Source organism: Symphalangus syndactylus, chromosome 18 (genome assembly GCF_028878055.3).
Source record: "Symphalangus syndactylus isolate Jambi chromosome 18, NHGRI_mSymSyn1-v2.1_pri, whole genome shotgun sequence".
NCBI lineage: Eukaryota > Metazoa > Chordata > Mammalia > Primates > Hylobatidae > Symphalangus > Symphalangus syndactylus.
In genome coordinates this window covers 9,088,237-9,158,354 of record NC_072440.2, presented here as the reverse complement: position 1 = coordinate 9,158,354, position 70,118 = coordinate 9,088,237, and the positions used below count along the sequence as shown (strand labels likewise).

Genomic DNA, 70,118 nt, shown 5'->3' with positions numbered 1-70,118 from the left:
AACAACAACAAAAAATCAATAATTTGAGGATTCTTCCTTTCTCTTATTTCCTTCTCTGAGGGGGTGGTGTAAGTTTCTGACAGGCTTGTCGCCTCTCCTGTCCCTCAGGGAAGGGGGTCTCGTCCTAGCTGTCCTTGTCCTCACTGGCCTCACTTGACACGTGGCCGCCCCCTTCTGGCCTGGAGTGACAGCCTGTATTCCAGCTGCCGATACCCATGGCTCTGCCCTGGCGTCTGTCCAGCCCCTTAGCCTGCCATGCCCTGTCCCCTGTCTGATGATGTCCACAGCTCTTGGGGGTCCCTATGCTCCTGGGAGGCTGATCTCAGGGTCCCCACTGCCAACCCCTGCTGCCCTATTCTATTACTCAGAAGGGTTGTGCTCTCCCAGCTTCATCTTGGATGCCATGCAAAACCTTTTTTGCTCTGGAATTCCCATAACCCTAATAGGACAGCTCTGTTTCTGTTTGGGGTTTTTTTTGTTTTTCATTTTTGCAAACACATCGTGTACCCATAAGCCCAAGTCTTAAAGAAACCCCCAGGCTCCAACTCCTGTGATCCCTTCAGACCTTCCATGTCTTACCACCTCCTTCAACTCATCTGCTTTGGGGCTGGAAGGGATACCCTTGGGTATTGCTTCTTTCCCACTGGGTTTTGAGTCCCTGCAGACTTTTAAGCATTTGCTATTTAAAGCCCAGGTGTCGTCTGGGTGCAGTTGCTCATTCCCGTAATTTACCCAGCACTTTGGGAGGCCGAGGCGGGTGGATCACCTGAGGTCAGGAGCTTGAGACCAGCCTGGCCAACATGGTGAAACCCAATCTCTACTAAAAATGTAAAACATTAGCAGGGTGTGGTGGTGGACGCCTGTTGTCCCAGCTACTCGGGAGGCTGAGGCAGGAGAATCACTTGAACCCGGGAGGTGAAGGTTGCAGTGAGCCAAGATCACGCCACTGTACTCCAGCCTGGGCGACAGAGCGAAACTTCATCTCAAAAAAACCCACCAAGGTGTTGGGATTTGGAAAACCCTTTTCTGTTTCAGGACACCTGGCTCTTCACAATAAAACCCATGGCTTTCAAGACTATGAGCTCTGCCATAGATTAAAAAAGTCGTCTTGGCCGGGCGCGGTGGCTCACGCCTGTAATCCCAGCACTTTGGGAGGCCAAGGCGGGCGGATCACAAGGTCAGGAGATCGAGACCATCCTGGCTAACACGGTGAAACCTCATTTCTACTAAAAATACAGAAAATTAGCCGGGTGCGGTGGCGGGTGCCTGTAGTTCCAGCTACTCGGGAGGCTGAGGCAGGAGAATGGCGTGAACCCGGGAGGTGGAGCTTGCAGTGAGCCGAGATGGCGCCACTACACTCCAGCCTGGGCGACAGAGCGAGACTCTGCCTCAAAAGAAAAAAAAAAAAAAAAGTCGTCTTAATGGCTAATAAGCTAGGGTTGTTGTCATTATTGTTTCAATGTCACCCCTACCCTAAGGGCGGTGCATGTACAAAACTCTCACTGCTACTTGGATGGTATCAAAGGTAGGGGCTAAGGGGATTAAGAAACATAACTCCAGCAAACACTCGTTCAGCAGCCACTTACCAGACACTGCTGCCTGCCTAGTCCTACGCATGTCACTCGTGTGTTCCCTGTCTCCCGTCTTGGCCTGTGCGGCTATGTTCTGGGTTTGCCCCTACCTCAGTCTGCTCCCATCTGCTCTGCAGGTGATGTCCAGATCCACCCCCTGGGTTGTAGGTGCTGCTGTGGTGGGGGCCAGAGTGGCTGCTGCCGTTGGGGACCCTTCTGTCTGTGGGACCCCTTGAAAAGGAGCCATGCCGGCTGCATGCGCCGTGGCATCGGGTCTTTCTAACCCAAAGGTCACGGTAGAGGGGTAGAGAGTCCAGCGCTTTCTTTCTTTCTTTCTTTTTTTTTTTTTGAGATGGAGTCTCGCTCTGTCACCCAGGCTGGAGTGCAGTGGCGCGATCTCGGCTCACTGCAACCTTCACCTCCTGGGTTCGCGTCATTCTCCTGCCTCAGCCTCCTGAGTAGCTGGGACTACAGGTGCCCGCCACCACGCCCGGCTAATTTTCTGTATTTTTTTTTTTTTAGTAGAGATGGGGTTTCACCGTGTTAACCAGGACGGTCTCGATCTCCTGAACTCATGATCCGCCCGCCTCGGCCTCCCAAAGTGCTGGGATTACAGGCGTGAGCCACCGCGCCCGGCCGAGTCCGGGGCTTTCAAAGAACTCCGCATCAGGGTCGTTTCACCCGCCCCTGCCCCTGCCAGGTCTGCCCATGTCGAGGCGCTGCCCTGAGCTTCCCCTGCAGTGTCCTCGGAGCAGATCTGCAGCGTATGGAGAGGGACTTGTTGACCCAGCTGCAGCAGATCCTGCCCGCAGCTGAGCCGAGGAGTCCTGATGAGGACAAGAAGCAGGGAGGGTGGTTTACAGCCAGACCGTGGGAGTGACAGTGTGTCTCAGACTGGAGTCTGGAGAGGAGCAGTCCTGAGGCCAGGCCCCAGCCCCACCAATCTCCACCGTGACCTGGGTGGGCGGTGCTCCAGCCTTCTGATCCAAAATGGGAGGAATGGGACCATGAGGCTCAGTGAGTGCTCAGTGCACACTAGGTGTTATTGGTGATACTGCAACTAACCTCCATAATCCATCGTTAATATGCACACCCACCCTCCATCCACCTGTCCATGGGCCTCCACTCTTCCTTTCTCTCTTCCTCTCTCCTCTGGCCTTGATTTGGATAACATTTCCCTACCTCCTCCCACCACCTCTCGCCTGTCTTTCTGGTGTATAAGGAGAGGTCGGGGCATTGACTGGATGGGTCTGAGGTTTAACTGGAGCATCACAGAGGATGGGGTTCGGTGGGGAAGGAGGCAGGGCTTTCGTCTGTGTCTCCCATGATCACTGACCACCGAGTGGTCTGACTGTAGCCCCCAGGCCATCATCTATGCTGATGGAGGCACGTGTGGATCTCATCGACCTGGACTTGTGTAACTCGACCCAGTGGTACAATGGGCGCATTCAGCCAACCAATGTGTGTGCAGGGTATCCTGTAGGCAAGATCGACACCTGCCAGGTAACCTTCCTTCTGGCTTCTGGGCCCCTGGGTCTCTCCAGGACTCTCCTGGCCCCTGAGAACATCCTCCTTTTGGATCCCCAAGCTCAACTATCTCCACTCCTCTGCCCAGGGCCCTTCTCTCGTGACTGTGTCCCTGGTCCCTTTTCCAGCACCTACAGTCACAGTGGGGATGAGAGGTGACAGCCACTGGCTGCCCCTGCCATGTGCCCCTGTGGACACGTGGGCTTGCTCATCTCACTGCAAGGAAGGCCCTGACAATTCACACCCTCCTCACATCCCAAATGAAGCCCCTGACACCCCCTCAAACTTTACCACAACCACTTGTGTTTATGGCAGCAGGAAACCATGTGACTGTGGAAATTGTCCTCCCAGAGCCTTCTGACCCCTCTGGGCAGGGGAAGAGTGGCTCCGGCAGATCGTGACCTCTGTGTCCTTCTGGGCAGGGGGACAGCGGCGGGCCTCTCATGTGCAGAGACAGCAAGGAAAGCGCCTATGTGATCGTGGGAATCACAAGCTGGGGGGTAGGCTGTGCCCGTGCCAAGCGCCCTGGAATCTACACGGCCACCTGGCCCTATCTGAACTGGATCGCCTCCAAGATCAGTTCTAATGCCCTGCATATGATTCAGCCGGCCACCCCTCCACCTCCCACCACTCGACCGTCCCCAATTCGACCTCCCTTCGCCCACCCTATCTCTGCTCACCTTCCCTGGTATTTCCAACCGCCTCCTCGACCACTTCCACCCCAACCACCTGCAGCCCAGCCCCGACCCCCATCTCCACCCCCGCCCCCACCCCCACCCCCACCCCCACCCTCACCTTTACCCCCACCCCCAACCCCAACCCCACCTCCACCCTCATCTACCACAAAACTTCCCCAAAGACTTTCTTTTGCCAAGCGCCTACAGCAGCTCATAGAGGTCTTGAAGGGGAAGACCTATTCCGACAGAAAGAACTATTATGACACGGAGACCACAGAGCTCCCAGAACTGACCTCGACCTCCCGATCTGACCTGGTTCTCAACAGACCCAGTGAACCCTTCACTCCTGAGAAAAAGGAAAGATGAAATAAATAAACACATATATATATATATATATATACACACACACACGTCTGTATGTATACATGCATATACATCAAGAGATGCTTTCTGGACTTCCTCCTATCCCCCCTCCCAACCCAAATTTCCCCTATAAAATCTACCCTCTCTCCTTCACTCTACAATAAGGCGGAATTGCTTGTATATTAGTGCCAATCGTGTTTTTCCAAAATCTTGATTTTTAATCCTGGAATAAGGTGACCTGGGGCTGTAGACCAGGGATGGTCTTTATTTCACACTTAGGGAAAATGACAAATGGTGAGAATAAAAGAGCCATCTCTGCATGTGCAAGTCAAAGGGGTGGACCCCAAAGTAGCAGCTGTGAGTGAGCTGACTGGGAAAGATGGGGTGTGGGTCCAAGTCTTCTGTCAGGAGGCTGGTGGTGTTGACACCCACAGAGGAGATTCTGGTGTCCAGTTGACACCAACAAGCCTGTTCATTACTTGCCTGTAGTTAAATCTTATTAGTTCCTGGATTTGAGCAAATTTAAAAACGTATTCTTTGCTAGAACTTTCCAGGAATTGCAATGGGGAATACTTTTTGGATGCCCCTGGTGAGCTTTGAATGGCTTCCTTAGGATTTGGGGTTATTTATTTTAAGAACTTCCATTGCAAGGAACAGAAACCAGTTAGAGCTATTTAAGTGATAAGGATGCAAAGATGTCACACAGAACCTATAGGAAAGGCCAGAAGCAGACACCAAGAATGGGGAGGGACCCAGGCAAGGCATGACCCTGGTCTGCATAGAGTACCTGCCCCACCCTGCCCCATGCTGGGGGCAGCTGTCACCTGGAACTGTTCATATCTATTTGCAAAATCCTGGGGAAGAAATCCTCCAGCCTGACCAATATGGTGAAACTCCATCTCTACTAAAAACACAGAAAAATTAGCCAGGTGAGGTGGCGGTGCCTGTAATCCTAGCTACTTGGGAGGCTGAGGCAGGAGAATTGCTTGAACCCCGGAGGCAGAGGTTGCAGTGAGCCGAGATCACGCCACTGCACTCCAGCCTGGGTGACAGAGTGAGACTCCATCTCAAAAAAAAAAAAAAAAAAAAAAGGAAATCCTGACAGGTTCAGGCCAACTTCCCTCTCTGATCAGGGAGTAAAAATGCAAAACTTGACTCTGCTGGTTTAACCCCTGTGAGACTGAAGATGGCAGGTCTCAGAAAGAGAGAAGAACTTGGCATTTGGCCGAGCAGTCGTTGCAACAAGCTTTCACTCATATGTGTGTCCACCTAGCTGCTTGTGTGAGTCAAGCGTAAGGCGGTCCTATGCCCCGATTACCAAGACAGGTGGCAGAGAGAAGGTGCCATGGCAGGTGGGAGGAACCCTGGCTGAGAAAGCTCAAAGGACCAGTCATTTTCCTGCTGGAGCTGGAACCTGGACTGATGGAGCAGCTGTGAATCTTCATCTTCAAAATTTATTGGTCTACCTGGGTTCAAGCAAATACCCTGCTCCACCTCTCATAAGCTCTGTGTTCTGGGGAAGATGTGCCAGAGGGCTGTGTGACCCTGAAATAAGGACAGATGCGGAGAATTAAAGCAGGGCTTGACACACCAGAAACGCCCATGAACGTGGGCTGTCATTCATGGGCCAGCTGGTGGTGACTGCTGGTGCATAATCTTATGCTTATCTGCAGGGGCACTTTTGTGCCTGCCATTTTCCTCTTATGACCCCTGAAATGCTTTGACCACATAGGAGGGCTTGCGTATTGAGTCGAATGGCCCACAGCTCTGTAGGATAGTAACAGTTGATCACACTTAAAACATTCTATCTGCCTTGGCTAAGAGCTGGTGCTGCTGAAGTTGGAGTTGGTAATTCATTTTGTTGACTTTTAGGCTCTCTCTCCTAAAGCCAGTTTCTTAATCTCCCTTTGTACCCTGGTGCCAGACACTTGACATTCTCTAGATACTAAGCATACAAAATGCAAGGCCCCGTGCAGAAACCGTAACAGGGGCAGCCTGGGATTCACCCTCAGTGACCCTGAGCCAGACACAGAGCCAGGTGGGCTGCACGTAGAAGTATGGGGCAAGGTGTGCTGCGGTCACGAACGGGTTTTGGACAAGTTGGGGTGGAGCTACAGCAGCAGCAGCTTTTTTCTACCCCAGAGACTTCACCGCTTCTCTTCTGAGCTTTCTGGGATCCAGAGTTGATTTTCTTGGTTCTCTCTCCCCATAAATGCTCCTCGTCCTTAGTTTCTTCTCTCCTCAGTGATGGAGAAAATCTTACCCTGGGCCTACCATCTATAGCTGACATCTGGGTCTCCTTGGAGAGACAGGGCCTACTCTCAAGGGACAGTCTATGAGAGGCCATAGACTGGGTGGAGAATTCAAGCCGTGATCCCTGAACACTTCACATGCACATTCATATGGTGACATGTCACATAATCCCCTGATCTTTCACCATTCATACTACTCTATGACTTGCTTTTCCGTTTAGCAAATATAGAGATATTTCTATGTTAGTGTGTACAGGCCCATCTTATGTCTCTAAACTGATCTTCCACAATAGGGATACTTATAAGACAAAGTGCCACAGTTCTTTCCTAGGAAGGAATGTTTAGCCTTCCATGCAGGAGAGTGCCCATTTCTCTCCATCTAAGCCAACACTGCTCTCATCAAAGGTGTCATCTTTACCAATGTCATAGATGTTCCAATTTTCATTTTTAAAATTGACGCTCTTTGATCTGCCTTCATGTTCCTATGGATAGTTTAACCCTGAAAAGGTTAAACTTTCAGATCATGAAGCAGGTGTCTCCTGCTCATAGGGACAGGAGAAACGGAAGAATGACCAGCTGTGTGACAAACCAAAACTCCAGGGACTTAGACGTCCGAGGGGTGTGCCCACCTAGACATCCGGGGGTGTGCCCACCTAGACATCTGAGGGGTGTGCCCACCTAGACATCCGAGGGGTGTGCCCACCTAGACATCCGAGGGGTGTGCCCACCTAGACATCCGAGGGGTGTGCCCACCTAGACATCCGAGGGGTGTGCCCACTTAGACAATCCGAGGGATGTGCACACTTAGATATCTGAGGGGTGTGCTCACTGTTTTCTCATGGGACGGCTAAGCAAATGAAAAGTATTTGTAAAAACTGAATTCATAATGAAGCTTATTAATAGGAACAATAAAAGAAAATGGTTTGACAGTGGCTAAACTGTACAAGGCAAGACTCTGATGCCAGAACAGTGGGCACGGCAGGGATCATGCACAACATTGACACTTACAGAGGCAGAGGTCCTCATTGTGCCTCTCATCAATATATGAAATCTTACAATATTTGCAAGGGAAAACGTTCTGGTGAATCCAATCTTAGCAAATTTACAATGGAAATGTGAAAAAATGAAAATGGTTCATCTTTAATACATAGAAAACTGACCAAGAAACAGAAGTTAGCTTAACGGAGTTAACTCCAGAAACTCTATTCTTGGTAAAGAATCACCAGTGATCTAATTCTGGACACTATACATGGGTTTTTGCATGGACGTGTGCCTTCATGTCTCTCGGGTAAATACTTAGGGGTGGAATGGCTGGATCATATGGTAGGTGTAAGTTTTGATATACAAATGCATCCCCGAAGCAATCACCACAACCCAGAGAGTGAAAACGTCCGTCACTCCCTAAAGTTCCCTTGTGTCACTTTGCAATCCCTCCAGCCTGTCCCCTCTCCTGCCCCAGGCAATGTCTGGTCTGCTTTGTCTCACTATCAATTTGCTTTTCTCATAATTTTATATAAATGAAACCCTATAGCAAGCCCTTTTTAAAATCAATCTTCTTTCGCTCAGCATAATCATTTTGAGATTCATTTTTGTATCAGTGATTTATTTCTTTCCATTGCTGAGTATTTCATCACACGGCTATACCACAGTTCGTTTTCCTATCTACCTATTGACGGACATTGGGTTGTTTCCAGTCTGGGCTATTCCAAATGAAGCAGCTATGTGCACTCAAATACAAGGATTTGTATGGGCATGCATATTCATATCTCTTGGCTAACCATGTATGTGAGGAATGGCTGGTAGGTATATATTAAAAAGCACTTTTTAAAAAACATCCGAGTGTTTTTTCAAAGTGATTGCAACATTTCACAGTCCCACCAGCAGTATATGAGAGATCCAACTCTTCCACATCCTTGACCAGATTTGATATGGTCAGTCATTTTTTAATTTAATTTAATTTTATTTTATTATACTTTAAGTTTTAGGGTACATGTGCACAATGTGCAAGTTTGTTACATATGTATCCATGTGCCATGTTGGTGTGCTGCACCCATTAACTCGTCATTTAGCATTAGATATATCTCCTAATGCTATCCCTCCCCCCTCCCCCCACCCCACAATAGTCCCCAGAGTGTGATGTTCCCCTTCCTGTGTCCATGTGTTCTCACTGTCCAATTCCCACCTATGAGTGAGAACATGCGGTGTTTGGTTTTTTGTCCTTGAGATAGTTTGCTGAGAATGATGGTTTCCAGTTTCATCCATGTCCCTACAAAGGACATGAACTCTTCATTTTTTATGGCTGCATAGTATTCCATGGTGTATATGTGCCACATTTTCTTACTCCAGTCTATCGTTGTTGGACATTTGGGTTGGTTCCAAGTCTTTGCTATTGTGAATAGTGCCACAATAAACATACGTGTGCATGTGTCTTTATAGCAGCATGATTTATAATCCTTTGGGTATATACCCAGTAATGGGATGGCTGGGTCAAATGGTATTTCTAGTTCTAGATCCCTGAGGAATCGCCACACTGACTTCCACAATTGTTGAACTAGTTTACAGTCCCACCAACAGTGTAAAAGTGTTCCTATTTCTCCACATCCTCTCCAGCACCTGTTGTTTCCTGACTTTTTAATGATCACCATTCTAACTGGTGTGAGATGGTATCTCATTGTGATTTTGATTTGCATTTCTCTGATGGCCAGTGATGATGAGCATTTTTTCATGTTTTTTGGCTGCATAAATGTCTTCTTTTGGGAAGTGTCTGTTCATATCCTTCGCCCACTTTTTGATGGGGTTGTTTGTTTTTTTCTTTTTTTCTTTTTCTTTTTTTTTTTTTCAGACACAGTCTCACTCTGTCACCCAGGCTGGAGTGCAGTGGCGCAATCTCCGCTCACTGCAAGCTCCGCCTCCCAGGCTCACGCCATTCTGCTGCCTCAGGCTCCGGAGTAGCTGGGACTACAGGCGCCCGCCACCACACCCGGAGAATTTTTTGTATTTTTAGTGGAGACAGGTTTCACCGTGTTAGCCAGGACGGTCTCAATCTCCCGACCTCATGATCCGCCCGCCTCGGCCTCCCAAAGTGCTGGGATTACAGGCGTGAGCCACCACGCCTGGCCTGTTTTTTTCTTGTAAATTTGTTTGAGTTCATTGTAGATTCTGGATATTAGCCCTTCGTCAGATGAGTAGGTTGTGAAAATTTTCTCCCATTTTGTAGGTTGCCTGTTCACTCTGATGGTAGTTTCTTTTGCTGTGCAGAAGCTCTGTAGTTTAATTAGAGCCCATTTGTCAATTTTGGCTTTTGTTGCCATTGCTTTTGGTGTTTTAGACATGAAGTCCTTGCCTATGCCTATGTCCTGAATGGTATTGCCTAGGTTTTCTTCTAGGGTTTTTATGGTTTTAGGTCTAACATGTAAGTCTTTAATCCATCTTGAATTAATTTTTGTATAAGGTGTAAGGAAGGGATCCAGTTTCAGCTTTCTACACATGGCTAGCCAGTTTTCCCAGCACCATTTATTAAATAGGGAATCCTTTCCCCATTGCTTGTTTTTGTCAGATGTGTCAAAGATCAGATGGTTGTAGATATGCGGCATTATTTCTGAGGACTCTGTTCTGTTCCATTGATCTATATCTCTGTTTTGGTACCAGTACCATGCTGTTTTGGTTACTGTAGCCTTGTAGCATAGTTTGAAGTCAGGTAGCGTGATGCCTCCGGCTTTGTTCTTTTGGCTTAGGATTGACTTGGCAATGCGGGCTCTTTTTTGGTTCCATGTGAACTTTAAAGTAGTTTTTTCCAATTCTGTGAAGAAAGTCATTGGTAGCTTGATGGGGATGGCATTGAATCTATAAATTACCTTGGGCAGTATGGCCATTTTCATGATATTGATTCTTCCTACCCATGAGCATGGAATGTTCTTCCATTTGTTTGTATCCTCTTTTTTTTTTTTTTTTTTTTGAGACGGAGTCTCGCTCTGTCACCCAGGCTGGAGTGCAGTGGCGCGATCTCGGTTCACTGCAAGCTCCGCCTGCGGGTTCATGCCATTCTCCTGCCTCAGCCTCTCCGAGTAGCTAGTACTACGGGCGCCCACCACCACGCCCGGCTAATTTTTTGTATTTTTAGTAGAGACGGGATTTCACTGTGGTCTCGATCTCCTGACCTCGTGATCCACCCGCCTCGGCCTCCCAAAGTGCTGGGATTACAAGTGTGAGCCACCGCGCCCGGCCTGTATCCTCTTTTATTTCATTGAGCAGTGGTTTGTAGTGCTCCTTGAAGAGGTCCTTCACATCCCTTGTAAGTTGGATTCCTAGGTATTTTATTCTCTTTGAAGCAATTGTGAATGGGAGTTCACTCATGATTTGGCTCTCTGTTTGTCTGTTATTGGTGTATAAGAATGCTTGTGATTTTTGTACATAGATTTTCTATCCTGAGACTTTGCTGAAGTTGCTTATCAGCTTAAGGAGATTTTGGGCTGAGACAATGGGGTTTTCTAGATATACAATCATGTAATCTGCAAACAGGGACAATTTGACTTCCTCTTTTCCTAATTGAATACCCTTTATTTCCTTCTCCTGCCTAATTGCCCTGGCCAGAACTTCCAACACTATGTTGAATACGAGTGGTGAGACAGGGCATCCCCGTCTTGTGCCAGTTTTCAAAGGGAATGCTTCCAGTTAGGCTGCTCGGGGGTCAGGGACCCACTTGAGGAGGCAGTCTGCCGGTTCTCAGATCTCCAGCTGCGTGCTGGGAGAACCACTACTCTCTTCAAAGCTGTCAGACGGGGACGTTTAAGTCTGCAGACATTACTGCTGACTTTTTGTTTGTCTGTGCCCTGCCCCCAGAGGTGGAGCCTACAGAGGCAGGCAGGCCTCCCTGAGCTGTGCTGGGCTCCACCCAGTTGGAGCTTCCCGGCTGCTTCGTTTTACCTAATCAAGCCTGGGCATGGCAGGCGCCCCTCCTCCAGCCTCGCTGCCGTCTTGCAGCTTGATCTCAGGCTGCTGTGCTCGCAATCAGCGGGACTCCGTGGGCGCAGGACCCTCCGAGCCAGGTGCGGCACACAGTCTTCTGGAGCCCGTCGGAGAAGCGCAGTATTAGGGTGGGAGTGACCCGATTTTCCAGGTGCCGCCTGTCACCCCTTCCTTTGATTAGGAAAGGGAACTCCCTGACCCCTTGCGCTTCCCGAGGGAGGCAATGCCTCGCCCTGCTTCGGCTCTTGCACGGTGCGCTGCACCCACTGTCCTGCGCCCACTGTCTGGCACCCCCTAGTGAGATGAACCCGGGACCTCAGATGGAAATGCAGAAATCACCCGTCTTCTGCGTGGCTCACGCCGGGAGCTGTTCCTATTCGGCCATCTTGGCTCCACCCCCCGGTCAGTCTTTTTAATTTCAGTTATTCTGATAGGTGTGTGATAATATTTCACTGTGGTTTTGATTTGCATTTGCTTAATGACTGGTGATGTTAAGCATATTTCATGTGCTCACTGTCATCCACACATCTTCTTTGGGGAAGTGTCTTCAAATCTTTTGCCTATTTAAAAACTTCTGTTGTCATCTTTTTATAGAGTTTTGAGAGTTCTTTTTATATGATGAATGTAAGTTCTTTGTCAGTTGTATGCATTGTAAATATCTTCTCCAAGTCAGAGCTTGCTTTTTAATTCTCTAAACGGTGTCTTTTGGAGCACAGCAGTTTTAAACTTTGAGGGAGTACAACTAATCACTTTATTCTTTATATCTGTTGTTATATATTATTTGGTATATCTATTCATGTATTTAGGAGTTCCTCAAGTCTCTCAGCAATGTTTTATAGTTTTGAGTGTGCAGGTTTTTCACATATTTTGTCAGAATTATTTATAAGTATTTCATATTCCGATACTCAATCGTTGATTGCTAGTATACATAAATACAATTGATTTTTGTGTGGTTATCATGTATCTTGAAATCATGGATCATGCTTTTGGTGTATGATCTAAGAGATTTTTGCTTAGCCCAAGGTCACAAAAATGTTCTTTTATGTTTTATTCTAGAAATGTTAGAATTTTAGGTTTTTCACTTAGGTTTATGATCCATTTTGAGTTAATTTTTGTATTTGGTATGAACTTGGATTGAAATTTTTTTTTTTTTTTTCTGAGACAGAGTTTCACTCTTGTTGCCCAGGCTGGAGTGCAGTGGCACGATCTCGGCTCACTGCAACCTCTGCCTCCCGGGTTCAAGTGATTCTCCTGCCTCAACCTCCCAAGTAGCTGTGATTACAGGCACTCACCACCATGCCTGGCTAATTTTTTTGTATTTTTAGTAGAGATGGAGTTTCACCATGTTGGCTAGGCTGGCCTTGAAATCCTGACCTCAGGTGATCTGCCCATCTCAGCCTCCCAGAGTGCTGGGGATCACAGGCATGAGCCATCGTGCCCGGCTGAAAATTCTTCGGTATATGATGTCCAATTGCTGCAGCACTGTGTGTTGAAAAGATTCTCCTTTTTCCATTGAAATGCCTTTGTACCTCTGAAGAAAATCAGTCGTTCATATATGTCTGGCTCTGCTTTTGAGCTATTTTGTTCCTTTCATGTATTTGTTTATCTTGACACCGATACCACACCATCTTACTGCAAATGGGTTTATAATAAGTCTGGAAATCAGGTAGTATACATCTTCCAACTTTTGTGTTTTCTTAAAGCTGTTTTGATGAGTTTAGGTCCTTTGTATTTCCATATGAATTTTAGCATCGTTCTGTTGGTTTCTACAATAAAAATTCTGGCCGGGCTCGGTGGCTCACGCCTGTAATCCCAGCACTTTGGGAGGCCGAGGCGGGCGGATCTTGAGGTCAGGAGATCGAGACCATCCTGGCTAACAAGGTGAAACCCCGTCTCTACTAAAAATACAAAAATTAGCTGGGCATGTTGGTGCACGCCTGTAATCACAGCTACTCAGGAGGCTGAGGCAGGAGAATGGCGTGAACCCTGGAGGCGGAGCTTGCAGTGAGCCAAGATTGCGCCACTGCACTCCAGCCTGGGCGACAGAGCAAGATTCCATCTCAAAAAAAAAAAAAATCCTGCTGAGATTCAGCAATCCCATTACTGGGTACACCTCTAAAGGAATATAGATTTCAACATGAAATCAGTATGTTAAGGAAATATTTGCATTCCCATGTTCATTGCAGCACTGTTAACGATAGCCAAGATACGGTATCAACCTAAGCACCCATCAACAAGATGAATGGATCAAGAAAATGTGATATATATACACAGTGGAATACTACATAGCCATCCCAAAGGAGATTTCATTATTTGTGAAAATATGGATGAACTGGAGGACATTAAGTGAAAGAAGCCAGATACAGAAAGAGACATGCTGCATGATGTCACTTATATGTGGAGTGTAGTGAAGTCTAAGTCATAGAAACAAAGTAAAATGGTGGTTTCCAGAGGCTGGGCTGGGAAGACTGGGGAGACTTTGGTCAAAGGACACAAAATTTCAGTTATTCAGGAGTAGGAAGTTCAAGACATGTCTTCTACATCATGGTGACTATAGTTAATAACAATATATTGTACACATAAAAATTGCCAAGAGAGTGGATTTTAAGTGTTCTTACTATAAAGAAAATGAAATGATAATTATGTGAGATAATGTTAAATAGCTTGATTTAGCCATTCCACAACGTATACATACATCAAAACATCATGTTGTATATCGTAAATCTAGACAATGTTTGCTTGCCAATTGAAAGAATTAACTTAAAAGAATCTGCTGTTTTCATTGTGATTCTGTTGAATTTGCAGATCAGTTTGTGAAGACATGACACCCTAACAATACTGCATCCTCTGAATCAGGAACTCAGTGTATCTATTCATTTATTTAGGGCTGCTTCAATTTCTCTCAGCAATGTTTTGTAATTTTGAGTGTGCAGGTTTTTCACATATTTTGTCAGAATTATTTCTAAATATTTCATATTCTGATACTCAATTGTTGACTGCCAGTATACAGAAATACAATTGATTTTTGTGTGGTTACCATGTATCTTGAAACCTTGCCAGGTTCATTTATTAATTCTGGTGCTCTGTTTGTAGCTGCCACTGGATTTCAACATAGACAATCAAGTCTTCTGTGAATAAAGACAGGGTTATTTCTTTCTCTATTTATTTTTGAGATGGAGTCTTGCTCTGTCTTCCAGGCTGGAGTGCATGGCACAATCTTGGCTCACTACAACTTCTGCCTCCCAGGTTCAAGTGATTCTCCTACCTCAGCCTCACGAGTAGCTGGGACTACAGGCACACGCCACCACGCCTGGCTAATTTTTGTATTTTTAGTAGAGACGGGGTTTCACCATGTTGGCCAGGCTGGTCTCGAACCCCTGACCTCGGGTGAACCACCCACCTCGGCCTCCCAAAGTGCTGGGGTTACAGGTATGAGCCACCACGCCCAACCTTATTTATGTTTTTCTATCTGAAAGCCCTTGTTTGTTTTTCTTGCCTTATTTCACAGCACGATGCTGAATGGAAGTGGTGGGAGTGGACATTCTTGTTCCTGAGCTTAAGCATGAAAAGCTTCAGTCTGTTGCCATTAAGTGTGAAGTTAACTGTGGGTTTTTCATAAATATCATTTATTAGGCTGAGGATATTTTATTCTCTAAGAAAAATATAGAGGTTTATATTTTTGCTAAGAGGTTTATATTTTTATTTTTTTACACAGTAATGAGTGTTGAATTTTGCCAGCTTTTCCTACATTTATTGAGATGATCATGTGATTTTTCTGTTTTACTTTGTTAATCTGGTGTATTAAATAAACTATTTTAGAACAACTGTAGATTTATAGTAGTCACAGATTGTTACAGATTTACTCCTCTAGTTTGAGACTGTTTCTCAGTCTTTCTTTGCTCTTATATGACCTTGACAATTTTGAGGGATAGTTAGTATTTTGTAGAATGTCCCTCCATTTGAATTTGTGTAATATTTTTCTCACGATTATACTGGGATTATGAATTTTGGGAAAGAGTCTCAAAGAGACAAATTATCCTCATCACATCCTATCAGAAGTCTACAACATACATATGACAACAGTGATGACATTAACCTTGATCCGTTGGTCAGGGCAGTGTTTTCTGGGTTTCGTCGCTGTTCGCTTTCCGTAAGTGCTTCTTTAGAATTGAGCCACTCGGTCCAGCCCACTCTCTGTAGTGATGGTGGTTGGGGATGTCAGCTCCACCCCCTGCAGATGGCAGGAGTTACACATAGTACTTTTAATTTTTCTGTGTGAAAGATTTGCCTCTTATTATTCATCTATTCATTGTATTAGTATAGAGCCCTAATGTATATTTCTTTTATATAGTGGACTATAAACCAATACGACATTATATAATTTGTTGCTCTGATTTTTCCAGCTTTGCCCATTGAGAGCCCTTTCATATTGGTTCTTGAGTCCCTTTGACATGCCTCCATCATTTTTTAAATTAAAAAAATTATTACGAATTTATTTTTATTTTATAGAGATAGGTTCTTGCTATGTTACAGCCCAGGCTGGTGTGGTCTTGATCTTCTGGCCTCAAGCAATCCTCCTACCTCGGCCTTCCAAAGTGCTGGGATTACAGGTGTCAGCCATTGCACCTGGCTTCATTTCGTTTTTTGAGCACATGCTTACTTTCTGATATAATAAGATGCTACAGGCTCATTTTGCATTTCTCCTGCTTCAACCCTGGAATCCACCATTTCTCTAAAGTAAGCTGGTTTTTTCACTGGAAAGTGTTTTTTTAGAAACTAAGATCTGGACACTGGGTGTGCTTCTCAATACTGAGATGTGTTACTTCTAAGCCCTCAAAGCTGGGTGAGACAGTTAGGTAAATATGTTGTATACTAACCCATGTACACGCATGTATCTATTATTGTTTTTGTATCTATCCATTTTATATATATATAAAGCTAAATGAGAGTTCACAATAATACTTTCAGCTCTTATCCAGTACCACAAGATTTAGTTTATCCTTTTCTTGCTTCCAATACTTTTTTTTTTTTTTGAGACAGAGTCTTTCACTGTGGCTCAGGCTGGAGTGCAGTGGCGTGTGATCTCAGCTCACGGCAACCTCCCCCTGGTGGGTTCAAGCGATTCTCCTGCTTCAGCCTCCCGAGTAGCTGGGGCTACAGGCATGCGCCACCACGCCTGGCTAATTTTTTGTGTTTTTAGTAGAGATGGGGTTTCACCATGTTGGCCAGGCTGGTCTCGAACTCCTGACCTTGTGATCCACCCACCTTGACTTCCCAAAGTGCTGGGATTACAGGCGTGAGCCACTGTGCCCAGCCCCATTAAAATTTTTTTTTTTTTTGAGATGGAGTCTTGCTTTGTCGCCCGGGCTAGAGTGCAGTGGCGGGATCTCAGCTCACTGCAAGCTCCGCCTCCCGGGTTCACGCCATTCTCCTGCCTCAGCCTCCCGAGTAGCTGGGACTACAGGCGCCCGCCACCATGCCTGGCTAATTTTTTTTGTATTTTTTTAGTAGAGATGGGGTTTCACTGTGTTAGCCAGGATGGTCTCGATCTCCTGGCCTCGTGATCCGCCTGCCTCGGCCTCCCAAAGTGCTGGGATTACAGGCCTGAGCCACCGCGCCTGGCCCCATTAAATAATTTTTAAAGTTTAACTGACACTGCACTCCTGGGATAAACTCCACTTTAGTAATGTGTATTATCCTTTTAATATGCTGCTGGACTTCTCTTATTTATTTATGTATTTATTTTATTTAGAGGCAGGGTGTCATTCTGTCATCCAGGCTGGAGTGTAGTGGTGCAATCATAGTTCACTGCAGACTTGAACTCTTGGGCTCAAGCGATCCTTTCATCTCAGCCTCCCCAGTAACTGGGACTACAGTCATGTGCTGCCACACCCAGCTAATTTTTGTGTTTTTAGTAAAGACGGGGTTTTGCCATGTTGGCCATGCTAGTCTTGAATTCCTGGCCTCAAGTGATCTGCCCGCCTTGGCCTCCCCAAAGTGCTGAGATTACAGGCGTGAGCCACTGCACCCACCCACAATTAATTTTAAAGTATTCTCGTTACTTGAAAATCTGTACCCTTAGCTTCCTGGCCCCCACCAAATTCCTTCCCAACTTCACCTGCAACCCCCCACACTAAACAACCACTAATCTATTATTTTTGTCTGTAATCTTTCTGTTCACTAATCTTTCTGTCTCTGTAGATTTGCCTATTCTGGACGTTTCATATTAATGAAATCGCACAACCTGTGGTGCTTTATATGTGGCGTCTTTCATTCAGCATACTTTTTTTCAGTTTCATCCGTGTTGTAGCATGTATTAGCACTTCATTTGTTTGTATTTTTGAGTAATATTTCATTGTGTGGATATACCACATTTTATGGATATTTGGATTATTTCCAGCTTTTTGGTTATTATGGATAGTGCTGCTATACCCACTCATATACAAGCTTTTCTGTGAGCACGTTCTCATTTCTCGAGTGTATACCTAGGAGTAGATTTGCAGGATCGATGTTTCACCATTCCAGGACTGCCAAACTGTTTTCCAAAGTGCCTGCACCATTTTACTTCCTCCTCAGCAGTGTATAGGGTTCCGATTTCTCCACAGCCTCATTAACACTTGCTGTTATCTTTTTCATTATCAGTAAGTGGCATCTCATTCTGGTTTTGATTTGCATTTCTCTCATGACTAATGATATTGGGCATCTTTTCATGTGCTTATCGGCCATTTGTATATTTTCTTTGGAGAAATACGCATTTGCTTCATGTATTTTTAAAAACTAATCGATACACATATTTAAGGTATACAACTTGATAGTTTGAAATAAGTATATACCCATTAAAAATGTCACCACAATGAATGCCATAAACATATCCATCACTTCAAAAAGTTTGCTCCCTCTCTCTTCATTTCTAATTCTTCTGTTTTGTCATAAGGACACTTAACGTAAGATCTATTTCCAGTATATGTTTAAGTGTACAATACGGTGTTGTTAACTGTGGTCACTGTGCTGTACAGGAGGTCTCTAGGACTTACCCCTCTGGCATGACTGAAGCTTTGCACCCAGTGAGCAATGCCTGCTTGTTTCCTCCTCCCCCTAGCCCTTGGCAACCACCATTCTACTCTCTGCTTCTCAGTTTGAGTATTTTAGATTCGTTACATAAGTGAGATCATGTAGTATTTGTGCTACTTTGTCTGGCCTCTTTAACTTAGTATATTTGCTGCAAATAGAAGGATTTCCTTTTTATTTTATTTTATTTTAATTTTTTTTTGAGACAGAGTCTCGTCTGTTGCCCAGGCTGGAGTGCGGTGGTGCGATCTCGGCTCACTGCAAGCTCTGCCTCCCGGGTTCACGCCATTCTCCTGCCTCAGCCTCCCAAGTAGCTGGGACTACAGGCGCCCACCACCACACCTGGCTAATTTTTTTTTTTTTTTTTTTGTATTTTTAGTAGAGACGGGGTTTCACCGTAGCCAGGATGGTCTCAGTCTCTTGACCTTGTGATCCGCCGGCCTTGGCCTCCCAAAGTGTTGGGGTTACAGGCGTGAGCCATGGCGCCCGGCCAGGATTCCCTTTTGTAAAAAGGCTGAATGATGTTCCATTGTATGTATATGCCAAATTTTCTTTATGTATTCATCCGTGGTTGAAAAAAAAATTTTTTTTAAGCATCTCTTTCAATCTTTGCAGACTGGCTTTGTGCTGGGGCATTCCTTCAGCACCGAACCAGGATATTAACAACTCTGTCTTAGCCTCCACTTCTTGATAACCCTGGACCTAGAGATCTTCGAAAGGAAAAAGCTTAGGGTCCTCTCAGATCTTTCCTGAATGCATGACCTGCCCTGGGTATGTACGTGACATTTGAAATCCCCAGTATAAATAAGTATTTCTTGAATGCCCTAATTTCCCAAAGAAACTCTCCCAGCTTTTCCTCCCAGGCTTTATGTAATATATTGTATGTCTGAACCACAACTTTTGTCCCAGGGAGCTGTGGGTTTTTTGGTCATCTCAGAATGTTTTCAAGCAATGCCTGCCACTTTTCTACTTTGAGTGGATTCAGACTCGGACAAAACAGACAAATGCCTCATTTTAGTCTTTCAGATCGTTTCTGATCGGTTAGAATAGACAAACGAAGTCATTTGTGAATAGGTCTGCCTTGCTCCCTCTGGAACCTGGGACCTGGGTCCTAAATTGGGAAAGTGGACTACTGTCTTCAAGATCACCATCAAGCTGATGAGGGGGTGGGGCAAGGGCAAGTGAAAATGCCACACCACTTTCCTGTCACTTTGAAGTTGCCCTTTCCTCATTTCAGTGATTTCCTGACTGACGTAAGTCTTTTACTGTTTTCCAGAGTTCTGGCCAAGTTTCTGCTGCTTTTTCTCAATGTATCAGTAGAGGGACAGGAGTTTGGAGCTGTCTACTCTGCCGTTTTCCTTATGTCACTCCACTTCTGAGTCTTTCCTATCTTTGTGGATAGCAGAGATGTCGATCTCAGATATGATACCCTGTAAGGTGGGGTCCTTCATGATGTGATATACAACTTAATATTCATTGTATGGTTTTATGTCCCCAACATGTCTAGTAACCAAGGAGTGGACATAGGAGCGCCCCGCTCACTAGCACGCTCAGTGACACACTTGGGGAATCTGTGCTTCGTGTCTACAGCTTTCGGCTCTGTGAGCTGAAGTCTTGGACTCTGTGAGTGGCAGTGTGGGGAGTCGGGGAGGCATTTCCACCAAGTGATACAGGAAGAGTTTCACTAAACACAAAGCTATGGCTGCTTCCTAGACAGTCCATGCGCTTGTGAATGGGCAAGCAGAGCTAGCATTCTGGAAAGAGGTGATTGCCTGTAATCGTCATTAGGAAGAAAGGATGTTGCCAGATGATGACAGGAAGGGGCAGTGTATTTGGTGCTCAGATGATTCATGCTATCTCTTGGTACTTGCCTGTTTAGCTGTAACTATGTAAGTGTAACAACGACTGCCTCATAAAGGCACAGTAAGCAGGGGCTCAGACCTCCTTAGGCAAGAGGAGCAGTATCAACCCACCAGGCAAACAACCTAGACCAGCAAAAGTGCTAGCCAGAGGATGAGGGGTGACAAGTGTCAGTCTCTGCATGGGGTCCAACTACAACAGCAGGGGCTGTGGTTTGTCCTTTCCCATTGACCCTTCTCTTGTACATTCCCCCAGGACTGGTGACCAGTTAGAACCATGGAGCAGCTCTACCTGGATGGAATGAACTTTAAGAAGCAGGTGGATCTGAGCCATGTACCCATGGGTGGCTTGTGGATGTTGCTGGCACCCTGACTAAACATTCATCCTCCAGTTGCTTTGAGTGTTGATGAAGGAAGTGCACAGTTGCCCTTTTCCCCAGAGAATTGACCTTAGTGAAACAGAAGGCCCCCTTCTACCTCACACCCTTGGCTGAAGGACACAAAAGGCCCCTGGTCTTGAGGTAGGACTAACGCTGTAGAGCAATTTGCCCTCCAGAGCTTCCCTGGGATGGGGTGGGGTGGTGAAGCCGGCCTTCAGCTGAGACCACAACCTTGCTGAGCTTCTTGTCTCCTGCCCCCCTCACTCTTCTGAGAATGACCCTAATTAAATCATTTGAACAATGGCCTTCTCAGGGTGGGCTTCTAAGGAACCTGATACAAAATAGTCACATGAAACCAATGCGATGGTGAACTTTATAGTATGTAAATTCTATCTCAGTGAGGCTGTTGTATTTTTTTTAAATACTTGCTAGTTATTTACAGTAACTACGTTTAAGTTCTACCTCATCAGGGTGTACATTCCTGGGAACCCCTGGTCAGGTCAAACATCTTACGTTGAACATCGAAGTGTTGCCGATTTAAAGGCGAAATGTGCTTGTTCTTGAGGTCCCAAATTAATAAGTAATTGAATTCTTCTGAAAACCCTAAATTCCACTGAAATGGCCTCCAAGATAGTAACTGAGAGTAAACATGGGATACTCTGCAACAGGTCAAGGCAGCTACCCCTCATCGATAAGGGTGATGATTTGCAGATTCTTTTGTCTTTTTGCTCAGTACACACTTCAGAGCCACAAAGCACATACATTTACTCAATGTTTATGTAATTCAGCCTTTACTGTAAAAAAGGAAACAATAAAACCAAAACCCTATTAATAAACACAATGCAAACAATGCCCGAGATTATCATGAAGACATACTAGCAAGCCACAGGCACCAGAGGGGGGAACAGGCGTATCTGCTAGCTCTCCTCATGCAGTCCTCAGCCTCCCACAGGAGGCACAAGGTCCAAACTATTCCTCAAAAAAAGGACAGCCTCTTTATGCCGAAATAGGAACTTTAAAGGAAGCTCTTCTTGTAGTCCAAATGGATGTGCCTTGTGGTGTGGCTGTAGGGACTCTGGATTTTACCACTTGTGTATTCCTAACTATAGCTAGGCCTGTCACCTGCTTTTACTTAACTCTAATGGGAAACCTGTTCCTGTGATCTCAGCTTTACCTAGAAGAGCTCCTGAAACACAGTGGGCACACAGAAATCTGGAATGAATAGCTATCTGCTCAAAAATACTTGTTTAAAAACAGATGATTGGGGCCGGGCGCGGTGGCTCACGCCTGTAATCCCAGCACTCTGGGAGGCTGAGGCAGGCGGATCACGAGGTCAGGAGATCGAGACCATCCTGGGCAAAATGGTGAAACCCTGTCTCTACTAAAAATACAAAAATTAGCTGGTAGTGATGCCAGCCACTCAGGAGGCTGAGGCAGAATCGTTTGAACTAGGGAGTCAGAGGTTGCAGCGAGCCGAGATTGCGCCACTGCACTCCAGCCTGGCGACAGAGGGAGACTCCATCTCAAAACGAACAAAGAAACAAACAAACCAGATGACTGGGAGACTGAAGAGCAAAAAAGATGGGAGACAACTTAGGGAAAGGATGGGGCCTCACAGATTCAGCTGTGGGTGGGGGGCAATCATTACCTCAGCAGAAGCACAAGGCATTGTTCCCGAGGTGAGCTTTGGAAAGAAAACAAAAACAAACAAAAAACACCTAAATTTCCTTTATTAAAGTGACACAGTCATGTTTTCTGATTCTCTTCACTGTCTGCCTGGGGGGAGGGCATGGGGAAGGTGTTAATGATACTGATCCCTAATTCTGCTTCTAGGAGATCTGGTGGGGACTTCTTCCACCAGTCCAGAGTTTGCTGGTGCTGACCTCATCCCTGTATCAAGGGCCTTGCATGTGGGAGGCTAATAGGATGGGTGTGTTGCAGGAGGTAGAAGAGGGGATGGCCTAGAGAGTTTCTCCATTCAGAGCTGGAGAGTTGTTGAAGGGAAGGGTATTTTAAAAGGGCTCCACCCACCCCAGCCCCAGCCCCTCAGCTGTGGGGAGAGGCTGCCTCCTCTGATGGGGTTTCGATGCTGCCGCTCTGCTCCTGGTCTGGCACGTCCTCCTCTTCCTGCTCCAACTTGAAGTTCTGTGAACACGGCCGCAGGTGAGGCCTGGCCCTGCATTTGCTCAGCCGCAGCTCTGATACATTTAGTGGCGCAAACTTAGGCAAGAGCCACTCTACTGGGTTGTAGTCCCTATCCCTGAAGAGAAGCCGTTTCTTCCATCCCACCCGAAATGTGGACCTGACCTACCTCGAGCTCCTGAAAAATCTCATCCATGAAGTCCTGGGAGTTCTGTTTGTAAGACACAGCTAATCGAATTGCATCATTGAAGAGCTGGGGGTGAGGTAGAGATGGTGGATGAGAGTGCCTTGGACTCTGCCCAGTCCACCCCACTGGCCCCACGGTGAGACTACACAATACTCCATTCCTAAAATCAGCAACCTTAGCCCTCCATTTGCCTCTCCCCATCACCCTGACCTATGTAGGGTCAATGGACTTCTGCCTCATCGAGTCCAGGCCCATCAGCTCCTCCCCTCCCTGCCACCCATGCCCATGCACTGTCCCCGTTCTCTCCATCACACCTGCAGTAGGCCCTTCTCTTCACAGCTTCCCTTTACCACCTAGCGCTTGACCTTGCTCGCAGTCAACCATACCTTCACAACATTGGTACCATCAGCAGCTGAGACGAAATACAGGGGCAGGGAGAACTTCTTGGCAAAATTGAAGCTTTTTTGGGTCACGTTTATGTCTGCTGTAGAGAGAAGGTAGGACATTGGTCTGTCTGTCAAGGGAAGGGAAGAGGGTTTGGAGAGGGGGCCACTGGAGGCCTTCATTCCAGAAAGTGGGATAGGCAGGGATTGGGAAACTTGCCCTAGAAAGAGTTCAGTTAATAGGGATCTGTGTCTTGGAAAGAGGGCAGGTTGGCTTAGCTGACTTCTTTATAAGGTGGGAAGAATGCAAGCAACCAAGGGTTGTATCTTATCGTGGGAGGGAGCACCAATCACTGAAGATTGCCTGCCCCGGGAATGGAGGAGGAGATGTGTGAGGGTGGGTCCCCAGTGAATTGCTAACACCCAGGTGCAGGGATGGCCCCACCATCAATTTTATTGGCCACCACGATGCATGGGATCTCCGGCCTGAACTCCCGAAGCTCTGTGTACCAGGTACTCAGGTTCTTATAGGTGACTTTCCTCTGTACATCAAACACCTGCAAAGGGCAGAGGAAGAAAGATAGCTCAGGTATGTCACCGTTTCTGCACTCCATCTCCAGGCGACTCACACACCCACGCAGGTGAGCATGAACACGGGGCACTGTTTGTGGGAATGCTCTGAATTGCAGCCTCTCTGACCACAGAGGCTGCCCTTTCTCAGGGAAGCCCCCTGGAGCCTCCAGATGCAAAAATGTTTTTAAAAATCTTATTCTTGGCCCAGTGCAGTGGCTCACACCTGTAATCCCAGCACTTTGGGAGGTTGAAGCGGGTCAATCACCTGAGGTCAGGAGTTTGAGACCAGCCTGGCCAACATGGTGAAACTCCGTTTCTACTAAAAATGCAAAAAATTAGCTGGGCATGGTGGCGCATGCCTGTAATCTCAGCTACTTGGGAGGCTGAGGCAGGAGAATTGCTTGAACTAGGGAGATGGAGGTTGCAGTGAGCCCAGATCATGCCATTGCACTCCAGCCTGGGCAACAAGAGCAAAACTCTGTCTCAAATGAATAAATAAATAACGTATTCCTTTTTTGTTATCTTGTCATCTAATCTTATTCACCTATTTTAACAATCATAAATTGAATCAATTTGCCAATTGATACAGTCTGTTAGAAATTGTAAAAACTTTTGTGTTTTTTAGGCTACTCATATTTATTGCTTAAAGTGTTTTAAAGTTCCTCTGTAGTAACTGTAAATGTTTCTAGAGTTTTACTTTAGTTACTATTGATTTACTTTTATTTATTTACTTTTTAGAGACAGGGTTTCACTCTGTCACCCAGGCTAGAATGCAGTGGCTCAATCACAGCTCACTGTAACCTCAAAACCCCTGGGCTCGAGGGACCCTCCTACCTCAGCCTCCCAAGTAGCATGCATGCATTAATTTTTAATTTTTTTTTTTTTTTTTGTAGAGGCAGGCTCTCCCTATGTCACCCAGGCTCGTCTCAAACTCTTGGCCTCAAGTGATCTGCCTGGCTAGGCCTCCCTAGTACTGGGATTACAGGCATGAGCTACTGCACCTGGCTGATTTACTTTTAAGCTTTTGTTTATTTCTTTGTTCTGCTTTTTGTTTTTGTTTTTTGAGATAGGATCTTACTCTGTCACCCAGGCTGGAGTGCAGTGGCACAATCTTGGCTTACTGCCCCCTCGACTTCCTGGGCTCCAGTGATCCTCCTACCTCAGCCTCCTGAGTAGCTGGAACTACAGGCACATGCCACCATGCCTGGCTAATTCTGTTTATTTTTTGTAGAGGTGAGCTCTCATTATATTAACCAGGCTGGTCTTGAACTCCTGGGCTCAAGCATCCTCCTGCCTCGGCCTCCCACATTTCTGGGATTACAGGCATAAGCCACTGTGCCCGGCCTCTTTAAATTTTTTAAAAGTAATTTTTATGTTTTATTATTTGTAGTTCATAATTGTATTACTTTATAATTTGTTTTTACCTATTTTATATTATTTATTTATTTATTATTTATTTATTTATTTATTTAGAGATGGAGTCTTGCTCTGTTGCCCAGGCTAGAGTGCAGTGGTGCTATCTTGGCTCACTGCCACTGCGACCTCCACCTCCTGGGTTCAAATGATTCTCCTGTCTCAGCCTCCTGAGTAGCTGGATTACAGGTGTGCGCCACCACGCCTGGCTAATTTTTGTATTTTTAGTAGAGACAGGGTTTCACCATGTTGGTCAGGCTGGTCTCGAACTCCTGACCTCAGGTGATCTGCCCGCCTAGGCCTCCCAAAGTGCTGGGATTAAAGGCATGAGTCACCGTGCCCAGCCTGCTTTTACCTATTTTAAAATATCAGCAAGAAGGATGAGCACTGCAAACCAGCTCTAAGGGCAGAACTCTGAAAGACAACTGAGCTGCTGCTGCAGTGAGCCTTCATGCCCTTCACAGGAGCTCCTCCGAAGTGTCTAGCCCAAACTGCCCTAGTACAACAATCAGTGGATTAAAGTTACAGACAACCACCACCCTGTAACTGCTGGCACAGCTGACCTCACTTCTAAATCACCCAGCTATTTGTGCAAGCAACATGGTTCAAGCTCAGGGCTAGGAGCTCGCCCTGTGTGGTGGTGAGAGGGTCAGCAGCTGTCACATCTCAAGAGGCGGCAAGAAGTCTATGTGGATTCTCTTTCACAGGCCAATTTCAATGAATCACCAGGTTGTCTTGAATTCCCGATGAAGACTCCTTATAAAGGATGTCTGTAACTAAACTTCTGGACTCTGCCTCACACCAGGCACAGATGCCTTTTGTCCAGGTCTGGTTTCCTGAGCACCCTTTCCTTGTTTTGAGAGCTGAGGAAGAGCTGGCTAGAATGAGAAGCATCCCCATCTCAAGGTTTCAAGGTGGAGGGTTGAGCCCTGGCTCCGTCTCTGACCCTCAGCTCCCCACGTGGTCAGAAGGCAAGTGCTTTCTACCCGCCAGGCCCCGTGCAGCAGACTGGGGCTGGTGGCAGGCACCTGCAGACACAGGCATAGTGGCAGGAGAGACACCCCAGGCCTTCAGAAGAGGGTCTGAGGGGAGCCCATGGAGATGCCTCAGATGCAGGAAGCAGTCACTCCAAGAGCAAAAGAGAGGTGAGCTCAAAATACCAAATGCCACTGTAGGCCTGAAACCAAACTGGCTAGGACCAAGCTCCTCTGCTCTTGAGGGTCAGACTTCTGCACTACACTGCCCCCATTTGCCTTGCCCCGTCATCCTCTTGTTGAGTACCTTAACAGTTATCAGAGTTAAAGCTTTTGGAATTTTTCAAGGGATTTTGTTCTTAAGGGGCAGTCGGGGGAATTAGGTGACGAGCTCCTTCCTTTACCATCTGCAAAGGGTCAGAAGGGAAGAATCCTCAACTGTCCTCACCACTGGTATCTGTACTGTGCCCACCAGTCAGTAAGTTCCTGGGGGCAGCACTTGTGTCTTTCCACCTTGGCATTCCTGGCATCCTGCACATGTGCATCACAGACAATCCATGTTGTGGAAGTGATCAGTGGTGCAGGAGCACACAGGAAAGAGCAATTCTAATGACAAACATCAGAGGAGGCTGCATGGAGGTGGTGGCATTTAAGCAGGGCCTGAAAAATGAGCAGAGTTTCAAAGAAAGGGGTGTGAGCTGGGGAGAAGCTGAGGGAACAGCATGAAGGAAGGTGTGCAGAGGAGCAGGTGACAATGAGCAGAACACAGCAGCTCCTTCTGGATCCCCTCTGCTATTGCTTCTTACAGATGAGATGACACCTACTCAGCCATGCATCCCTCTCAGTGCCAAGCTAAGGCCGTGCATACTTACAATCACTAAGTGGGAGGTAGGGCTGGAAAGGTGGGTGTCTAAATGCTATGGGGTGCCATGGCAGACTTTATTAATATATGCCAACAATGGTGGCAACCTGTCCATCCCATGTGTTCTTGTAATCGCGTGCCTCTGGTTCCCCACTGAGAGATGCCATCTGTTTCTTCCCTCTGTGACTATGGTCAGAGAGATACCACGTATTCCAGGGCTGGGCCATAAAAGGAAATATAAGTCCCACTGGGTTCTCTTTGGATACTTGATCTTGGGATCTTGGCTGACACTCTGTGAGCAGACCCAAATCAGCCCAACTGACAAACCGCAAAGAAAACGGGGAGCAGAACCTGCTGGCAGTCTAGGCAAGTACCAGTGTGTGTGTGGGGCGATGCCCCAGGCAGTTCCAGCCTGGAACCCAGCCATGGAGTCTTCTTAGCTGAGACTTCAGACATGGATTCCCGATCCATCAGAAAATGGTTGTTTTGTACCACCAAGTTTTGGGGTTTTGTGTTAAAGCAAGACCTTGAATGCTATTCCAAGAAGTTTTAGTGACCGAGGTTTTCACTTGGTGACAATTGCTAGGGTTAAGAATTCAGAAGACTAGTCTATTACTTTCTGCATTGTTGATGGCTGATATTCATGAAAATGTGGGGTTTTAAAATTTTATTTTATTTTTTATTTTTTTTATTTTTAGATGGAGTTTTGCTCTTGTTGCCCAGGCTGGAGTGCAATGGTGTGATCTCGGCTCACTGCAACCTCTGCCTCCCGGGTTCAAGTGATTCTCCTGCCTCAGCCTCCCAAGTAGCTGGGATTACAGGCACCCGCCACCACGCCCGGCTAATTTTTTGTATTTTTAGTAGAGATGGGGTTTCACCATGTTGGCTAGGCTGGTCTCAAACTGCTGACCTCAGGTGATCCACCCATCTTGGCCTCCCAAAGTGCTGGGATTACAGGCGTGAGCCACCGCGCCCAGCCATGAAAATGTTTTCTAAGCGGCCCAAAAGAAAAACATGCTCCTTTTCAGCGTCTCAAAGTGGTGGCCTGAGAACCAAGCCAGGGAATTCACGGGTAGGAACCTCTATAGGACGCAGAGCTCCCTTTCCTTGGCTGCATTTCAGGCACTCACCACACCCTGGCCACCTGGGTGGAACCCTGAGGATTGCGTCCTAGGCAACAAACTGGGAGGCTTGGCGGGAGGCAAGGGGCTGGCCCGAGAGAGAAGGTTCTCTGGGACCCGCAGCATGCACCGCCTAGGGAAACGCAGCAGGCAGCAGTGGAGGGAGGCCTTGGGAGCTTGTCTGACAGGGTAGGTCCATCAGAGGGACTGTGGCCCTGTCTCAGGCACATGTTTGCCTCTTGGATGCTACACCTGATGTTGAAGCCCTGAGCTTGCTGTTCCACCTTTTCTCCACCCATCCCCACCTACAGAGAGCTCACCTGGCACTTTCTCACTAAGAAGCTCTGGGGAGCAGGTGTGGTTTGAAACATCCCCGGGTGACCCTAAGCCCCCCTCCCACAACACCCAGACTTGGTTACAAGGGCCCAGGGCTGCCAGGCCCCTCAGCCCTCAGGCCTTTATCCACCTCCCCACCGTCTCGTACCATGATGCAGGCGTGGGCCTTGTGGTAGTAGGAGGCATGCATGCTCTGGAACCGCTCCTGGCCTGCCGTGTCCCAAAAGTCTGCAATGTGAACACAGCTCTGACTGCCTGTTGGGGCTGGAGGTCAGAGACCCACATGCCTGGTGCATTTCCGTGCAAGTCACTAAAATACAACACACGTGGCACAAACCACAGCACGTGTGTGAGTGTACAAGGGGAGCACGGGGAGAAACACAGACCACAGAGCCCCACGCGTGTGTCTTCAAGACAGCGTACCTGAGTGTGATGTGAGAGGTGTGTGTTCACCTGTGTGTATACGAAGACAGTGGGTCGGGGCCAGGAGGAAGGACAACACACTGGAAGCCCAAGGAGGGAGAAGCTAGTTCCCGGTTTCCCACGTGACATGCAGGGTCCTCTAAGTTCTAAACTAGTCCAACTGCTCACGTGCACTGACCACAGATGGTAGACAGAGTCAGGCAGGCTGTGTGCCTGGCCAAGGAGAAGATTACGACCCGATGGAAGGTCACAGCCCGATGTGGGAGATCATGTTCTGACCACATTTATTTTTTTAAACTGGCTGAGTAAGAACCTCTGAAGCTAGGAAAACTACTGCCTCGTCGAAGGCCTCTTAGGTTCTTCTTCCCTGAGGTGGGTACAGTCCCCTGACTTCTCCTTTCATGAACCCTGTCCTGCACAGGTGCTGGCCTGGACGCCAGGTCAGAGGGCTGGGACGTGGGCCCTGCGTGCCTCCTTCCACCCTCTAATGGCCTCCTGGCTCCTGGCTCTCTGGGTTCTCTCTACCACCCCTTGTCCCTGCCTGGGGTCTCATTCCTCCCTCCACTCTCTCCTTATGAACCTTCCCTCACCTCCCCTCGTCTCCCATTTCCTCTTTCCTGAGGGTCAGCATGGCTTGGCCCTGTGCCACTTACCCACAAGGATGGTCTTGCCATCTACCGTGGCTGTGTGCTTGTACAGGGTCAGGGCGTACGTGGACAGCTGCTGTGGCTGACTGCACTCAGGTTAAGGACCAAAACCAATAAAAGGGGAGGTAAGGAAGGAGTGGGGAGCAGGGGTGTTTGGTTTGATGAAATGGATCCTCTCCCTCCTCTTCTCTTTGGAGTTATTGAGATTTTAAGTCAAATGAATGTTGCAGACAGAGGATGAGCTTCACATACCACTGGTACAAGCTCCATGGAAGGGTGAGGGGTGGGAGAAGATGGGAGTGTGTCCTGGCCATCGAAGTCTGAGGTAAAACATAGAACAGGATTTTACAGACAAGTGTCATAAAGGGCATCATGCAGTTGGAAAATGCAAATGTGGGTACCCCAACTCAATCATGGATGGAGCTTTCGTAGGCTAGAAAGGAAACCCTAACCCTAGGTAGCAACATGACCATTCCAGGGACGAAAGCTCCCACAAGCCATACAGTTGACAAGCTGTCAATCAATTTGGAGTCTGCCTACGTGTGAAACCCTGAGAAAAAGGGTTAAACTCTGGGGATTAACACCTTCTGAGGCTGCAAGAAGCCCGACAGTGTAAAAAGCAGAGCCAAATGACGCAGGTGGGCTGAGTGTGCAGAAGCACTTGGTACAGGTGGGGTAACACATACTCAGATCTTAAGGCAACTGAGCCTTGGGGTGCCGAGCCCAGGACAGGGAGCACCAGGCTCCAGGGGCTCTTCCCACCTGTGGTTCTCAGTGGATCCACTTGGGAAGCTGTTTAAAAATCTCCCAGTTGTGGGGAGGAACTCACTCCAAACCTATACAATATAACAATTCATGGGAGGAGGGTGGGGCTAGCAGCTTCTATTTTACAAAGTTCGTTCATATTAGAGAGTTTTTTTTCAATAGTAGGGGGCCCAAGCTTTGAGGTTAGAGAGGTTAAATGACTTGGCCAGCGTCAGAAGCTACCGAGGAGGAGGAGGTGGGGTCTGAATCCAGGCATTAGATCCAAACCATTTGCTGTTTGCCATTCTACTGCCCTCTTAATATAAAACAATCCAAATATGAGTAAGCTCCAAAATATACAGCACTGATTGTGCAATGCCACGTGGGTCAATCGGCAAGAAACAAGTGCGGAACAAAACCTGTGCATTCACTTACCCAATCCTCCTTCCTGGGCTGCTGGTACAAAGGGGTGGGCAGTGGGACACCGATACATGAGCGTGGGAAGACCCACCGGAACAAGGGGTATTTCAAACCTTGAAGGATACAAGCTATCCATGAGAAATCTCTCCATGAGTCTGTAAGCAGAACAGGCAAGGTGGTCAGATGGCGTCTCCATCTCTCCCTTGTCCCAAACTTTATCACCCTGAGGCTGACAACCTGGAAGCCACCTGTGGCTTCCCTTCCCCCTTTCACTCCACAGCCACACAGTTTCCGGGTCAAGTCTGGAATCTGGGAATCAGCATTACCAACCCGTCATAACAAAACAGCTCCCGTCGCTATGAGTACACACACCAGCCCACGTGAAGCTCTCACATCTGTTATTTCCACCACAGCACAGTGCTGCACATACAATTACCCTTGTGTTATGCACAGGGAAACAGAGGCCAGGCCAAAGCTGTGCCTTCCGTTCAAAAGCCATTTCCCGGCCGGGCGCGGTGGCTCACGCCTGTCATCCCAGCACTTTGGGAGGCTGAAGTGGGCGGATCACTTGAGGTCAGGAGTTTGAGACCAGCCTGGCCAACATGGTGAAGCCCTTGTCTCCACTAAAAATACAAAAAATTAGCCAGGCGTGGTGGCACACGCCTGTAATCCCAGCTACTCAGGAGGCTGAGACAGGAGAATCTGCTTGATCTGTTGGTTACTGAGAGGACTATCTATTCTGAATGTGGTCAGTTACCCTGTGAAAAACTTAGGCAGACTTGGTCACTCCTCTGTGCAAAACCATCCAGTGGTTCCCCATTTCTTTCAGTTCAAACTCTCCCATTTCTTTTCTCTCCCTCTGTTCTAGCCACTGGCCATATCTGCAAGGCTTACTCCTTGCTTTTTTCAAGTCTTTGACCCAATGTTACCTTTACAACTCGGCCTTCCCTGACCACTCTCTTGACACTGCAACCTTTTTTCCCTCATGTTTTGAAGGGTCACTGCTTGCCTGTCTGTCAGCGTAATACACCCTAACCATGATTTTATACTTCTGATATTTAAACTGCAGCTTCAATTGTAAAAGGAGGATAGATTTTATTTATAACTATGAAGAAACAGCACCCTTACTATAAAGAAAACACATCATCTTCTTAGATGACGTAGAAAATTACACAAAGGAATTACCGCAGCCAGAGGTCAAGATGGTAAATGAAAAAGACTCAAGCTCAGAACAGTCTTGAGAGGGCACATGTTCAGGAAGTGGAGGAGGAAGAGGAGAGATCCATAAACTTGCCTCATCAGAGCAGAAGCAGTGAAAGAATAAAAACACAGGCACAGAGGGACTTTCTTAAGGAAAAGTTGCCTCTGGAAGACAGAATGAAGGAGAGAAAAACAAGCCCCAGAGACTCATTCCCTCCCAACATTCTGCAGCTTAGCAGAGAACCAGCTCAGCAGGCCTGAGCTCAAAAACAGAGCAGGCCTACCTCCGGAGGCTCTAGGAAGCTGCCTCTGTCTCTGTCACATACACAGATGTTCCCTGACTTCTTTTCCCAAAAATACTTAGAGTAGGCACTGGTTACTGTTGGCCTAAGCACAACTCCCTCAGGATAATGAGAGCTTGGGACCCAGGGAGTCACATGCTGTGACTTTTCTGCTTGTAAATTTCCCCCATCACCCTACTCTGTACTCACCATGTGGCCTTAGTTGGGGGTGGGGGGTGTGTCTTTGCCCTCTTTGCACAACGATGATAGGTAATTATTAACAGGAATGGAAGACCCTAAAGACCAAGTTAGACAGCTATCAAAGAAAAAAGACAACACATCCGGACCTAACTACTCTTAAAGATGGAATCAGAAAGCCATGTCTTGTTGGCCGGGTGCGGTGGCTCACACCTGTAATCCCAGCACTTTGGGAGGCCAAGGCAGACAGATCACTTGAGGTTAGGAATTCCAGACCAGCCTGGCCAACATGGCAAAACCTCTGCTAAAAATCCAAAAAAGTTAGCTAGGCATGATGGCGCATGCCTGTAATCCCAGCTACTCAGGAGGCTGAGGCATGAGAATTGCTTGAACCCGGGAGGCGGAGGTTGCAGTGAGCCGAGATTGCGCCACTGTACTCCAGCCTGGGTGATAGAGCAAGACTCTCTCTCAAAAAAAAAAAAAAAAACCAAAAAAAAAACACCATGTCTTGCCATGTCTTGTTATTAAGCAGTATGATCACCTGGGGTCAAAAGAAATCCGGTCAGGCGCAGTGGCTCATGCCTGTAATCGCAGCTCAGGAAGGTGGCATGTGCGGGAGCAAAGGAAAAGCCTTCCACAGGAGGCGGTGCCCAGGTCTGAGGACATCTGTTCACAGGGGGTAGGGGAGCTGTCATCAGAGCCCACCAACAGAGCCCTGGGTGGAATCAAGAAGCATGAACATGCTGCATGAGAAAAAAAAAAAGGCACCTTAAAGAAAGCCTGGGGACTGGGGCTGCTACCGTTGTAAATTTCTGAACTGTGCAGGAAGGCCGCACTGCCTCAACATCGCTATCTAGAAATGAGGCCGTGTACAACAGACGCCCTTCAGATATGACGAACACAGGTGTTAACTTTTTTTTTTTTTTTTGAGACAGGGTCTTGCTCTGTCACTAGGCTAGAGTGCAGTGGCACAATCATAGCTCACCACAGCCTGGATGTGTCAACCTCTTAATGGGTGTTTTAGCCCAACTGAGTTTAGATTCATAGGTTAGAGACACTGAAAACTGGCAGATAATTCTTGAGTCCAATCAAAACTGAACCACGGTGTTCTCATGCACTGCTAGTGGATGAAGACTGGCTTGTTTTCTAATTCTTGTGTCTGTGGAGGTCAATGTTATGGTAATCTCTGACGTCAGGTTAACTACTTGGATTCTTATTTTTTGTTGCTGTTTGAAATGAGGCGTATAAAGAGACTAGCATTGAACTTGGCAGCTGGGTAGCACTGAGTTAGTGGGCAGGCCACCTTACGTCTCATATGAAGATACATTCTCGGAAAGTTCTGTTTGTTATTAAAGTGGCAGTTTGCTCTCCACCTGCCTGCCTGCCTTTTCTGTTCTCTCTTTGTTGTTTTTAAACTTGAGTGGGGATAAAGGGGGTGTTACTTATTGAGTAACCTTCCCAAACTACAACACCTACCCTCACTTTTATTGTACAGGCATGCTGTTGAGGATGGTCAAAGTAACTATAAAATACTAAACCAGAGGCCGGGCGCGGTGGCTCACGCCTGTAATCCCAGCACTTTCGGAGGCTGAGGCGGGTGGATGACGAGGTCAGGAGATCGAGATTATCCTGGCTAACAAGGTGAAACCCCATCTCTACTAAAAATACAAAAATAAAATTAGCCGGGCGTGGTGGCAGGCGCCTGTAGTCCCAGCTACTCGCGAGGCTGTGGCAGAAGAATGGTGTGAACCCGGGAGGTGGAGCTTGCAATGAGCCGAGATCACATCACTGCACTCCAGCCTGGGGGACAGAGCGAGACTCCGTCTCAAACAAACAAACAAACAAATACTAAACCAGAGCTGCAGTGTGTGATTGTGTGGTGGGGAAGAGAGAGAGAATTCAAATTCATGGAGATGGCCTAAAAACCAGCAAAGCCCCCAGAGTTATTCAGAGCTACCTGAGTCAAAGGACACGATGATGAAAATGAAGGTAGAAAGCAAGGTGGGCCTGGAGTACTTGGGAGATAAGCATAAGCAATTCTCTGGGCAGGGGCAAGTGTACCCTCATGCTATGAAGGCAGAAATGGACACGTGCCCTCACCAGTCCTAGGCATGAGAAATAGGATGTCTCATGGAGACAAGCTGCCAGCAGCGCAGAGCCTCCCTTCACCTCTCCGGGCGGCATGTAGGCACCGAAATTCATTAAAAGAATAAGCCAATCTTCACAATGATTATAGTCAATCGTCAGTTCTACCGAGTTTTCTCTATTTCAGAGAGTCCCTCCAAGAAAGCATCTTTACCACCTTTACCCAATCTGTCACGGTGGCATAGTCAGTTTTCTCTTTCCATTCCCACTCCCCGCCCTTGCCATCCCTCAGCTCACAAACCACATACAGTGTCCTCAGTTGCTCCACACATTCTCTCAGGGCTCAGAGGAAACACTCAAATTCCTCAGTCCTTTATGACCTGCCCCCTCCACCCAACACACACAACTGCTCACGTGATTCCCCTCGTTCCCCCATGAACATCTGGGCTCCAGCCAAGACTGCTCCACCAGCCCCAAGAAGCCATGCTCCTCTGCCTCTGGAGGACTTTTTAAATGACCCAGACCCTCTCTGGGGCTGGTATTTATTCCCTAATCTCCCAACATACTTGGATTTGCCCACTGCGCTGTCTCCCAGGCAGATGATCTTCACGTTGTCATCAGCATACTTCCCTTGGTCCAACTCACTGGGTTTGGTTCTGTCTTCTGCCATTGGCTCCTAGCTGTAGAGAGGGGTCCAGCCCAAGGGAGGGGAGGGTCTTGTCACTGTCTGGGAAGATCAACAAGAGGCTGTTGTCAGAGATAAGTCCCCTCAACCAAATCTCCAGCTGTACCTCCATCCAGACTTCTTCCCTCAGTGCCGGACTGAGATATGGTAAGCAATTGACTACTAGACTTGGAGTAGCAGAGTATGACACACAGGCATCAATAATATGTTATACACAAATACTTAAGTCCTGTGCACCCCAAATGCTGCTCCTCACATTACCCATTTGCACAAAACATTCACCAGGCATCCAGTGCCAAAGGCTGTGTGCACCATAATCTCTAGCTCTGTTTTGCTCTTCTCACACCTAAATATGACTTTGCAAACATTCCTGAGAATGTAACCACAGTCCAGACTCTTAGCTAGGTGGGCACATGGAAATGATATGATGACGAGATAGCGGCAATAGGTGAACCTTACTGGGCATTCACCATGAGCAGACGTCGCACAGGGTTCAGAGGATGTTAAGACACAATGATAGCAGAGTCTACTGTGGTAAGACCTACGACAGAAGTATGCACACGGGTCGGGGTAGAAAATACCAACAGGGCCCCCGAGTTTTCCTGACTGTGCCACCACACAGCTACTGCTTCTGCACAGCCAAGGACTTCGCCTTGTTTATCCAGGGACACAATTCCTGAGAAGTGGCAGATGCCTGGAAAGCATGATGAGGGGTCTGCCCCCTTTCACCTGTACCCTGTAGAGAGAGCGACAGAAAACCAAATCCAGCTGCATGGCCCCATGCTTGAAGACGTTCTTTCTTTTGTTTAGAGATAGGGTCTCACTCTGTCGCCCAGGGTGGAGTGCAGTGGCGCGATCACGGCTCACTGCAGCCTCCAACTCCTGGACTCAAGCGATCCTCCCTGCTCGGCATCCCTGGACTATAGGCGTGAGCCACCGCTTACGGGCGAGGACTTGCTTGTCGCTGTCCTCGAGACCTAAGTGGGCAAGCTATCTTTCGATAAATGTTTTTGGCCACCAACCATGTCCAGGCATCGCCAGGCTGCCCGTCCCGCCCCCCACAACAGCCTCGCGAAACCACCTTTCCGTGCTTCCCCTGACCGGGACGCCCTCCCGCCCACACCCCTAGGGCGGCCTCGGTGTGCTAAGCCAGCCACCGGGGCGGATTTGCCCTCACGTGCGGTTCCGAGTGAGGGCTGGAGAGACCCGGGACGCTGCGGGTCGGTCCGCTGTTGGCCAGGAGCCCCTCGGGCCCTGCCGCCGGTCTGGACTCTGCGCGCTCTCGAACCCCGCCCAACGGCCCAGCTGGCGCTGCAGCGCACTCCACTTCCGGCTCGGCCCGCGTCCTCGCAGCTGCTACGCAACCGCGCAAGGACCCCGAGGGAGGCTGCCCGGCCGAAGGCCTGAAGGACCCCGCCGGGGCGCGGGCTGCCCAGCGCGGCGCCTGGCGGGAGGGCCGCAGGGAGTGCGCATGCGGCCGAGTGCGGGACTGGGGCTCCTGGCTGTGGGTGTGGTACTGAGGCTTCAGTGGGAGCCGCCCGCCTAGAGGGAGTGGAGGGGTGAGCACGTCAGGGGTGGGGGGCACAGGTCAAGCTTTCACCAGTGTTTAATTCTTTGATGGGGTAAATTTGAGCATTTTTCTCGACTTGTCGACATTTGTTATTAACTGAGCAGGAATTAGGAGAGGAACCTGGTCCTGTCCACACAGCTCAGCAGGTGCGCCGCCCATGTGCCTGTGGAGAAGAGAGGGTCCTGTGGGGCAGACAGGTGTGGACCAAGTAGCTGTGAAATTTCTTCTGAAGAAAACACACAAGGAGGAAGCGAGTGAGCTCAGTGGAGGAGGGGCGCTGCCCCAGGGGACGTCCCCATGCATTGGGAACCCCGAATATCTGAGACGGTCTCAGTCAATTTAGACAGTTTATTTTGCCAAGGTTGAGGACGCACGCCCGTGACACAGCCTCAGGAGGTCTTGACATGTGCCAAAGGTGGGACACAGCTTGATTTTATACATTTTAGGGAGACAGGAGACATCAAAATATGTAAGATGAACGTTGGTTCCGTCGGGAAAGGCCGGACAACTCGAAGCAGGGAGGGACTTCCAGGTCACAGGTAGGTGAGCGACAAACTGTTGTATTCTTTTGGGTTTCTGAATAGCCTCCCCAAAGGAGGCAATCACATATGCACCTATCTCAGTGAGCAGAGGGGTGACTCTGAATAGAAGGGGAGGCAGGTTTGCCTTAAGCAGTTCCCAGCTTTTTTCCCTTTAGCTTAGTGATTTTGGGGCCCCCAGATTCATTTTCCTTTCACAGGCTAGACAGCCTTAGGAACTGAAAGGTTCACGAGGCTGTAACGAAGAGTCGAGTTGCTCCAGGTGAGCCTGGGCCACAACAGCATGCAGGACCTGGGCGCCCACGAGGGTCTCCTGGGAGGGTTCGGGAAAGGGAGCTATGAACCCTACCTGAGATGGTTTCAGGTAATTTAGAAAGACGTGCACCCGTGACACAGCCTCAGGAGGTCTTGACGACATGTGCCCAAGGTGGTCAGGGCACAGCTTGGTTTTAGGGAGACATGAGACATCAATCAATATATGTAAGAAGTACGTTGCTTCCATCCAGAAAGGTGGGGACAACTGGAAGCAGGGAGGGGGCTTCCAAGGTCACAGATAGGTGAGAGACAAATGTTGCATTGTTTTGAGTCTTTGATTAGCCTCTCCAAAGGAGGCAATCAGATGTGCACCTATCTTAGTGAGGAGATAGGTGACTTGGAATAGAATGGGAGGCAGGTTTGCCCTGAGAAGTTCCCAGCTTAACTTTTCCCTTTAGCTTAGTAATTTTGGGGCCCCAAGATTTTCCTTTCACAGAGCCTATGACTAGATTTGCATTTTTACATCCTGCGAGGAGGCTGCTACACATATGCAGAAGTCATGCTGGTGGCCTGGACACTGAAGGGAGAGAAGTGGATTTGAGAGACATTTAGGAGGTAAGATTGCCAGGACCTTGGTGATAGCTTGGATATGGAGGGTGGAGGAGGAGGGGCGTCAAGCAGATAATGCTCTCAGATTGCCACATGGGATATTAGTGAGGGTGAGCAGGCTGTTTTTTCTTTGTTCGGCAGAACTTGGTTTTGCAGTGCAGTAGGGTGCCTCGAGCCGAAAGCCTGACTTCCTCATATAGGCCAGACCCCACATGTGACTGCCAGGCCACTTTGAGGCTGAGAGAGATGGTTTTGTCTGGCCTCTGTCCTGCACGTGTTTACGGATGTCTTCTCTGTGTTGGCAGATTTGGGGGTCCACCAGATAGGATCCTGTGAAGAGACCTCAAAGGTCTTTAGTCCAATTTATAAAACATTTTTTTTTTTTTTTTTTTGAGACGGAGTCTCGCTCTGTCGCCCAAGCTGGAGTGCAGTGGCGCGATCTCGGCTCACTGCAAGCTCCGCCTCCTGGGTTCACGCCATTCTCCTGCCTCAGCCTCTCTGAGTAGCTGGGATTACAGACGCCCGCCACCACGCCCGGCTAATTTTTTGTATTTTTTATAGAGACGGGGTTTCACCGTGGTCTCGATCTCCTGACCTCGTGATCCGCCCGCCTCGGCCTCCCAAAGTGCTGGGATTACAAGCGTGAGCCACCGCGCCCGGCCTATAAAACATTTTTATGTTCATTATATCATTTCCAGAATCAAAGATGAATAAAATATACAGAGGTTTATTTAGTGAATAAGGCTGATGGTGCACCTGTGCTAGGCAGTGTTTTAGTTCGTTGAGACACGAAGGAGTTGAGACAATCCGTTACCTTAGAGTTTTGTGTCTGTAAGTCCTGCTGTTGAGAGCTGTGTGTGTTAAAATGTCTGATTTGGGCAGGTGAGATCTGGGCCTTCTGTAAGGTTAGGTTAGGTTAGTCCAATTCTAGGACTGATGCGGAGGCCCTCGGAGCGACTTCAGAGGAGGAGTAGTGGGCTCTGTGGCTGTCTTGTTTTGGAGTGTAAATTGCAAATCCTCTGCAAACAAAAAGTTGGAAACAAGTAGTGTTTCAGCTTGAGTTTCTTGTAAACGGCTTGAAGTCATATAAACCAGAGCATGTATACCATAGGGCAATACAAGTGTCCCTCTATCACCCTTTCTCCCAGTGGCCTAGGTGGAGATTTAAACAGAATAATGTGTGCAGCCTCACTGTGTGAAAGTCCAATGCTTTGAGCTTGGAGTGTCATCAGGGAAGGGCCCCTGACTTGAAAGGCTGCTGCGTCTTGCTCTGTGACAGGAGGCACAACGTGGCCTTGGTCTTAAGAAGACCTTTGGTGCCCTAGCTTACTTTAGCCCTGATTAGCCTGATGTAGGCGCTGGGCCCTGGTTCTGGAGGTGAGAATACACCCTGGGCTTCCACTGCATGGCTGGCACTGTGAGCATTCACGTGCCTATTTGGGGACTGATACGGAGTCCTGTGCCACATGCAGTGGTGCACACCTGGGAGCCAAGAGTCCCTGCTTCTACTGGAGAATCTGGACAGATGTAAAAGGTAAGAAAGGCTAGGGGTAGGAGTTAGGGTTAGGGTTAGGCTTGGGGCTGAGGTTGAGGTTATGTTTAGGGTTAGGGTTAGGGTTAGGGGTTAGGGCTAGGGTTAGGGCTAGGGCTAGGGTTAGGGTTAGGGGTTAGGGTTAAGATTAGGGTTAGGGGTTAGGGTTAGGGTAGGGTCAGGGTCAGGGTCATGGTAGGTCAGGGTTAGGGTTAGGGGTTGGGGTTAGGGTTAGGGTCAGGGGTTAGTGTTAGGGATTAGGGTTAGGGGTTAGGGTTAGGGGTTAGTGTCAGGGTCAGGGGTTAGGGGTTAGGTTTAGGGTTAGTTTTAGGGGTCAGGGTTAGGTTTAGCATTAGGTGTTAGGGTTAGTGTTTAGGGTTAGGGTTTGGGTTTAGGTTTGTGTAGTGTTAGGGCTAGGGTTTTGGTTAGGAGAATTGCTGGAACCTGGGAGGCGGAGGTTGCAGCGAGCCGAGAGTGCGCCACTGATGTCCAGCCCTGGCGACAGTGCGAGATTCCGTCTCAAAAAAAAAAAATTAATACCTACTTTTAACAGTCATGAGCAACATTTTTTTTTTAATGTGCGTTACTTCTTCATTTTTCTGATTGCTAGAGCCATGTCTCAAATGCAAACATCCTCATGCTTCTTGCATCTTCAGACTCGCTCTGCAGACAAACTGATGACCAACTTCTACAAGTGCTTCAATTCTCAGGGTGGACACCATTGTAGGGATTAGGACTAGGATGGCCCAGCTGCTTCAGTGTGTGCTTACCTTGTCCCTTGGGGTCGATGCTTAGCTGGCAGTGTGAATCGTGTATCCTGAGGGTCTTTGCTGGTGTGGTGGAAAGATAAACCTTTTGAGGTGAAGAGCCAGGGTGTCAGGAAATGTGGCCTATCTGCTAGTCAGAGTGGATGAAGTCATGAATGTTGGGGAGTTTTTCTGTATGGGTAGGAGACAGAGACCCATAACTAAGTATGTGCTGTTTAAAGTCCTGTTCTTTCATCTTCTACATTTATTGGCAGTTGATATTCCCTTACGCCCAATCAACACTATTTTTTTTTTTTTTTTTGAGACGGAGTCTCGCTCTGTCGCCCAGGCTGGAGTGCAGTGGCGCGATCTCTGCTCACTGCAAGCTCCGCCTCATAGGTTCATGCCATTCTCCTGCCTCAGCCTCCCGAGTAGCTGGGACTACAGGTGCCCGCCACCACTCCCGGCTAATTTTTTTGTATTTTTAGTGGAGACTGGGTTTCACCATGTTAGCCAAGATGCTCTCGATCTGACCTCGTGATCCACCCGTCTCAGCCTCCCAAAGTGCTGGGATTACAGGCGTGAGCCACCGCATTCAGCCTCAATCAACACTCTTAAATATTTGTACTGTTCACAAAACTTAGTACATTAAGTGTCTCTAAATATTTAACTGTTACTTGTAAACTTAATTTAGTATTTATTTTAGTCAAAATTCTGAATATTTCATTAAAATGAAAGTTCTAATATTGCCTTCTCAGTGTTTTAAATAGCTTATTAGGTAGAAAGCAAACCCCAAATCACAGTGATCCCAAAATTGACTACATACTTAGATTTGAACAGGCTATGAAAATCTTCATCACTGGTATTTCAATTTATTTCTTTACTCCTATTCTTATTCCCTTATTCATTTTTGAACCTTCCCTGATTGCTTCCTAGGGTTGCATTAAATGTATAAGATTCTATTTTTTTTTTTTTTTTGAGACACAGTCTTGCTCTGCCGCCCAGGTTGGAGTGCAGTGGCATGATCTCGGCTCACTGCAGCCTCTGCCTCCCGGGTTCAAGCGATTCTCTTTCCTCAGCCTCCCAAGCAGCTGGGACTACAGGTGCATGCCACCATGCCCAGCTAATTTTTTGTCTTTTTAGTAGAAACGGGGTTTCACCATGTTAGCCAGGCTGGTCTCAAACACCTGACCTCAGATGATCCACCTGCCTTGGCCTCCGAAAGTGCTGGGATTACAGGCATGAGCCACCGCGCCTGGCGCTATATTTTTATACTTTATACTTTCTGTGTTAATCATTCAACTCTCAGAAGAGAAAGGACACCTCAGACTAGTTGGGTCTAGGTTATTGATAATTGATTCTTGGTCAAGGCCCCAGTCTTAATTGCTTTATAAATCAACCTCTCTCTCTCTTTCTTTCTCTCTCTCAAGGAGATGGGGTCTTGTTTATGTTGCCCAGGATGGCCTCAAACACCTGGGCTCAAGTGATCCTACCGCCTCGGCCTGTAAATAGCTGCCACCACTCCCCACTCCAAATCTTTTTTTTTTTTTTTTTTTTTTTTTTCTGAGACAGGGTTTTGCTCTGTTGCCCAGGCTGGAGTACAGTGGCACGATCTTGGCTCACTGCAACCTCTGCCTCCCAAGTTCAAGCGATTCTCCTGCCTCAGCCTCCCGAGTAGCTGTGATTACAGGCATGTGCCACCATGCCCGGCAGATTATTTTATTTTTAGTAAAGACTGGGTTTCGCCATGTTGGCCAGGCTGGTCTCAGACTCCTGGCCTCAAGTGATCCTCCCACCTCAGCCTCCCAAAGTGCTGGGATTACAGGTGTGAGCCACCACGCCCGGCCTCCGAATCTTTTAATAGTGTGTTCTTGCTTATGAAATTGTGGTACTTAAATTTCTGCTTTTGGCACAGTTTTTACTCTTTTGAGATTTGGTATCTTTCCCAGTAATGGTATAATCTTTACTTTTTCTTTCTTTCTTTTTTTTTTTTAAGCGGAATTTCGCTCTTGTTGCCCAGGCTGGAGTGCAATGGCACAATCTTGGCTCACCACAACCTCCGCCTCCCAGGTTCAAGTGATTCTCCTGCCTCAGCTGCCCAAGTAGCTGGGATTACAGGCATGTGCCACCACACCTGACTAATTTTGTATTTCTAGTAGAGATGGGGTTTCTCCATGTTGGTCAGGCTGGTGTCGAATTCCCGACCTCAGGTGATACGCCCACCTTGGCCTCCCAAAGTGCTGGGAATATAGGCATGAGCCTCTGCCCCCGGCCAATCTTTACATTTAATATGATTGTTTTCGTATTGTTTGAACATGTTAACCAGTTCCTGAGCCTATTATCTCTAATTGGCTCTAGTTCAGAATAGTTTGTTCTGGTTTCCCAAATGTGATTTTATCATGTGGGCATTATCTGTAACGTCTTCTGCTTATGCTGTTAGTTTTATTTCCTCAGGTGACAGTTCTTCTGTTCAATGTTGTTGTCGGAAGGCTGCATGGATCTGTGGTACACATCATGTACTCTGAAGCCAACGTCCCTGACTGCACCTTAGCTATGAAACCCTGGTCAAGTTGCAGAACCTCTGCCCTCATTTCCTCGTCTATAAAGTGGATATAATAATAACCTGTTTGAGGGGTTTACAAACTGTTTTCTTAAGGGTCCGAGGGTGAATAGTATAATTACTTACTTTTTAATTTTCTTTGAGACAGGGTCTCACTCTGTTGCCCAGGCTGGAGTGTAGTGGTATGATCTCAGCTTACTGCAGCCTGGACCTCCTGGGCTCAAGCGATCCTTCCACCTCAGCCTCCCTAGTGGCTGGGACTATAGGTGTACCCCATGCCCAGCTAATTTTTTTTTTTTTTTTGTAGAGACAGGGTTTTGCCATGTTGCCCAGGCTGGCAACTTCCATATGTTTTTTATAGGCACTTTTAAAAAAATTTTATACTACTTCTTTAATTTTTTTGAATTTAACCTCAGAATGTGATTATAGGCAAAATTCAAAATGTAACAATAATTGAGTTTAATTTTTGTAATGTAGGTCTATTACTGAGAAGAGTGGATGCCATTTTGCTTAATTGGGGTTCAGAGTTAATGTTGCCTGTCATTGAAATCAATTGCAAATGTGCATCTGTGAATGCTGGTTACGTGCAGGAGAGCAAATGAAGTATAACATTGACACCACTGAAAGAGTCAATAGATTCACCACTGATAATGGATTCAGATATTTCCCACAGAGGTCTTGCTGATGAATAATACAGTGAAGCAGGCGTGGTGGCTCATGCCTGTAATCATAGCACTTTGGGAGGCCAAGGTGGGTGGATCACCTAAGGTCAGAGGTTCGAGACTAGCCTGGCCAACATGGCAAAACCTCATCTCTACTAAAAATACAAAAATTAGCTGGACATAGTGGTGCATGCTTGTAATCCCAGCTACTCTGTGGGGAAAGGAAGAGAGGTCAGACTGTTACTGTGTCTGTGTAGAAAAAGGAAGACATAAGAAACTCCATTTTGATCTGTACTAAGAAAAATTCTTCTGCTTTGAGATGCTGTTAATCTGTAACCTTAGCCCCAACCCTGTGCTCACAGAAACGTGCTATATTGACTCAAGGTTTAGGGAATTTAGGGCTGTGCAGAATGTGCTTTGTTAAAAATGTGTTTGCAGGCAGTATGCTTGGTAAAAGACATTGCCATTCTCCATTCTCGATTAACCAGAGACACAGTGCACTGTGGAAAGCTGCAGGGACCTCTGCCCAAGAAAGCCTGGGTATTGTTCAGGTTTTCCCCCACTGAGACAGCCTGAGTTACGGCCTTGTGGGAAGGGAAAGACCTTACAGTCCCCCAGCTCGACACCCGTAAAGGGTCTGTGCTGAGGAGGATTAGTGAAAGACGAAGGCCTCTTTGTAGTTGAGATAAGAGGAAGGCATCTGTCTTCTGCTCGTCCCTGGGAATGGAAATGTCTCAGTGTAAAACCCAACCGTACATTCTATTTACTGAGATAGGAGAAAACCGCCCTGTGGCTGGAGGTGAGACATGCTGGCGGCAATGCTGCTCTGCTACTCTTTACTGCACTGAGATGTTTGTGTAGAGTTAAACATAAATCTGGCCTACGTGCACATCCAGGCACAGCACCTTTCCTTAAACTTATTTGTGACACAGATTCCTTTGCTCACGTTTTCCTGCTGACCCTCTTCCCACCTTTACTGTATAGTCCTGCCACATCCCCCTCGCTGAGATGGTAAAGATGGTGATCAATAAATACTGGGGGACCTCAGAGACCAGCACCGGTGCAGGTCCTCACTTGCTGAGCGCCGGTCCCCTGGGCCCACCTTTCTTCCTCTATACTTTGTCTTTGTGTCTTATTTCCTTTTCTCAGTCTCTTGTCTCCACCTTGCAAGAAATACCGACAGGTGTGGAGGGGCAGGCCCCCTTCATTACTTGGGAGGCTGAGGCAGGAGAATCACTTGAATCTGGGAGGTGGAGGTTGCAGTGAGCCAAAACCATGCCACTGGACTCCAGTCTGGGCGACAGAGTGAGACTCTGTCCAAAAATAATAATAATGATGATGCAGTGAAAAACCATACACTTTAAGCACTTTGTGGTTTCACAATCTTCATACATTTGTCCACCTAAGCTTGTTCCTGATCCACACACGCTTTTTCCGCTGCCAGTTTTAACACGTATTAGTAGATTCCTGTTTTGCTGCATTAGTTTTCTCAACTTTGGGAATATTCTTGCTGCGGTTGTTGGTTTTCTTTTTGGAGACAGGGTCTCACTGTCACTCAGGTTGGAGTAAGCTGGTGTGATAATGGCTCACCACAACCTAAACCTGCCGGGCTCAGGTGGACCTCCCACCTCAGCCTCCCGAGTAACTGGGACTGCAGGCGTGGGCCCACCATGCCCGGCTAATGGAGGGGGAAGGGCTGAGGTTGTCTGAAGACCCTCCCGTGGGTGTGGCAGAGCCTGTGGTCTGAGGCAGGGGTCCAGCTGCAGAGCAGCCCACAGCTTCGCAGGGGCCCAGGGAACCAGGGCAGGCAGGCCATGAGGCCCAGTGCCTTCTGGGCCAGGCCTTGATGCTGAGGCCATGGAATAGGTGCGGCTCTGAGAAGGGACCAGAGTGACCATGGGCTGAAGGCTGTGTCCACAGACCCAATGCGGGAGAAGCTGTGCCAGGCAGTGATGTCAGCCAGGCTCCCCAGCAGGTCTAGGGATGTCAGGGGCAGTTCTGTCCCAGGTGGCAGACACTGGTTTCCCCTCCTGCTCTCACAACCGTCCTGTGACCGGGTGTTGTCTGAGCTGTGGTGAGGCCTCCCTGGTGACAACCAGGAGCAGGGAGCATGTGGGTGGGGGGTGTGTACACCTGCCCTGGCTGCCTGGCCCTGTGGTCAAGGATGGGGAAAGGCAGGTCTGCCTGTAGCTCCACCCCATTTATAAAGCACTGTGCTGCCTTCTGCTGGGGCATGTGCTGAGGGTGCCTTGCAGGCACTGCCCTCGGGAAGTTCACAGGCTTGTGTAGAAGCTGGTGGGAATGTGCTAAGAACAGAGGTGTCAGGAGCCAGATACTGGGCAGGTCCCAGGTCTCTGAGCCTCAGTTTCTTCATCTGTAGGAGGGTGGTAACCCTGCCCTGCTCAGCTTACCAGGTACAGCTGTGAGTTTTCAGTGCAGAGGAAAAGCAGAGACCTTCCCCTCAGATGGCCATATTGCCTTGTTGCTGTACCCAACTCTCCAGTGCTCCCCAGGGGGTGTCCTGGCCTCCTCCTTTGCAGCTCTCAGGTGTCACATGTGGGTCCTGCCCTATCATCCCTTCTCCCTGTCTAGAAATGAGGCCTGCTGAGCTTGGAGCCACACACTCCCTGCTCTCAAGCCATCTGCTCCTGGGTTAGCTTGTGGCTGGCCTGGCCTGATTCTACACAGATGTGGGTGTTTCTCCACTGTTAGGGCAGCGGTTGTCCATTCTGGGGCCTGGGCCAGCTTTCAGCTGTGGCTGTTGTGCCTGTGCTTCCCCAGGTCCTGCTGGTCACTCCAACCTTGCCCTCACATATCCCAAGAGTAGGCTGTCTGTCTTCCCCATTCTTACCTTTCCAGTACCTGCTGCAAGGAGGGACAGACACTGCTGCAGAGAACTTGCCATGGTGTTTCATGTTGTGGCTGGTGGTTCCATGCTGCAAGCTCCATTCTAGAAAGGGTGAGGATTCCTGATCATCGGTCTTAACAGGGGACTGTCCTATGGGTACTTGGATAGGCTAATGGGAGTGGGGCAGAGTGGGGTTAGAGTAGTGCCTGATGCCTGTTGAGGGTGTGCGGGTTCCTTAAGAGTGTGCACCCTGCATGTATGTCTGTTTTTTTTTTTCCTTAAGAGTGTAGCCTGCGTGTATGTCTGGTTTTTTTTCTTCTCCTTATCACTAATCATCCTTTTGTAACCAGGGTGGCCCTGCTTCCTGCCTACGGGCTGTGGGTGTATCATCTGGAGCTGCAAATGGGGTGATGGGGCATCAGTAGCCTTCTCACACCCAAGAACTTCCTGACACCCAGCGCCTCATCTCCAGCCAACCTCTGGCACCCCCAGAGATCCTGGGACCCAGGCCTCACACTGCAGCAGGGGGGCTCTTCGTCCTTCTGGTGGTGCTGTCCTTTGGAGGTACCTTCGAACAGGGGTGCAACAGATAGAATTCAGGAAGTGCCATCTGTTGCATGGATACCCTGCTGCCATCCTTGTCCACCTTCCTGGGGCAGATCCTGGGATGGGTCTTTATGTAAGAACACAAAAGGGAGAAAGAATGCATAGAGGCCAGGCAGGTTGGCTCATGCCTGTAATCCCAGCACTTTGGAAGGCCAAGGCGGGTGGATCACTTGAGGTCAGGAGTTCAAGACCAGTCTGGCCAACACGGTAAAACTGCCTCTACTAAAAATACAAAAAAATTATCTGGGTGTGGCAGTGGGCACGTGTAATCCCAGCTACTTGGGAGGCTGAGGCAGGAGAATCGCTCGAACCCAGGAGTTGGAGATTGCAGTGAGCCGAGATCACACCACTGCACTCCAGCCTGGGCGACAGAGGGAGACTCCATCTCAAAAATAAATAAATAATTAATTAATTAAATAAATAAATGCGGCCGGGCGCGGTGGCTCACGCTTGTAATCCCAGCACTTTGGGAGGCCGAGGCGGGCGGATCACGAGGTCAGGAGATCGAGACCATGGTGAAACCCCGTCTCTACTAAAAATACAAAAAAATTAGCCGGGCATTGTGGCGGGTGCCTGTAGTCCCAGCTACTTGGAGAGGCTGAGGCAGGAGAATGGCGTGAACCCGGGAGGCGGAGTTTGCAGTGAGCCGAGATCGTGCCCCTGCACTCCAGGCTGGGTGACAGAGCGAGACTCCATCTCAAAAAAAAAAAAAAAAAAAAATTGCATAGAGGTTGTCTATGTGACCCTGGGCAAGTGATTTCTCCTCCTTCCCTTCTTGGGACCCAGCTCCTTGCCTGTGAACGGAGACAGTGCTTCTCCCTTACAGAGCTGTTGTGAGAATTAAAGTAGAAAATGCACTTGTGGTGGTTGTTGGTAGTGACTGGTTCCCCCAATCCCGACTCCCCTGCAGGATGGGGCCTGGGCCCAGGGACAGGGGATGGGCTGGCAGAGGATGCCTGTCCCAGAGAGGAGCTTTCTTGGCAGACGTGGAGATCTAGCTGAGTCCAGGATCTAAGTTGGAGGGTGCATCTTACGGCCTGCAATCATGAGTCTTTGGCAGGGTCAAGCGGCCTTTCTGAGCTTCAGTTCCTTATCAGTAAACCCTGGGCAGTGGTGCCCAGCGTCTTTCACAAGACACCGTGTGAGTGCAGATGGAGACCCACTGAGCACTCTGCTGGGGAGCAATTCATGGGGAGAACCCCTCCAGAGAGGGGTGGCTCGCACGGGGCCCTCAGAGCAGTCCCTTGCAGGCTGGACCTTGGAGAGTGAGGCCCTGAGGCGAGACATGGGCACTTGGCTCCTGGCCTGCACCTGTGTCTGCACCTGTGTCTGCTCGGGAGTCTCTGTCTCAGGGGATGGATGAGGTGAGGGCTGGGCACTCGTGTCTGTATGAGGTGGATGGAGAACTAGGGTATGTTTGGGGGACTGGGTTGTCCGATGCCAAGCCCCTAGGGAAAGGTTTGGCCCAAACTGTGCTGGGGCATGTCCTCTAGGGGTCAGCCTTAACCTCTGTCTCTAGTCTCCCTTCCTTTACCTCCCTACCTCCGGTCCCTGGATCGACCCTTCCTTCACCCTCTTGACACCTCTCTGGTTCTGACCTGCCCATGTGGGTCAGAGCCCATCACTTCCCAGGCCTCCCAGTGCTTCCCTGGACAGATTCTGGGATCATTCACTAGTGACTGCCCTGCTAAGATGTCAGCTGTCGGATCCCCCCAACCCCCCAACTCAGCTCTCTTTGGAAGCACTCACTGTGGGCTCCCAGCCGTCACTGTCTCCAGGGCAAGGGCTGGAACCTTCACCTGCCTCACCAACATTCTCAGGATTGATTGCCACTGGTCTGCCCCAGAGCTGGGCCAGGGCTCCAGCCATTGGCTCCCCTTCATCAGGTGAGGGTGGAGGGCCATGCCTACCTGGACAGGGATGAGGGTGAGGATTGCAGCAGCTGCACCAGGATAGTGTAGAAGCCCCGTGGTGCTGACACATGCCCTTTTCAGCAACCAGGCTCCTGGTGGCACACACAAGTGCATCTGGCAGGGCAGTGAGTGCACCATAGTGCTTCTGCCCAAGGCAGTGCTTGTGCCATCCGACAATTTCATCATCACTTTCTACCACCACGTGTCCGGGAGGGATCAGGTCAGCCTGGTGGACCTGTAGTACCTGCCCTGGCGACACGGTGAACAGCAGCTATAGGCCTGGGACAGGGCCCCTTGGCAAGAACATCCTGGCTGCCTGGGGGCTGGGAGAAAGGCCCTGCAGCCTGTGACCCCTGTGGCCCAGTAAGTGTTCTCAGTCCCTGCCAAGTGAGATCCAGGCCTGGGGACAGGCTTGGCCCCTGGGAAGGGAGGGTCCACGTGGTTACTGCAGGGGCCAGAGGAAGTCACTGCTGTCCTGTCCCGCCTGGGGCTTTTCTGGACCAGTCTCCCACTGAGGTGTCTGGTCTGAGAGGGTCTTGACCATGCCCCTTGGGAATCTTTCAGATCCCCAGTCTTGGGTGTGCTGACTGACACACCCAGACCCATGGGGCTTCAGCCTTACATGGATTCTCTCTGTTCCAGTGAAGCTGGACCCACTCTCTGACTTGCAGAGCACGTCAGCTCTGGCCACTGCATCCTGACCTGGAGCCTCAGTCCTGCCTTGGAGTCAATGACCACACTTCTCAGCTATGAGCTGGCCTTCAAGAGGCAGGAAGAGGCCTGGGAGGTAACACTTTGGCTGGCTTCTCTCCTGGGGGCCTCTCTCCTGGGAGCAGCAGTCCAGGGCAGACTCCCCACTCTAAATAAGGCGAGGTCAACTTGGAGTGATGAGGAGGGGAGGAACTGGAGCCAGGTGTGTGTGTGCACACACATGCTGACATGCACATGTGTGTGCTTCATGTGTGTGTATGAGTAGAGTGAGTGTGCTTGTGTCTGAGTGTGTGCACGTAAGTGTAAGTGTGCATGTGTTTGTGTGTGCACATACAAGTGTGCCCATGTTTGTGTTTGTAAGTGTACATAGGAGTGTGTCTGTACCTTGTGTTTGTATGAGTGTGCACATAGGCATGCCTATGTGTATGAGTGTGTTTCTGTGCACACACTTGTGTATATGAGTGTGCATGCAAGCGTGATGAGTGTGAAAGTGTGCCCGTAGACATGTTTGCCTGTGTGTGCATATGTGTATTTGTGGGCAAATGCAGCTGTATCTGTGTGTGAGTGTGCCTTCTCTCTGTGTGTGCACGTGAACGTGGTGAGTGTGACTGTGAACACAGGTGCGTTCGTGTGTGTGTTATGTGAGCGTGTGCATGTGTGTATTCTCAAGGGCTGAGGGACCCAGCCCCACCTTCAGCACCTGCCAACTGTCCCCACCCCCACAGCGGGCCCAGCACAGGGATCACATTGTCGGGGTGACCTGGCTCATACTTGAAGCCTTTGAGCTGTACCCTGGCTTTATCCTTGAGGCCAGGCTGCGTGTCCACATGGCCACACTGGAGGATGACGTGGCACAGGAAGAGCGTTACACAGGCCAGTGGAGCAAGTGGAGCCAGCCTGTGTGCTTCCAGGCTCCCCAGAGACAAGGTGGGCGCTGCTATGGCTGTTGCACTTCCAGAGTCTGGGCTGGGTGTCCCTCGCACCCTTTCAGCCTCCTGGAAGCCCCTCCCTGAGGCCGCCATGCTCCAGTTGACCCCCTTCCTCTGAAGGTCCGAGGTCTGTAGGGAGGACACAAACACCTGCCAACTCTGGGGCTTCCTGGGAACCCGTAGTCAGTGGCTCCTGTTAGCAGTGAGGGTGGCAGGGCTGCACACTAGGGCTGGTGCTCCTGCCTGAAGGCTGGACATGACCTCAGTGTCCTTAATGAGAGCTGGGCTGACCCTTGCGCACTGCAGTGCTGAGACAGCCCAGGGAACTTATGACCCACTGTGTGGCAAATGGGAAGAGTGAGGCCCAGGAGCATGGCTCACACAAGGTCCTTCAGCAGGTGACACAAACCTCCAAGGCCCATCACAAACCTTCCACTTTGGCCCAGGGCACTAAAGGGTGCACTTTTGCCAGGTGGGTTTTGGGGGAGCCTCCTGGCACTGAGGCTGCTCACAGCCCTGGGCCCTTCCTGCCCACGGGCCCTCTGATCCCACCCTGGGGGCGGCCAGGCAGCACCTTTGTCGCTGTGTCCATCTTTCTCCTGCTGACTGGCCTGACCTACCTCCTGTTCAAGCTGTCACCCATATAGGTAGCTGTGTGTGTGTGTGTGTGTACGTGTGAGTGGGTAATGGTGTACATGTGTTAGTGTGTGTGTGCAGCTGTGTCACTGTGGGCATGTGAGTGTGTGGTGGGTGGGCCGTCAAGGGCCACCCTTGTCTGGTTCCTCCCCTCCCCTCTTCACTGCCTGGTCCTGGATGGGGTGGGCTTTTCAAGTCTCTTCTCTGGGCCAGTAGAGAGTTGTCAAGTTGCCAGGGGAGAGAAGGGAAGGGGGATCTGAGGCAGAGGCTGAAGATAAGGGCAGCTTGGTCCCGACCAGACCCAGAGTCACCGAGATCAAGAGCCCGGGGTCCTAGTCTCCTGCCTCTGGAGGAGCTTGGTTTGTTCATTTGTTCACATGTTCTACGAAAGGACAGTTGGGGCATCTGGTGTGCTCAGGATCCTGTTCTCACCCTGGCAGATGCCTTAGAGAACAAGATGGACAAGGGCCTGCCTTAAATAAACCGTCACGCCTCATGCATCACATGTCAGGTTACAAGAGGGGATGCAGGGGCCATGTCAGGCCGTGGATGTGAGGAAGAGGATGTGGGGAGAGAGGTGTTGGGAGGGGTTAAGCGGGAGGGTGCTTGGCTTCTCCTTGGAGCAAAGGAAAGTATGAAACTGTGTAACATGACCTAATTTATGTTTTGAGGAATGGATTGCTGGGAAAAGGGGACATGGGGGACCTGCTGGGGGCCAGTGGGGGCCAGTGGGGTGCCCACAGGGAGATGATTTGGCATGAGCCAGTGAAAGAAGTGGAGATAGAGCAAAGCAGAGGGAATTGCAGGGTCTTAGGAGGAGAAATAGAGGGGACGTGTGGCTGGATGAGATATGAGTGGTGACCCCTGAGGTGGGGAAATGGGGCACAGCCTTGTGGAAAGGTTGGCGAGGTCTCTTTGCACCTGTTGGGTTGGAGCCCCAGGTGACATCCTTATGGGAGGGTCAGGGGATCCTTGGCAGCAACTCAGGTGCTCAGGGAGACACTGGGTGGGGTGGGAGCCACAGATGTGCTGATGGCAAAGACGGAGTTCCTGGAGGTGTGGCTCCCTCTGTGGGCTGAGGATCTAGCTGGTAACTCCCCGTTCTGAACCCGCCATCGCAGCTCACGCCGTAAAGGACGCGCGCCTCAGTATCAGTCAGTTCTATGCGGCCGTTAGGCAAGGAGGCCCAGTTGGGTCCTGCCCTGAGAGTGGGTTGGGATGTGATGAGATGGGAGAGAGGCAGTGGCAGTGACGAGCTGGGCGGGCCTCCTGCTGATGGAAGGAAGCTCAGCCTCTGCAGTGACCTCAGGCCACCTGGGTTCCCACTGGCCTCTCCTGGCCTCAGGGTGGAGAGAACCTTCTACTAGAACATGCCGTCTCCAGCGGTGTTCTTCTAGCTCCTCTATGGTGTGTACAATGGGAGCTTCCACGTGTGTGCAGAGACCACGGCAGGGCGTCGGGGGCAGGGGGTGCCCAGAGCTCTGGCCTGCCCGAGATGTTGGCTTTCATGAGGGTTGGCGGCCAGTGTGGGAGCCTTGTCAGTGCTTGGAGCCTTTTTTGTATATTCAGTGTATTTCAATTTATACGCTGTGTCTCAAGTGGGGGAAAACTAGCTTTATTCTCCATTACTGATTTCTTTTTGTTCTCATGTCTCCAGTTCCACTGTTGATGGAAAAATGTAAATTTCTTATGACTTATCTCTGTCCCCTCTGGTTTGCAGCTGTCTGCACGCACCATGTGCCTCACCTCCTCCTTCTGCGAAGGTGTCTGTCCTGTGGCCGTGGGGAAGGGTCTGTGGTGTGTGCGCTGCCCTTGGGGCTCTCACTGCCTCTGGGCTCCTGCTCTGCCTGGCCCCCTGGTCCCCACAGATCGCATGCTGGCACCACAGCTGTGGAGTGGGCTCTGCAAGTCCCCCTCTGTGGCCCTGGTGGGCCCCCACAGCCCAGGAAACAGTGAGCAACTTGGGAGTTGCATCAGCCCCTCCCCTCCCTGCTTGGCTGGCGGTTCATGCCCCCTGGGTGGGAGGACGGGGAGAGGGAGGGCTCCAGTGAGTGGTCTCTGGTTTTTCCCCTCTGACTCCTCACTTTGGGCAAAGGACAAGACGCAGTGAGGGCCCCTCCCTGGGTTCTGGGCCAAGCTGACCCCTCTTCTCCAGGATCTTCCCTCCCTGCGCCCTGGGGCATCCCTGGGCCCTGTGTGGCAAGGATGTCCCTTCCACACCGCGGCTCCAACTTGCTATGCAGAAAAATCCTTTTTTCTCAATGAGGAGCCTAGTTTTCAAGATTTTTGTCCAAATGTTCAATTTGAACCATAAACCGGGCACCTGGCTCTTGGCAGAGTCTCCCCCTTTCCCCAAGGTGGTAGGTGTGACCGTCAAGAGCCTGGGCAGCCGAGTACAAGGCTGAGCAGGGCACAGATCGTGACTGTCCCCTGGACTGTCATCCTGTTGCAGGCACCAGCCCTTCCCTAGAGAATCAGGGCACCTGCCAGGGGTTATTTAGACCCTTGGGTGGGGATCTGGTGTCGTAGGTTTGTCTCCAGGGAGCAGTGCAGTGATGGAGGGTGTGTTGTGTGTTTAGGGAGCAGTGCAGTGACGGAGGGTGTGTTGTGTGTTGTGCACAGGATGGAGGTTCCTGGTCTCACCAAGGGAACAGTTTCCTTTAGGAGGCGGGGGCCTCCTGTGGCCCCATAGAAGGATCCAGGTCTGCTAGCCTTAGCCCAGTGCTCTGAAAGTCACCAGTCCTGACAGCGACTCGTGTGTGTGTGTGTGTGTGTGTGTTTATGTGTGGTGGGAATGCCCAGTCTCTGCAGCTGCTGAAAGGCCTTGAGGCACATGCTGTCAGGAGTTGGCTCTGTCCTGGGCAGATATCACCATCTGTACCTTGGTTCAGGCTACTGTGAGCACCAGGCCCTGTGCTGGCGGAGTGGCGAGGAGCCTGAAGGGACTCAGGGTCCCATGATGAGGATGGGCTGGCACATGGAGGAAAGACAGAATGTCCAAAACACAGGCGCTGCTTGGCCTTTGGGTGTGGACCTCAGGAGGGCTTCCTGGAGGAGGTGGGATGCTGGGCTTGCCAGAAAGGAGGCAGCTGCTCCCCGGATGAGTTCTGAACATGCTCTCTGAGCCCTTCCCTCCTCCTGCACTCTGTTCTAGACTTGGATGGGGGCCCACAGGGCTGGTGTGCTGCTGAGCCAGGACTGTGCTGGCACCCGACGAGGAGCCTTGGAGCCCTGCATCCAGGAGGCCACTGCACTGCTCACCTGTGGCCCAGCGGGTCCTTGGAAATCTGTGGGCCTGGAGGAGGAGCAGGAAGGCACTGGGACCTGAGCTCAGAACATGTGCTGCCAGCAGGGTGTACGGAGTGGAGGGCACAGCCACTTGCCTATCGGCCACAGGAGGACTGGGCCCCCACGTCCCCACCAGGGCACGTTACTCCCTTCCGTCCTCAGCAAGGCTCAGTCCTGGATGTTCTTGGCCCCTGACTTGCCAGATGCATCATGTCCGTTTTGGGAAAATGGACTGAAGTCTCCGGAGCCCTTGTCTGGGACTGAACCTCCTGAGAACGGGCCCCAGCAGGGGTCGGAGGGCCTGTCTGGATGGAGGCTCAGGGGCAGCTTCAGGGAGGAAGGATCCCTCTGCTCAGTGCCTGTAGGAAGGAACCTCCACCCTCCACATCCTGCCCACAGGTTCCTCCTTCCGCTGTCCCTTTTCTTTCTCCCTGGCCTCTCTGAGAAGAGGTGGGTGGTTTCTCAGCTGTTCCACCATCATCCCCTTAAAGGGCCAGCCTGGGCCCAGTGGACACAGGTAAGGCACCATGACCACCTGCTGTGACCTCTCTGCGCCTTCCTGAGCCACCTTTCTAGAGATTAAAAGGGGCTTCATGGCTGTTCCAAAGTGCTGATGGCTGGGAAGAGGGGCCAGAGGAGGAGCGAGGGGCGAGGTTTGGCCAGCCCTAGGCTTTCTGGGCTCTAGGCACAGCGCGGTGGATGCTCAATGACAGTTTCGGGGACAGCAGGGTGGAGGCTCAGGGGCAGCTCTGGGGACAGCAGAGTGGAGGCTCAGGGATAGCTCCAGGGACAGCAGGGTGGAGGCTCAGGGACAGCTCTGGGCTGAGGTCAGGGTGGAGGCTCAGGGGCAGCTCCGGGGACAGCAGAGTGGAGGCTCAGGGATAGCTCCAGGGACAGCAGGGTGGAGGCTCAGGGACAGCTCTGGGCTGAGGTCAGGGTGGAGGCTCAGGGGCAGCTCCGGGGACAGCAGGGTGGAGGCTCAGGGACAGTTCCTGGGAGGCCAGAGCCCTCATTCCTCCTTGTCCTCATCCTCCCACTTGCTCCTGGAAACTGAGAGCTGAGGCTGGAACTCCCAGACAGTCAGTGCTGGAAGTGACCATCCAGCAGTGATGGTGGCCTGTGAAGGGTTCTGCTTCTGTCCTCAGCCTCTCATGGGGTGGGCTTGGGGGAGAGCTGTGGTCTGGAGAGAGTGGTAGATGGAGCAGAACGTGCCTGCATTTGTTTCCTGGGGCTGCCGTAACAAAGTGCCACAAAATGGGTAGCTTAGAACCACAGAGATTTGTTGTCTCAGTTCCGAAGTCCAGAAGTTGGAAATAAAGATGTTGGCAGTGTTCCTGACTATATGTTCTTAGGCTCCCATGAAACAGAAGTTGATACAAGGCCAAGCAAGTTTCCCAGACAAGGTTTTATTAAGTCTTATGCCCCTAAAGGTTGGGCAGAAGAGAGACATATTAAGTCTTATGCCCTAAAGGTTGGCCAGGAGGAAGGATTCTTGGCTGGCTCCCCAAGGGGAGTGCATTGTGGTGTCTTAAGGAGGGTGATATGCATAATTTATGAGTTAGGTGAGTGTTGTTACACCTACAGGGTGGAGTGAAGGGTGCTCAGATGCAGTAAAGAATTGTGCTAACACATACGTTGCGTGATCAGAAAATAGCAGATAAGCCTATACCTCGGTGGGGGCTTTAGTATTATAATGAGGCCACGGGTAAGGATCAGTCCTTCTCCTGGCCTCGTGCACAAGTGGGTGATAGAGTCAACTCGCTTGCGTAGGACTTACAGCCAGATGCTGCTTATCTTAGTTTATTTCAGACAGTTGGCAAGGTGTAGCCAGCGAGTATGGCACCCGGAGGGTGGTGCTGCAAGGTCTGGTGGTCAGCAGGTACGTATGGAACAACATGTTAGTGGGGGTGGGCCGAGTCCCATTTCTACTCTCTCTCAGCAGGGCCATGCTCCCTCTGAAGGCACTAGGGAAGGATCCATTTTGGGCCCGTCTTCAGCTTCTGTTAGTTTCTTGGCTTGTGACAGCAAAACTCCATTTTTTTTTTAAGATGGCGTCTTGGTCTGTCGCCCAGGCTGAAGTGCAGTGGTGTGATCTCAGCTCTCTGCAACCTCTGCCGCCTCGGTTCAAGTGATTCTTCTGCCTCCACCTCCCAAGTAGCGGGGATTACAGGCGCGAGCCACCATGCCCAGCTAATTTTTGTATTTTTAGTAGATACGGGATTTTGCCATGTTGGCCAGGCTGGTTTTAAATTCCTGGCCTCAAGTGATTGCCTGCCTCCTCTTCCCGAAGTGCTGAGATTACAGACATGAGCCACTGCACCCGGGCATGTCATCTGTATATCTTTTTTGGTGAGGTGTCTATCTTTTAATTGGGTTGTTTTTGTTATTAGAATTTGTTTGTATATTTTGCACACAAGTCTTATTCAGGTTTGTTTTTTAAATATTTTCTCTCAGTCTGTGGCTTGTTTTTTGATTCTCTTAACGGGATATTTCACAGAGTAGTCATTTTAAATTTTAATAAAGTCCACATTATCATTTTTTTATTTTATGAACTGGCTTTTGGTATTGTATCTAAAGACTCATCACCAATCCAAAGTCATATGGATTTTGTTCTGTAACTTTTACAATTTTATATTTGAAAATTTAAGTCTACAGACTATCTTGAGTGATTTTTTACGGGTGAGCTATGAAGTTTGTATCTACGTTCATTTTTTTCCCTATGGTTTCCGATTGTTCTGTCACCATCTGTGGAACAGACTTTTCTTTCCCCATTGAATATTTTTGCCCCATTGAATATTTTTGCCCCTTTGAGAAAAGCAGTTGACTATATTTATTTGGGTCTTTTGGGTTCTGTATTCTATTCTGTTTATCTATTTGTCCATTCCTTCACCAATATCACTCTCTTCATTACTTTAGCTTTGTGGTAAAGCTAACAGTAATGAGTGTACTGCTCCTAAAGAAGGAGTATCTGCATTTATTTATATATTTTTTATTCTTCCCAACCATGATCCAAGGCTTTCTGAATGCATATTTAGATGTATTGTGTTACATTTATACTTAATAAATTCAATTTTGGGGGTGCTATTATAAATGGTATTTTTTTTAAATTTCAAGTTCAAATTATTCCTATACATTATTGCTGATAGAAAGAAAGGCACTGCATGGTGGCTCATGCATGTAATCCTAGCACTTCGGGAGGCTGAGTTGGGAGGATCACTTGAGCTTGGGAGTTCTAGACCAGCCTGGGCAATATAGTGAGACCTACCCTCCCAATAAAAAATACAATAAAATAAAATAATTAAAATAAATAAATAAATAAAAGAAAATCAGGTCGGGCTGGGCACGGTGGTTCATACCTGTAATCTCAGTGCTTTGGGAGGCTGAGGTTGGACGATCTCTTGAACCCGGGAGCTGGAAGCTGAACCCGGGAGCTGGAAGCTGAACCCAGGAGCTGTGATTATGCCACTGCCCTCAAGCCTGGGTAACAGAACAAGACCCTGTCTCTTAAAAAGAAAAGAAAGAAAATCAATTTAGTTTTGTCTACTGGCCATCTTTTTCTTTCTTTTTTTGTTGTTGTTGTTGTTGAGGAGTCTGGCTTTGTTGCCCAGGCTGGAGTGCAGTGGCACAATCTCAGCTCACTGCAACCTCCGCCTCCCGGGTTCAAGCGATTCTCCTGCCTCAGCCTCCAGAGTAGCTGGGATTACAGGCATGAGCCATCGTGCCTACTAATTTTTGTATTTTTAGTAGAGACGAGGGTTCACCACATTGGCCAGGCTGGTCTCGAACTCCTGACCTCAAGTGATCTGCCCGACTCAGCCTTTCAAAGTGCTGGGATTACAGGCGTGAACTGGCCATCTTCTTTGATGACTATCTCAATGCTTTCCCGTCAAGGCACGGGATGGTGGTCTCCAGTTCAGTTGAAATTTCCAAAATCTCGGCCTTGAAAAATCCAGACGCTGATTTTCAGAGATTCTCCAGAGCTGCCGCGAGGGGGCGCCCGGCCCTGCCAAACCCGGAGGGCTGCGCGCGAACCGTGTCCGAACCGCACGGCGGCGTCCTGGGGCGTCCACTGGTGAGGACAGAGCTTCCTCTCAGCACCCACCCAGGAGGGGCCAGGGCTTGGGACACCTGGGGACACCTGGGGACACCTGGGGCCACGTCTGCTGTGAGGACAGGGAGACGCTCCGGGACATCTGGGGCCGCCGAGGAGAAAGTGAGAGAAAGGCTTCCTGCCCCCGCTGTGAGTGCAGCGGAGCGGAGCGAGCGCGGCGCATTTCCCGTCTGGCCGTTTGTATCCGGACTTCACTTTGTACCAGCGTCCCTTCGTGGAGGCTTGGGCGGCTCACCCCCAGCACAGGACAAGATGCCGGTTACGGATGCGATTTTGTTTCTGGGGAGAGACCCTGGTCCCGGGAGAAGAGGAAGAACGTGGAGACGCCGTTGTGTCGTCGGGCGATCGGGGACTGGCAGGGGCCACAGCCTGAGGCCGATGAAACAGACGCCCCCTGATCAGTGCTTGTGTTTTTTTTTTTTGAGACAGAGTTTCGCTTCGGTTTCCCAGGCTGGAGTGCAGTGGCGCGATCTCGGCTCACTGCAACCTCCGCCCCCCGCGTTCAAGCGATTCTCCTGCCTCAGCCTCCCGAGTAGCTGGAATTACAGGGACCCGCCACCACACCCAGCTAATTTTTTCTATTTTTAGTAGAGACGGGTTTCACTATGTTGGCCAGGCTGGTCTTGAACTCCTGACCTCAGGCAATGCACACGCCTTAGCCTCGCAAAGTGCTGGGATTACAGGCGTGAGCCATCTCGCCTGGCCAGTGCTTGGTGTTTTAAGGCTTGTTAACGTAGTGGAAACAACACAGGAAAATGGAGAAGTAGCACATTATCATGCCCACAGCCCCGCACTCCATTCTGGGCGACAGAGCGAGACCCTTTTTAAGAGTAAAAAGAAAAGAAAGAAAATAAATAGAGTTTTGTCTGCTGGCCATCTTCTTTTTTTCTTCTTTCTTCTTCTTTTTTTTTTTTTTTTTGAGACAGAGCCTTGCTCTGTCCCCCAGGCTGGAGTGCAGTGGTGCGATCTTGGCTCACTGCAACCTCCACCTCTCGGGTTTAAGCAATTCTCCTGCCTCAGCCTCCTGAGTAGCTAGGATTACAGGCGCCCACCACCACATCTGGCTAATTTTTGTATTTTTAGTAGGGATGGGGTTTCCTCATGTGGGCCAGGCTGGTCTTGAACTCCTGACCTCAGGTGATCCACCCGTCTCTGCCTCCCAAAGTGCTGGGTTTACAGGTGTGAGCCACCATGCCCAGCGTTTTTTCGGTTTGTTTTGTTTTGTTTTGTTTTAAGAGAGAAGGTCTTGCTCTATCACCCAGGCTGGAGTGCAGTGGTGTGATCACAGTTCACTGCAGCCTCAGTCTCCTGGGCTCCAGCAATCCTCTGGCCTCAGCCTCCCAAGTAGTTAGGAGTATAGGCACCAGCCACCATGCACAGCTAATTAAAAAAAAAAAATTTTGGCTGGGCGCGGTGGCTCACGCCTGTAATCCCAGGCGTGAATGACTTTGGGAGGCCTTGGTGGGGGGATCACCTGAGGTCAGGAGTTTGAGACCAGCCTGGTCAACATGGCAAAACCTGGTCTCTACTAAAAATACAAAACTTAGCCATGCATGGTGGTGCGTGCCTGTAATCCCAGCTACTTGGGAGGCTGAAGCAGAAGAATTGTTTGAACCCTGGAGGTGAAGGTTGCAGTGAGCCAAGATCACGCCATTGCACTCCAGCCTGGGCAATAAGAGTGAAACTCCGTCTCAAAAAAAACAAAACAAAAAAAACCCACAAAATTTTGGCACAGACAACAGGATCTTTACGTTGCTCAGGTTTGTCTTGAATCTTGGGCTCAAGAGATCCTTACATCTCAGCCTCCCACAGTACTGGGATTACACGCGTGAGCCACTGCACCTAACCTGGAGTCTCCTCTTAACTTCCTTCTCCCTTCCCCTTACTTTCTTCTTTCTTTCTTTTTATTTATTTTTTTCTTTTTCTTTTTTTTTTTTGATACCGAGTCTTGCTCTGTTGCCAGGCTGGAGTGCAGTGGCGCGATCTCGGCTCACTACAACCTCCGCCTCCCGGGTTCAAGGGATTTTCCTGCCTCAGCCTCCGGAGTAGCTGGGACTACAGGCCTGTGCCACCACGCCCAGATAATTTTTGTATTTTTAGTAGAGATGGGGTTTTACCATGTTGGCCAGAATGGTCTCGATTTCCTGACCTCAAGTGATCCGCCCGACTCGGCCTCCCAAAGTGCTGGGATTACAGGCGTGGACTGGCCATCCTCTTTGATTGCTATCTCCATGCGTTCCGGTCAAGGCACGGGATGGTGGTCTCCAGTTCAGTTGAAATTTCCAAAATCGGCCGGGCGCGGTGGCTCACGCCTGTAATCCCAGCACTTTGGGAGGCCGAGGCGGGCGGATCACAAGGTCAGGAGATCGAGACCATCCTGGCTAACACGGTGAAACCCCGTCTCTGCTAAAAATATAAAAAAATTAGCCGGGCGTGGTGGCGGACGCCTGTAGTCCCAGCTACTCGGAGAGGCTGAGGCAGGAGAATGGCGTGAACCCGGGAGGCGGAGCTTGCAGTGAGCCGAGATCGCGCCACTGCACTCCAGCCTGGGTGACAGAGCGAGACTCCGTCTCAAAAAAAAAAAAAAAAAAGAAATTTCCAAAATCACGGCCTGGAAAAAATCAGACGCTGATTTCCAGAGATTCCCCAGAGCTGCCGCGAGGGGGCGCCCGGCCCTGCCAAACCCGGAGGGCCGCGCTCGCGAACCGTGTCCGATCCGCACGGCGGCGTCCTGGGGAGTCCACTGTGAGGACGGAGCTTCCTCTCCTCAGGACCCACCCAGGAGGGGCCGGGGCTTGGGACACCTGGGGCCGCGTCTGCTGTGAGGACAGGGAGACGCTGCTGCAGCTCCGGGACACCTGGGGCCGCCGAGGCAAAGGTGAGGAAGAGGCCTCCTGCCCTCGCTGTGAGTGCAGCGGAGCGAGCGCGGCCGCGTTTCCCGTCGGGCTGTTTGTTCCTGGAGTTCACTTCGTGCGAGCGTCCCTTCATGGCGGCTTCGGCGGGTTACCCCCAGTGCAGGACAAGATGCCAGTTACGAATGCGAGTTTGTTTCTGGGGAGAGACCTTGGTACGGGGAGAGACCCTGGTACCGGGAGAGGAGGAGGAACGCGGAGATGCCGTCGGGCGGTCGGGATGTTGGGGACTGGCAGGTGCCACAGCCTGAGGTCGAGGAAACAGGCGCCCCCAATCAGTGCTCATTTATGGTTTTGTTTTATTTTTTTTTTGAGACGGACTTTTGCTCTTGTTTCCCAGATTGGAGTGCAATGGCGCGATCTCGGCTCACTGCAGTCTCCGCCTCCCGGGTTCAAGCGATTCTCCCGCCTCAGCCTCTCAAGTAGCTGGGATTACAGGCACGCGCCAGCACGCCCGGCTAATTTTGTATTTTTAGTAGAGACGGGGTTTCTCCATGTTGGCCAGGCTGGTCTCGAACTCCCAACCTCATCAGGTGATCCACCCACCTCGGCCTCCCAAAGTGCTGGGATTACAGGCGTGACCCACCGCGCCTGGTCAGTGCTGCGTGTTTTCAGGCTCATTTGTTAACATAGTGGAAACAACACAGGAAAATGGAAAAGTAGGCACATTATCATGCGCACCCCACTGCACTCAAGCCCTGGGCAACAGAGCGAGACCTTGTCTCAAAAAACAAAAACAAATGAAAACAAAACCAAAAAAACCATTGTGTGCGTCTAATGGAAGTGAACTCATCAACAACAGTTTTTCTTTTGCTGAGAAAGTCTGTTTAATATGCAGTGTATTTGTAATGGTACATAAAATGACGTCTGTTTTACAAACATTCTCATCCTAAGTTAGTTGAAATGTATTAACTATATCAAGCTTTGACATGATACCATAAAATTAATTGAAGAAAGTCACTACTCTTTTTTTTTCCTTGGCTTTGACCATTTTAAATAAAATCAGATTTCGTTAAGGTTACTTGATACTGAGCTGTAAACCCGTATGGCCCTGCGGTGTCTTTTCTTATCTTTTTTTTTCTTTTCTTTTTTTTTTTTTTTGAGATGGAGTCTCGCTCTGTCTCCCAGGCTGGAGTGCAGTGGTGTGATCTCCGCTCGCTGTAACCTCCACCTCCCAGGTTGAAGCAGTGCTCTGTCTCAGCCTCCCCAAGAGCTGGGATTACAGGCGCCTGCCACAACGCCCAGCTAATTTTTTTGTATTTTTAGTAGAGATGGGGTTTCACCAATTCGGCCAGGCTGGTCTTGAACTTCTGACCTCGTGATCCACCCGCCTCGGCCTCCCCAAAGTGCTGGGGATTACAGGTGTGAGCTACTGCGCCCGGCCCTGCAGTATTTTTCTTTTTTTTTTTTTTGAGATGCAGTCTCACTCTGTTGCCCAGGCTAGGGTGTAGTGGCTCGATCTCTGCTCACTGCAACCTCCCCTTCCTGGACTCAAGCGATTCTCCTGCCTCAGCCTCCAAAGTAGCTGGGACTACAAGTGTGCTCCATGATGCTCGGGTAATTTTTTGTGTGTTTTTAGTAGAGGCGGGGTTTCACCGTGTTGGCAAGGCTGGTCTCAAACTCCTTACCTCATGTGATCTGCCTGCCTTGTCCTCCTAAAGTGTTGGGATTGCAGGCGTGAGCCACCACGCCCTGCCCCTGGGGTCCTTTTTTAATGGGGATCTCTAAGGGTCACTCCAAGCTTTTCTATGCTAATCGGTGTATTTAAATTTTCCTTATTTTAGAGTCCATTTTGTTAATGTGTATTTTTACTTGGAAATCACCCATTTTCTCTCGGTTTCCAGTTTGATTCAATAAGTTTCTCCTTTTTTCTATTTTTTATTTTTTTGAGACGGGGTTTTGCTCTGTCTCCCATGCTGGAGTGCAGTGGTGCAGTGGAGATCTCGGCTGACTGCAGCCTCCATCTCCTGTGTTCCAGCAATTCGTCCTCAGCCTGTTGAGTAGCTGGGATTACAGGTCTGCACCACCATGCCCAGCTGATTATTGTATTTTTAGTAGAAACTGGGTTTTGCCATGTTGGCCATGCCGTTCTGAAACTCCTGACCTCAGCTGATCCGCCCGCCTCGGCCTCCCAAAGTACTGTGATTACAGGCATGAGCCACGTACCTGGCCAATAAGTTTCTCTTATTTGACTTCTAATTTATCTCTTTCTAGTTTTCAACAGAATTCTTAATCCTATGTATTTCTGCTATTTGTTTCCATCAATAATATTTTAAAAATATACTTCTTAGTTTATCTTGTTTTCAATTGAGGGAATTGTTATATTAAACAATTTCTTAGACCCAATGACAAGCTTTAATTATTTTAAAATAATTCCTGCTTAACGCAACACCTTTTGCAGGAACCAGCTGTCAGTGGTATTTGTTACTGACCAGAGTTTCTTGGCTCTCTGGTAATAGAAATTGACACGAGAATGAGCAAGTTTCCCAGACAAAGCTTTTATTTAGGTGTTTTGTTTGTCTTGGTTAAATTTGTTTCACAAAGCTTTTATTTTTGTGTTTTATATTCAAACACAAAGGAGGCAGCAGAAGAGAGAGAATTCTCTGTCTGGCTCCCTGAAGAGTCAGGAGGAGAGTGTTTCGAAGGTCTGGCCCGATTGCCCAGGCTGGAGTGCTCTGGCACCATCTTGGCTCACTGCATCCTCCTGGGCTCAAGTCATCCTCCCACTTCAGCCTCCCGAGTAGCTGGGACTACAGGTGTATACAACTGTGCTCAGCTAATTTTTGTATTTTTTTTTTTTGTAGAGACAAGGTTTTGCCATGTTGCCCAGGCTGGCCTCAGACCCCCCCAAAGTGCTGGGATTAGAAGCATGAGCCACCATGCCCGGCCCAGTGTGTTCTTATTAAATTTCAGTAATTAGTCATGCCATTTGCCTTTTGTTCAACACTGAGATTTCGTTTTTGTTTCCTAATTATCTCATACATGGACTTTGGTTCCATTAAACTATTATTTCCTTGATCTACAAATTGCGGGTGATTCTTGCAGATTATCTAAGAAATAATTACGTTTTGTTTTTAGAAAAACCACATTATTAACTTTACTTCATCTCAATACATAAATAGATAAATAACTCAGTCTCAGTTTTTTTATAGCAGTGCAGAAACAGACTAATACACTACAATATATTGAGTTCAAAACATTCTAAAGAAAAAAATGTAATCAATTAAAGAGTGGACAAAAATTTAAATGGACATTTATGAAAAGAAGACATACAAATGGCCAACAGGCAAATGAAAAGGTGCTCCACATTACTGATCATCATAGAAATGCAAATCAAACCCAAAGTGAGATATCATTTCACCTCAGTTAAGGTGGCTTTTATCCAGAAGTCAGTCAAAAATAAATGTTGCTAATAGCGAAGATTTGGAAGAAACCTAAATGTCCATCAGCAGATGACTGGATAGAGAAAATGTGGTACATACACACAGTGGAGTACTATTCAGCTCTAAGAAAGAACGAGAGCCTGTCATTTGCAGTAACAGAAATGGAACTGAAAGTCTTTATGTTAAGAGAAATAAGTCAGGCACAGAAAGACAAATGTCACATGTTCTTACTTATTTGTTGGTGCTAAAATTTTAAACAATTGATGTCATAGAGATAGAGAGTATAAGGATGGTTACCAGAGGCTGGGAAGGGCAGTGGGGGAACAGGGGGTTAGTGGGGATGCGAAATGGGTACAAAAAATTGTTAGAAAGAATGAATAAGACAGTATTTGATAGCACAACAGGGTGATTATGGTAAAAAATAATTTAATTATACATTTTATTAAAACTAAAATAGTATAATTGGATTGTTTATAACACAAGCTATCAATGCTTGAGGAGATGCATACCCTGTTTTTTATTATGTATTACTCATTACATGCGTGTATCAAAGTATGTCATGTACCCCCATAAATATATACACCAACTATGTACCCACAAAAATAAAAATTAAAATTAAAACCAAAGGGAGGAGAGTATAATGAGGCAGATGTGGCCACGGCTTGAACTAGCTTTTCAGGGTTACTTTGGAAAGTCCTTATCCAAGAAAAGTGGTTCATTTAGTCAATAGGGGCTTAGAAATTAATTTTTAGTTTATAAGTGGAAAAAAGAATTTTTAATCCTGAGCCATAGCTCTCAGTCAGTCAGTCCCTGCAGGGAACCCTGTTCTTTACTCTGGAGATAAACACTGTTTTTCTTTCCCACTGAATAACGCCACATTTCAAAATGAGGGGAAATGTCTTGAAACTAAGAGGTATGGCCTTATTAAATTTGATTTGGTTTCCATTGTAATTAATTTAATCACATGTGTTCTAGAGTTTGTCCTCAGTCTTCTCCTACTTTAGGCCCATGATCTGTTGAATTTGCTCAGCTCCCTGCTGAAATTCAGCAAGAAATCAGAATTATTTAAAAACCTCATTGTGGCTGGGAGCAGTGGCTCATGCCTGTAATCCCAGCAATTTCGGAGGCCAAGGTGGGCAGATCACTTGTTGTCAGGGGTTTGAGACCAGCCTGGCCAACAGAGTGAAACCCCATCTCTACTAAAGATACAAAAATTAGCTGGGTGTGGTGATTCATGCCTGTAATCCTAGCTACTTGGGAGGCTGAGGCAGGAGAATCACTTGAACCTGGGAGGCAGAGGTTTCAGTGAGCCAAGATGGTGCACTGCACTCCAGCCTGGGCAACAGACCAAGACTCTGTCTCAAAATAATAATAATAAATAAAAATAAAAATCTCATTGTGTTTCAAACAAAATTTCTTTTGCATATCAACTATGTCAACTTGCATATTAGCTATAATCATTTTGTTTATATCCAATCTTGAGAAATCTTTGAGGACTAATTTCACTCTTTTCTGCCATTTTGGTAAACATACCAAATGCCATCACACAAAATGCACAAAATTCCTGAGAAACCCTTTTTCTCCTTGAGGAGTAGACTTGCTGTGTTAGAGGAACTCATGGTTATCAAGCTCCTGGTTTAATAAACATGACTAGAATTCTCTATCTTAAAATGAGTAGCTAGGTACTCACAAGGCATCTAGAAGGTTAATATTTATGGTCTGAAAATAGCCACATTTTTTTACTGGCCACAAATTACAAATTATAATTGCAGAATGTTTATGGCCATACAAGACATCTTCCACTAAGCCTGAAAATTGTATAGATGTCCTAGGAGTGCAACGTTTTTTCTTAAAGATAATATTAATGAGCTAGCTTAGGGTCAACGAGTTAATGGTCACTGTTAAAACCAATAGCCCCGACTTTAGTGAGTACATCTGCACCTTCCAAGTTTAATTATAACTCTTTCTCTTTATGGTTAGAGTGGAGACACTAACAAAAGAGGACGCATTCCTGCTCTTGTTTTCTGAGGGTGTCCAACTCTGTAATGGAGTCATTTCTAATAAACTTGCTTCTTTCACTGTGTTCTCTGACTCACCTCAAATTTTTTCCTGCACAAGATCTAAGAATCCTACTTTGTGGTCTATATCAGGACTGGAACCTGCTCACACCTAGTGTCTCCACTCACATGTGGAGCTAGATGTTCCTCCCTCCTGTAGTGGTACAGCCAGAGTGGCAGAGGGGACAAGTCACTGCTGCAGTTCCCACCTGGGTCGGAGTGGGGGTCAGGCTTGGGTACCCATGTATTTCCCAATTACCTGGTTCCATGTGGGGGCTTCATGGACAGGAGTGGTGCTTTTCCAGGCCTCTTTTCCATATGCCAGCTACAGGCCCAGGTTTCCCAAGTTTCTGGAGCCCCTCTTCCAGCCTGGCAAGCATGGCGTGTTGTAGGGAAAGGACATCAAGCCTACAGGCAGCAGAACCTGTCTGGGTATGTTCTCTAACCTGGAGGCCCCTGGCTGTTTACCTCTTTGGGTGAGAGTCGGCTTAGGATCTTAACATTCTTGCAGGACTTCAGAACTGTACAGACAGTGGCCCAGGAGGGAACAGGGGCTGGGACTGGCAGCTAACCAGAGTGGTGGGGGTTGTAGGGCTCAGTTTGGTCTTGCAGGGAATTCAGGGAGGCTTGGATTTGCTGAAGCTCTAGACAAACTTGGGCTTGGATATGGAAACAGCATAGAGCAGGGGCCCTTCTGCACACTGGACTCTGAGTAGTTGCACCCCGGAGCATCCATAGGTGTTCCCCACCTGGAGCATAGCTGTGGATAGAAGCAGGGAGAGCTGTGGAGGGAAGAGGAGGAGGAGGAGGAGGAGGGAGTCTCAGGGCAGCCCCAGCATCCAGGCAGGGCCTCCGCTAGTGAGATGCAGATCCAGCCTGTCGGCCACTTAGCAGCTGCTTGGCCGGCTGCGGATCACCTGACCTCTGTTCACCAGTAAATGGGGGTTGCAGTAGCACTTACCTTCTGGGACTCCTGTAGCTTGAAGGGGCAGCAAACACCACGTGCTGAGAAAGCGCTGAACTCAGGCAAGCTTCTCCAAGAGCACCACAGCAGATTAACATCCAACCTGTACAGGACACCATCAAATCTCCCCATCCCTCATTCCAACGGAAGAAAAGGGAGTCTCTGTCCTACGGGAGCAAGCACAGGCATATCTATGCAGTGGGCACACGGCCCAGGTTGGGGAAAGGCCCTTGGATACGTGCTGGTTTCACCAACCATCTGTGGGTTGTGTTTGGCCTGGACCCCTGCCCCCCAGAAGGCCAGTAGCCCCCTGCATGGGAGAGGACTGGGAGGTGGGTGGGAGGTCTGAGCTTTGAGGGAAGCCATTATTTGGCCTCATGGGAAGTGGTGCAGGTAGTTGTTGGTGGCTCAGTTTTGCAGGACCTGGGTGAGCACCCAAGGAGTGAAAATGGCCTTTTTATGAGAAATTGCCAGAACTGATGCAAACTCATCAATCGAAAAGGTGAGTAATGCTGACAGTTGGCTTCACCTGCCCCTTCCCCACAAGTAACTGGTGTTCAGAGGTGGGTTTGGTTCCTTCCCAGCCTTTCCCCTTTGCATGTAGCTGTGCATGTACTTTTGTGTGTAACATACACATGTTCCGTGGAGGGGTTACTTTTATTTTTTTATTTGGGGGGATAACTAGTGAGGCAGCCTGACACTTGCTTATCTTATCTTTTAAGTGTGGAGTCCTCTATGGAGTGGGATTGGGTACTTACTAGCTGGCCTCTGCCAGCTGTTTGGCTGCCCCAGTTTCTGCCCTTCACAGACATGCTGGCCACCTGTTGTGACATTCATTGGCCTTGTTTGCAGCTAGTGTGATGAGGCAAGTGGATCCAGGTGCATTATAAACTGAAAAAGCACACAACATGCAGAGGGAAAGGATAAATGACCATGTGTGTCCTGCTCTGCTAAAGTCCACATCACATGACTGAGATGAAAAACATTTTTTCACCTAACATTTGGGCCCTGAGAAACGGCATCTATGTTTTACTTTTTATTTATAACAGAAGAAATACTGCCAGGCTTTCTTTTCCATTTTCCCCAACTCCCACTTTACCCCCTCAAGTTTACCTACCTCAGAGAGAAAGCGGAGCTCGCCTGGTTAATGAGAGCCTGAAATAATTTGAGCCAGGTCACTGTGTAAAGGTCAGACTGCTTCTGTCTCCTTGTGCCTCACTTGCGCAGCTCGGATATTTCATAGCTCCCTGTATACAGGTAGCTGTGTTACCCTCCTAGCTGCTTTCTTGGTTTGACACATGCATGAGAGCATGTGGGAACAGTTCAGGTCTAGGGTCGCGGGAGGACTGTTCTGCCAGCCCAGGTCATCCTCCAGCTCAGCCTGCAGCATGCCTTCCTCCATCTGATTCCAGGGTGGGAGATGGCAGGTCTCACACTGACCTCAAGTTTATGTGACTTTTTCCACCTCTGCTTTCCCAGACAGCTCCTGCTGTGGGACTTGTAAGGAGATTTGGGAAGTCAGTATCTACTTTTCTTGTGTGGGTGTTTTATAAATTAGAGCCCTGGAGGGGAATAAATGTTAGAGGTACTCCAAACCCCTGGCATATAAACATCTAAGCCTGGCCCTTTTTTGGTGGTAAAATATATACAACATAAAACTTACCATTTTAACCATGTTTAAATGTACAGTTGAGTGGCGTCTGGTATAATGTGTTGTACAACCATCTCCTTTATCCATATCTACAACTTCTTTATCATCCTAAACTGAAACACCAAACCCATAAATAAGTCTTTGAATAGAAGACTGATGCATTTGACTCTATAAAAATTAACACTTTATAGGCGAGAAAAATGCCTCAAAGTCAAAGTCAACAGACTGGGGAAATAGATCTGCAACATACATGACAGACAAAAAGCTAATTTGGGTAATATGTATATATATATGTAGCTAT

The 70,118-nt window shown here is 48.8% G+C and overlaps 2 protein-coding genes, 1 long non-coding RNA gene and 1 pseudogene across 15 annotated transcripts in view; 3 read left to right on the top strand and 1 right to left on the bottom strand.

The window, feature by feature from the left end:
- Positions 1 to 4,318, top strand: part of ACR (acrosin) — a 7,312-nt gene extending 2,994 nt beyond the window's left edge. For both annotated transcript variants that reach the window (XM_063622392.1, XM_055252634.2), the window contains 2 exons: positions 2,929 to 3,074; positions 3,521 to 4,318. In XM_063622392.1, the coding sequence (XP_063478462.1) occupies positions 2,929 to 3,074; positions 3,521 to 4,141 (767 nt within the window). In that variant the 3' untranslated portion in view covers positions 4,142 to 4,318. The remainder of the gene's footprint in view (positions 1 to 2,928; positions 3,075 to 3,520) is intronic.
- Positions 4,319 to 16,889: 12,571 nt separating this feature from the next.
- LOC134733430 (uncharacterized) lies at positions 16,890 to 21,503 on the top strand. Its single transcript, XR_010116861.1, has 2 exons — positions 16,890 to 20,046; positions 20,539 to 21,503. It is a non-coding gene; the product is annotated as an uncharacterized lncRNA (long non-coding RNA).
- An 872-nt stretch (positions 21,504 to 22,375) lies between these two features.
- RABL2B (RAB, member of RAS oncogene family like 2B) lies at positions 22,376 to 36,708 on the bottom strand. Of its 12 annotated transcripts, none has more exons than XM_063622388.1 (10): positions 36,514 to 36,697; positions 35,796 to 35,877; positions 35,218 to 35,378; positions 31,013 to 31,042; positions 29,730 to 29,809; positions 28,802 to 28,881; positions 23,820 to 23,931; positions 23,378 to 23,472; positions 22,974 to 23,057; positions 22,376 to 22,807 (listed from the first exon to the last, which is right to left on the bottom strand). In XM_063622388.1, the coding sequence occupies exons 3-10, from the start codon at positions 35,319 to 35,321 to the stop codon at positions 22,709 to 22,711; spliced, it is 684 nt and encodes a 227-aa protein (XP_063478458.1). In that variant the 5' UTR covers positions 35,322 to 35,378; positions 35,796 to 35,877; positions 36,514 to 36,697; the 3' UTR covers positions 22,376 to 22,708. The 12 variants fall into 12 exon arrangements, with proteins under 12 accessions (XP_063478458.1, XP_063478454.1, XP_063478455.1 ...); XM_063622384.1 differs by having other exon boundaries at positions 23,378 to 23,475; positions 36,514 to 36,693; XM_063622385.1 differs by having other exon boundaries at positions 23,378 to 23,475; positions 35,807 to 35,877; positions 36,514 to 36,686.
- A 193-nt stretch (positions 36,709 to 36,901) lies between these two features.
- Positions 36,902 to 57,830, top strand: LOC129467387 (interleukin-9 receptor-like; annotated as a pseudogene).
- The last annotated feature ends 12,288 nt before the right edge of the window (positions 57,831 to 70,118 follow it).

Excerpts from the sequence above, each read along its gene's own strand:
- RABL2B (XM_055251912.2), bottom strand. The coding sequence starts at position 35,321 with ATGGCAGAAGACAGAACCAAACCCAGTGAGTTGGACCAAGGGAAGTAT. Across the intron at positions 23,058-23,377 it reads ATGGTACCAATGTTGTGAAG|CTCTTCAATGATGCAATTCG; the intron begins GTATGGTTGACT and ends CCTCACCCCCAG. Across the intron at positions 22,808-22,973 it reads AGATTTTTCAGGAGCTCGAG|AACTTCAAGTTGGAGCAGGA; the intron begins GTAGGTCAGGTC and ends CCGTGTTCACAG.